This window comes from Watersipora subatra, chromosome 6 (genome assembly GCF_963576615.1).
Source record: "Watersipora subatra chromosome 6, tzWatSuba1.1, whole genome shotgun sequence".
Taxonomy (NCBI): Eukaryota; Metazoa; Bryozoa; class Gymnolaemata; order Cheilostomatida; family Watersiporidae; genus Watersipora; species Watersipora subatra.
Genome location: NC_088713.1, coordinates 37,465,276 through 37,523,915, shown reverse-complemented (window position 1 = coordinate 37,523,915; position 58,640 = coordinate 37,465,276). Strand labels below are relative to the sequence as shown.

The 58,640-nt window shown below is 34.0% G+C and overlaps 1 protein-coding gene across 1 annotated transcript; it reads right to left on the bottom strand.

The window, feature by feature from the left end:
* Nucleotides 1-4,131: 4,131 nt before the first annotated feature.
* Nucleotides 4,132-38,113, bottom strand: LOC137398232 (microfibril-associated glycoprotein 4-like). Its single transcript, XM_068084339.1, has 7 exons — nt 38,038-38,113; nt 26,659-26,877; nt 26,418-26,554; nt 22,957-23,077; nt 21,876-22,019; nt 5,495-5,653; nt 4,132-4,265 (listed from the first exon to the last, which is right to left on the bottom strand). Exons 1-7 carry the CDS (start codon nt 38,111-38,113, stop codon nt 4,132-4,134), a joined length of 990 nt encoding a protein of 329 aa, XP_067940440.1.
* Nucleotides 38,114-58,640: the final 20,527 nt, after the last annotated feature.

The window sequence follows — 58,640 nt, the reverse complement described above, 5'->3', positions numbered from 1 at the left end:
ACTGGAAAACTTAAAAATATTCTGCAACAAAATTTTGGTTGAAGTTTTAAATTTTGCAAGCAAGGGCATTGCGTGTCAAAAGTTTATTAATGCCTTTGATTCCTTTGATCAATTTATCCCTCAAACTATATTTTTTATGTTTGACCTTCTTCCTATCAATTTTTTTTGTTGTTCAACTAATATTGTATCATTTTTCCTTAAAAACTTCACATTTTTATTCCATCTTCAATACCTTGTACATATAATTGCCGTACAGAAAATTAATGACCTTAACGATTAACAATTAAACTTTTATATTTGTTTCTTTGACCTATTTATTAGTATAGCAAACTTGCCATAATTTATGGTTTAATTGTGTTTGTTATTTTGTGATTTTTTATTACTTTTAATGTTCTGGAGTCATTTGGTTAACTAAGTTGGTTTAATAAACTTGGCCTTTTCCTACTTTGTTTCTACCAATATTTCTTTTTTCACCTAAACCAAACAAGTCTGGATTTTGCACAGTTTTGTGAGAGTTACTGGGCCCTGGCAGATCAGTGTGTTGTGAGAGATATTCAGGTGTACTAACTATTTGCATAACAATCCTAAAATACACCAAGGCAGTTGATTGGTTCATGTGTTCGAGTGTCGATTTACCAGGGTGAATATGAGAACTAAGAATCCAGTACAATTTAACTTTTTTACAACAAACAACCGGGTCTTCAGACAGACAGACAGACAGACAATGCATATGACTACTATTATAGTAAAGAATAATCAATTTTTGTTTCTTTATTGTACATATTAGTTTGTCTTTGTTGCCAAATCTTTCGGTTTAATTTTAATAACAATTGCAAGTTCAATTGAATATCTTTTAAGCGTCTCTACTATTATTTTAGAGAATGCAAGCAGCTCTCTTGAATGAAACTATAAAAGTTCATAGTTATTAGAAATACAAGCCGTGAAAGTCAGACTCCATAAGAAGTTTGACTGGGCTATGACTAAGACTTATGGTTGTTACTTTGGGAACTGGTTAGGATCATATTATAAAAAATGAAACTAAATTATATATTAAATATAAACTAAAAATAAAATGTTTGGAAAAGTCGGCCACTATGTGGAGAAATGTCTCATATGTTTAAAATAGTTTAAAAAAAACTTATCAACTATTAAAGTTCAGTAAGAATTTACCTTTTGCTGGAACAAACGAAAGATCTGTGAAAGGGAAGCAAAAAAGCAATCCATTCTCGGACAACAAAACCTTTGAATAGTTTTCTATTGTTTGGCCACCAACTGGTAATAATGAGACTGCCAGTGAATAAGTTGTTAAAAGTAGCCTTTTATTGCTGAAAGCACTAAAAGTATACAAATTTTGTTCATTATATGCAATTTAGGTCAACTTTTCTTTTTTAAACAATGTAAACAAGACTTATAACTAAGCATATGTGACCGACTTTAAGTATAATAGGTATCCTTGTCAAATATTAGTTACAAAATATAGTGGAATGTCAGAATACATAAGTAGACAAAACTAGTAACAAAAAACTTCCGCTACAGATAGTTAGGTCATTACTATTTCAACCATCTTTATAAGTCTTGCCATAAAACACTCTTAATTAATCTTTTCATCTGTATCTCCATACATATCTTCATCGATGCCTTCATCCATATCTTCATCTGTATGTTTATCTGCATGTTTATTAGTAACTTCATTCATATCCGTGCCTCCATTCTTATCTTTTTGTGTCTTCATCTGTATCTTTATTGGCATCTTCATCTGATTCTTCATCCACATGTTCATCTATAATTTTATTCCTTTCTCCATATTTCTTTAGTTCAGATTCCTCTGTTGGAACTTCGTTATCATCTTTTTCTAAATCTAAAATTTTCATTACAACTTAACAGCAACTATCTAACTGTGTGGTATATAACTCAGCAGTGGATAACATTCCTTTATTTACCTGCTGCTGAAGGCAAATAATTTCTTTGATTTCACCAAATTTCAATATTTCAGTTATCTTATATTCCATCTTTGAAGTCTTTAGAACATTTCAGCTGAAACACACCAGTCAGTTTGGCAAAATAAAACAACAGAAAAAGCTTTGTTGCTAGATATTCTGTATGCAGAAGAATAACATGGGAATCTTGCTCAATGATTCAGAAATTTAAATGATGTTAACTGATTCTTTGCATGTATCATGACTTTGACCACATTTTCTTTAAGTTGAAAGCAAACAGTACAATACTATAAAATGGTACATTTTTTCATTCAACCTCTTTCTTGTTTGACGGATAGAAACAAAAGCAAATGTGGAGATATTTTACCAGTTAGGAGTTTTAAGCGGCTTCAATGTTTTCAGTGTTGCAACTTTATGTGCATTTACAGAATATATAATTATTTGTCAAAGTCACGAAATAGTGTTACTTTACACCAATGAGTCAATCACATTTCTTAGTGATTTTTTAATCACGATAAATATACATAATGCTTCTGCAACTATGTGAAAAACTAACAGACAAGCGCATTAAACATGAAATGTCTCAACAAAATATGTGATTATCTTTGGTGTTTGATAGATAAAGGTAAACCAAACTTTTTTGCATGTAACCAATTGGAAGATACATGACAAAAACATCATAAACTGCAAATATGCATCTTGATAGTGTAAATGGTATTTTATAATGGTAATCGTGGCAGATCATGGAAGTTCAATAAGACTACTATTATTCAATAAAAGTGTGATACGTGTGAATCGGACTGGCATCCAGCAGGTGATGGCACTGCAGATTTTGACACTAGTCATCGACCGGAAAATGCATCAGGGGCAAAAATGTTTGCTAATCATTGATATTGATAAATGAATTTGGTGGCACCATAACCTTGAAATTGGCTTCGCTCGAATTCTGTAATGTTTTAACCCTGGTAACCATATTTTCTACTATAATACATGCTTGCTACAAATTTAAATTAAGTGATTTTGTGTTGCTTCAAACAAAAATTATTATACAAACATTAACCACTTTTATAAAATATTATGGAGAATTAATAAAATAAAATAATCAGTAGTCGTGGGTTCATGGCCAGTCAGCCACAAAATCGAATGCCACTGACATGCTAAATTTGGATATCATTAACACTATTTGCCCCTAAATGTTGCATTGCAGAACAAAATGAAACATCCAAAGAATAAGAATCCCAGACGCTGGTCTAAATGAGACTCGATTATTGCTTTAACGTGGACACACTATCTTGATACTGCTTTAGATCAGCCAGATGTTGATCCACTTCAGGTAATGTCTTTTTAGGCTGGGTATTCTCAGATTCCAGAGTGGCACATCTCAAATGAATTGCAGTGTCACTGTCACTAGAGGTAGTAGGCGTCGAAGGACTGTCCGTGATAGTTCAACATTTTCTTTTAAAATCCTAAACTTTTTGTGCAATTTTATAATCTAAAACAAAACAATTGTCTTCATTGTTTTCATGCTTAATATTTTTTTTACCAAAGTCATTGTCATTGTACTAGCTATTGTTTCAGAATCATCCGAGTCAAACACATCTTTGGTGTTGGTATTTGATAACTCAGCAAGCCTTGCATGAATCGACTATTTCATAAGAATCATTTAGAATCATTATTTTATTTTCACCATCTTGTATAGATGTAAGGTCGACACAATTCATGAGGCAGTCGTAGAGTTATTGTCTCCCTTGAATTCAGCTCCTCATGGCTGACAGACTGGACTGCCACAGTGATGAGTACCAGTTTGCATGCTTGGGTCAGCAGCAGGTGGATCTTTTTCAGCTAGGTCCAAGTTCATTATGATAACCTGACTTGAAAAAATTTATCACACAAAAAAGCAACACACAATACACAAACAGAACGAATTTCACTTACACCCTATATTAAAGTGTGATGCATATAATAGTGATACTTTTCAAGACTATCTATGACATTCATCAGGGTACAGGAAACTATTTGCTGTATGTCCTAAACTGACAATATTCTTCCCTAACATTTAATAATTGTTTAGATAATGATAATATTATTCTCATACAAGTAGTTTGAAAGAAGACTTGGTCATGAAGCCTCACAGAAGGGCGCTAAAACGCCCTATCCTACCACTGGGTAATAGAGACAGGCTTGCTTGCCAACTTCAGTCCAATGAAGTGATAGTAGATGAGCAATTATCATCAGACCAAGCATTCGTACCATGAGAGGCAGAAAAACGTGGATCATGCAAACTCGTTTTGTCTACTGCTGCTTCCTGGGAAGGTACCGTAGGCTGACCTGCAAAAGCGGATCACTGAGTAAACATTTTCATTTGAGAGGCACTAAGGGTTACGCGGTAATTCGCCTTACAATTCCCAATACCTCCTAGACTCAGAAGAGCCCATTAAACTTTTGTTGTGGTTTAGTGTTTTTCCCTTTCTCCTATGTTTACTCTTTATCAAAACAAGGTCACCGGGCTTGAAGCTAGATTCCTCCTGACAATTCACAGGATTTATGGGAAACCGCTAGTGCCACCATAAAAGACTGTAAGCCGACTCAAGGCACATTTTAGTTCTAAAGAAATATTCATTCTTTGGTATTAGCTGTTGATAATATGACTTGCGCCATGAAGCAGTTGGTCTGGTAATCTACATTCTCGGTTGAGCATCATGAAACTTGTAGTCTTTTCAGTGCTTGTCGGAGGAGTGCGCTCAATGCTTTCAGGACCTGATGGAACAGGATGTGACAACTAGTTTGGTCATACATATCGATCTACACCATGGTTGGTATGGCATCACCCAGGCAAAGATTACCACGATCAATACTCTATTGGATAGTGGGTTGCATGGGGTTTGTAGGAATTTCAGCAAAATGCCACGAATGACATAGTTTTGTCATTAGGTCACCTTTGAATTGAACCCCGCAATCATGTAGAATCCCTTCCGGTAACCAAAACATCAAAATATCCTGCTATCAAGAGTTTCCACCACAGCAGGAATGATTGCAACCGGTATGGGTAACACATCTTGCCATTGGGTAAGGGATTGGTGAGAATGATAACAAATTTATATCCTCTTGCACTTAAAGCTAATGGTCTAACTAGGTCAAACAGCCACATTTTGTCAGGGGCAAGAGGGATCCTTATCCAACAGGGTCTAGTGTTTAAAGAAAGATTTAGCCTATCCGTCTTTGCGATTTGAAAAATTTCACAATTAATCATTACTCATCTAAAATCAGCAGTAATTCCTAGCCAGCACCATGTCAGTACTACCATTGCAATATTCTCCAAATAGCTGCATGAGCAAACGTGTCAGTTTACAAAACTAACCTGCTGTCTAGTATCCTTTAGACAAACCATTGCTTCGCGTGGTCTGCTAAGATGCATGAGTCATGTTACCAACACATTATCATCTCTTATTTTCCTTAGAGAGAATTGTGCTAAATTTCTTTAACTCCAGACTATCCAAATTAGCAATGTATCGATCAAGCTCTTGCTGAATGAGAACAATATTGCAGATCAATGCTACATCCTAATACGACTTCTGCTTTGTCCATCAGAGAGAACACATGGTCATAATCTCTGGCAGAGTCTGGAGGGTCAGGACTATGGTCTTGGTTATATAGTCCCTGGTCAACAGGATGCGTTTGGTCAACTGTTAAAACTGATGGTACATCATCGTGGTGATCTTCAACAGAAATGCATATAGATAATATATAGTCAAAATTGCTAATCAGTTCTCTAAAAAAGCGTACAGATGTTCACCAATTTATTTTGAAAGTCTCCATTTCCCCATAATGCGATTGCGGCGTGATTTCACTAATTAACTTAATTATGCTAGGCTGTCTACATTCCATCAGCCTTTCTGTGTTCACTTACCGCTCGATACTCTATGACAAAATTGAACTCACTTAGGATCACTAGCCATCTTGCGATTTGAGGAAAAGGAGGGGTTCTCTTACCATGCCAGAGCAATTTAGCATGGTTATTCTTAATATTGAATTTTTTACAATATAATTAAGACAAAAGGTATGACACACCTTTCACAACAGCCAATAACTCATGTCTCGTTACTCAATATTTTCTCTTAGGTACGGGCAAGCATTGACTCTAATAACTAATAGCCTTTTTCTTGACCATTCAGCCTTTGAAAAAGAACAACGACTATGCCATCAAGAAATTCATCGGTGTTAACAGTGCATAGAAAAAAGTTTTTGGTTAAAAAAGTTTTGCTGCCGCTTTGAAAATACTACCCAAAAGTCATTAGCAAATGCGCAGTATTCATGGCTTGATGGTCAAGAGGTATGATTCCTGCATAGGGTGCTAGAGGTCCCGAGTTCAATTCCCAATCAAGCCCAGTCACATTTTTTCAAAATGATCCAAAAGGGCATTTAAACAAAATTTACCTCAAGGTTTGATCCTAATATGTTATTGGACTGAACTTGTATGTCAATTTTCTGCTATCTCAAAGCTATATTTTCTATACGAAACAAGTAAATAACAATTAAACTGCTTCAGTATTCCGAAAACAACACCCAAAAATAGGATTTTATGATGAAATAGGTTTATTATTCCAATTCACTAATAATGCTCACAAAGCAACAAATATTTATTGGTTATTATCTGCAATAAGATGTAACATAATATTGTACAATATCGCATGCAGTTCTTACCTTCGAGACAGACAGAGTGGATAACATGGGTAAAAAAAAGCTTCACAGTAAAACATTTGGTATGCTACACTCTTTTGATGCTATGTTACATAACATGAATGTGCAAATTTAACCTAAATGAGTTTACTTACTGGCCACATAACTAAATTAAGTGCTGATTTCAAGTGTGTATTTTAGAATTAACATAAAAACCAAGTGTTGATTCTACTTTGTCTTCATTTTCTTTTTTTATAATATTTTCTTTGCGCTTTTTGCGTCACTTTCACTATTGCTTTCAGCCCTTTTAAAACTTTTTAGACTCGTCAGACTATTATAAATAGTTTGATGGTATAGTACTATTATTGTAATTTTGGGTGTAAACTGTGTACGGGTTCAAATCCTAGTGAAGCCATAAACATTTTTAGAATGAACTGAAAACTTGCAAACATCACATTTCAGATTGTCTGCAGTCTTCAGTTATTTGGTTTTTAGATTTGATGGTGTTAGAAATAGCATTTTTAGGGGCCACATGGTTTTGCAATCCATATATGTAAATATTTATCTGTGAGGAAGTCATGTTCACTAATAGGAAGAATTGGCGCAAATTATTAGTAGCGAGTATTTGTTTCCTCTCTTTGAAATTAAACCAAGCTTTGTCATGGGTAGATTAATCTTAAGTTATTTTATTATTTATTTTATTATCTTAAGTTAATTAAATTATGATCATGTTTGACTCTTTGCCCATTTTTTGCACAGAATTCCCTATATGCCTACCACGATTATTGTCACTTGTCAATGCTTTTTTTGCATGTTGAGTTTTACTAAGATTTAATTCGTTGAATCATCTCACTGTCACAGTACTAATCAATTTTTTGATGTGACAGCGCACAAAAGATTTTTTTGGCTCTTTCACGGGTTGTCACGGTATTGCAGCACTTCAATTTGCAGCACATTCCTCTCATGGGCAAACATCAAAAGGGAATGAGTAATAGCTTGAAGTATTTCATGCTTCAGTGTTAGACTATTAACTAATGCTTTTACTCACAGCAGATGGAGACACCACCAGCAAGTCAAAATTTGCTTGCAATCTCCAGGTATCAGAACAATTAGGCCTTGATTATCTAAAGATGGCTGTTGTAAAAGGAAGAGATGTTTGGCAGTTTGTTTTTGTTAGCGGCCATATAGGAAATTTGAATTTTTTTTAGAGTACCATCAACTTTTTTGAATTTTACAATGCTCTCAATTAAGTATTTTGAATATGTTACTGATAGTAAAAAGGGGTGTAACACTCTTTAAATATTTATATGAAACTATGTGATATAGTATTATATAATTGTATAAGAAAAAACATATATAATTGCTTTAGTAAATTCTTATTGAATTTTTCTATTAATTGTAAAAATTTGGTCCAAACTGCTCTACTGGATAGCTCCACATTTGCGTACCTTGGAGTCATGTGCACTCATTAGTCAAAAGGTTAAATTATACTTGACCTTGACCACAATGACATAAAGTTGAGGTTGTTAATCATTTGTATCAAGCTTCTGTGCTTTTGGTCATGTAGCACATCTAAACACCCAGGTGGTTTGGCATAGTAGAATTCTTACAAAAAAAGAGCTCAACTTTATGTGAAATCATGTTTGGTTGCTTCAACAGAGTAGAGATGAATAGCTAACACTACCTTGCAACTTGTTACTTTGGCATATAATTATTATTGCATTTTACTCTACATTATACTAAGGCAAGTTTAAACTAACTTATGTTATATGTTTTTTTTGTATTAATTTCAATTTTTAAAGCCTCATCCCAGACATAAACAAATCTGAAATATTTGAAAACTTCGCAAGTCGAATATTACAAATTCCTTCAAATACAAAATCAAGAATCTTCTGCTACTTGGCATTGTACATTTGTTGAAAAGTTTTTTTGGGGAAATGAACATGCATGTAAATAAAGGTTTGACTGTATCCAATTTGTCATTCTCAGACTGTCGTAATGCTAATTAAATTGCTGAAACACATTGGCTGAACATAGAGTATTTTGGTATTGCATATTTTTCAGCATTATCCAGTCTCCTCACAGAAAAGCATTTCAAAATTAAAGAGGTTAGGTGTAAAATAGTTTCATTTGACCAAACATTTTATTTGATGTCATTGTTTTGTTTCTAAGTTTAAATTATAATATCAGTCCTTAAGTACTGTTCTCATTACAAACTGGAACTGAATTAAGGCAGACATAACCCTACTTAAACGCTGTTAATCCCGCTTATAAAACCACCGTTCTAGACTCTTGGAAGTTATCTTCAATTATCCTTTATCAGCTGTTCAATGAACAATGACAACTAAGCCAGACACTGTGTATATCTGCACCTGATACCTATTGGGCATTTATATATTTATATCCTCAGAGTCGCTTCATAATTCAAAAACCACATGAAACACTAAATATCATAAAATTTGTATTTCTACTCTGGAAAACCAATTAAGGACTAGAGAACTTTTTTATTTGATTGAAATACATATTAAAGTTTTTTAATAGTTTGCTAATCGTGTTTTAAAGCAAAATAATTAATAATTGATCCGAAATGGAAATTTTCTTCTTTCTGTACCTCAAGTGTTTACGATGTACTACTTTGACATAAATATCCATACTACTCAAAAACACAGCTATGCAAGCTTAAAACAAAGCTCAGCTGTTATCCTAAAGATGCTAGGGTATAATTCCTGCTTACGAAATCGTAATAGTGGTATGTTTCTCATGTCGGGTGGGAGAGGTCTCGGTTCCAATCCCAGTAAAACCAAAAAGACCTTTTTAAAAATGATCTCAAAGTGTGTTCCAATATATACTTTGTTGTTGCTTGGGAGACACTACCAAGAATTGAGGTTCAGTTTACCTAATTTGTAGGTTATTGGTGTAAGGGTGTATTTTTTGTTTCTGGTGCTATATGTATCATATTCAAATCCTGATGAAATTCAAAAATAATTGTTAGAACTGTTTTAAAACCTACGTTTGAAAATATGTTTCTTGTCGCTGCGGAGACCCTACCAAAAAGCCATATTTTGTAAACACAATTTGTACCTTGAAGGTCTGGGGTATGACCCTGTTTTGGTTATCAGAGGTCTGAGGTTGAAATCCTGCTCAAGCCCAAAAATTTTTTTCAAGAGTGATCTGAAACTGTGTTTCAATATATGCTTTGTTGCTTGGGAGACACTCCCAACAAGTCAGATTTTGTTTGCATATTTGATAGTTTGATGATCTAAGGATATGATTCTTGTTTTTGGGTGCCACAGATCTAGAGTTTAAATCTCGGTCAAACTCAAAAGAATTTTTGGGTTGATGTAAAATAATGGTTTGAGGTATGCTGTGTTGTTGCTATAGAAACACTACAAACCAGTCGAAGTTGGTTTTAATAATAGTCTAATAGAACTGAAAGCAATGGTAGGCAAATATGTAGATCTCTGCAGCCTACTGGAGTAATTATAAGCACATATTTGTGACTTGAGCAGAGTATAAAACTACTTGACCAGAGTAATTCGTGTTTGTTACCAACTACATGTATTATATCCAAGGCTGGTGAATATTGGTGTAACTATAATTCTCTATGTCTATAACTCATCTGATGTAATGGTCTGAATTGTAAGTTATGTCATAATCTACTCAATAGACTACTTACTCAAAAAACAGTACCTAGTATTTAACATTTCTGTTTGTTGTGAAAAGTCATGCAAAACTTAATATTTTTCATATATGCTTGCTTATGACCATCTGCATCAACAAGCTGGAATCTTTTTTCTCAGCAATTAATTTATTTGAAGAAACTTGCTAAAAAGTTTTATTTCAATTATAAAGGGTTCTCAGAAGTTATCTTCCAATTTAAACAATAATTTTATGCAAAGTTTTAATCAGAGTAATACTACCAATATCTTGACTATATTTTTTGTTGTAATTAAAAAGTATCATTTGGAGTTATCTATTATGTCTAACAATCATGCGTCTACAGGTAAGTCACAAAAGAAGGTCGAATCAGCATCATAATTTAGGTGTTTTTACTTGAACCTTTTCTGTACATCAGTTTACACCTTTTTCTGTATAAATAAGCAACAATTATAGGGGTTACCAATTATGAAAAAGTGAATGACAATATTTATAGAAAATATTAGCTAGAGTAGTTTACGAATTGTAACCTGCTGTCACCTGCTGTTACCCGCTGGTAAGCAACTATTTTCTATTTATTCTCCATGAATAATTAAGCTGATTTAAATTTAATAATTATAAATACTCAAGTATTTGAAGTAATTCATCTAAAATTATACTTTTCTGAATTCATAGCAACATGAAAAAAATTGTCTAAACTCTATTTTTTGCATTAACTCCGAATTAGTTTTTAATGTGGCTTTCATCAACTCACAGAACAAGTTTTTATCATTATTAAATAATGACTTTTTAAATAATGTTGTAAAAAACACTTATAAACACATCAAACTTTTTTCTATACAAAAAGTATGCAGGCATGATAACGTTGAAATATTAACTAAGTATTAGGACCTCAGGCTATAGTTTTAATGATGTATCTGCATGCGCATGCTTACCTGCTGTCAACAAACACTACCTACATGTACATGTACCCTGTCACTTCATACACTAAACACAGGAAACTCTGGCACTACTTCTTTTACTTAATAAAACTAGAAACTAAATGTCATATACATGTATGTAAACAATCACATAACCTAACCCTTGACCTTTATATGCTGTGACCAATCACATAACATAAATTTTGACCTACATGTATGCATGCTGAAGCCAATCACGTAAAATAACTATTTACTTATAAATGCTTTCGCATTAATTACAAACAAACTTATCCTCACACTTTGCTTACGTTTCGCTATATGTATAGCAACCTTATTAAGACATGCTCGTAGCTAGAGAACTGTTCAGTTATCCTTTTAATACTCTCACATATTTGTTATCATGCGTGGTTATTTTTTGGAAGTTGATTAAACTTGAATTACATACATAGTTTCATTTTTGGTAAGCTTTTTAGAGAAACATGTTTTTTTTTCTTTATTATATATTGCCATGGTTATATAGTTTTAGTTTTTAGTATTTCAAAAGTAAAAAGAAACAAGCTTTTTTTTCCTTAGATTTGACAAAATGCATTCAAAGCTTGTCCACCAATACAAATGCAGACATTTTTCTTTGTTTTTTTTTATTTTAGGATTGGTGTGCATCAAATATAAACAGAAAGACTAAAAAAGTTTGTTAAATTTAAACTAATTTGTTAAAATAGTTGGAGGCTGGAACACATCAATCTATAAAAGTATTCTTTAGTTGGTTTAACTGGTTTCACTCCACAAACACAAGCAAATATGTAGTATCATAGCAATACTGTAAGTAATGCTTACAGATAAAATGAACTTACATAATATATTTTCCTAATTTTTGGCTTGCTGGTCTAGGGGTATGATTCTTTTTTTGGGTGCAAAAGGTTCCGTGTTCGAATCCTGGTGAAGACCAGAACTTTTTAGGAATGGTCTGAGATCGCTTTTCATTATCAGTTTTTTTGTTGCATAAGAGGCGCTATTAAAAATTCAGATCGTCTTTACATAATACTTAGTTTATTGGTGAAGCCAAAAAAATGTTTGAGAACGATAATAACGTGCATTCTAATGTATGTTTTTGACTGCTGTTAAATAACACCGATTAGTCAAAGTTGGTATGCATTTTTAAGCTACTTGATTAATTATGGCTTGATGGTGTTGGGAATGCATGTTTAGCAATTAATCTTTTAGGGGCTTCAATCATCTCAGATTGTCATCAACCTTCTTTCATGTTAAAGTGCTCCAAATCATATTTTATAATATTTTTTTTAATAAAATGTAGTATAAACTTCTATAGCTTGTCATAAAAAAGTGTAGCAATCTGTGCATATATATTTGTTTATGTGAAGTTGTAGTATATAGGTTGATGGAGAGAAAATTGAATTGTTTCAGGATATACTTACTTAATCTTTACAGTAATTGTTAATATTTGGTCCAAACTGTGCTAGTGTATAGCTCCATGTTTACCCACCTTTGAGTCGTATGCACCCATTAGTTACTCCTTGGTTCACATAACATGTAAAACTGCTAATCACTTTAGAATAGTTATATCTAATTAGTTATTTGTCATTGCAGTAGTGAGTCAAAACTATTACGTGTTTCATATCAATTTTGAATTGTGATCGGTCAGTGCAGAAAATACTAATTCTGATATGTTATGAGTCGTCTTGGTATTGCATACTTTTATGTATGGCCCAGTTTCCGCAGATAAAAACAGCTCTGAAATAGCCATGGTACATAATGTGTAACTTAGCTTCCTTTGACCAAAAATGCTCTGGTGTCATTGTTTTGCTCTTGAGTTGAGATTTCAATTTCTTTCAGGAACACGAGTTTTAAATCCTTTTTACCTGATGATATTTTAAATCATCAGTTAAAAACTTCTTTTGAAGCTGTCGCTATGGATTATTTGAAATTATCTTCAATTTCTCCTTAACAACTGCTACATAGACATTAAGGACTTAACTAGATAGTGTGTCCATCTCTTCCTGCTGCTTATTTCTGTATTTTGTTGCTTTTATCCCCAATGTGCTTCAATATACCAAAGGCGAATGAAATACTAATTATCAACAAATAAGTATTTCCAAATTGAAAATATTTTCAGGACTGGTACACTTTAATAATTGATACGGATTAGAAATTTGCTTCTTTTTGGAACTCAAATGTTGGCACTCCGCTACCATATGTACATACCCAAACTATGTTAACAACACAGCTGTGTAAGCCTATAATGAGTTCAACAGCTATCTTATGAGTGCCTTTGTGTACTTTTCTGCTTCCGCAAAAATTGTATTTAGGAGTCGGCTAACCAATAATATATTCTGCCTGAAGAAAAATTAAACATTGCAGTTGTTTCCCATTTTAGTTTACATTAATTTTATCTTTGTCAGGTGTCATCCTATCATGTAGGACCATAATCAGTCTGCAGCTCCTTAAAAATCTGCTCATGCAGCAAAATATATTATTTGATGCCTATTTTGAAGTAGATTTTTTGTATTATATTTTTGTTTCAGTATGTTTATCTGATCAAGTGGATATTTTTTATGCATTTACCCATTATAAGTGCTCTACTTGTAGGTTCATCGTTTGTCTGCTGAACCTAAGAAATACCTTGTTTAGAGGTATTTTGCAGTTTTTATCTAAACTCTCAGCACTTGTATTGTTAATAAGAGCTTTAAATATTTAGTTTTTGCTCTGGATGCTCGATAGCTTAGATACATGGTTTCCACTTTAGGTGTTAGAGTTCCAGGGTTTAGATCCTGGTTGAGCCAAATAAATGTTTTAAGGATGATATGAAAAAGTGTGTTAATATAAGCTTTTTAGTCCCCTTGTCAGGTTTTTTTTAAGATCATTCATAGCATGATGGTTCAAATCCTAATCGATCTAGTTATGTTTTATTAAGATTGGGCTCTGCCAGATGTTAAACAAATAATCATTTCAATATAACTATCTTTATTTGGTTACTCATTTTTGTACTAATCAAACATATTTACATGTTAAATTTCTTGTTTGAATTGGAGCAAGTCGAAATGCTGAAGACTCTGTCACCAATATTCTCAGTATTGCACACTTCTAAGGGAGACCCAAAACCAACTTCCCTAGAAATAGTTGTCTCAAAATTTGCAAAGCTAATTTAGATGTAACTTGCTTTTTTTCGATCTTACCTGCTTTCTGATGTCATTGTTTGGTGTCTGAGTTCAAATTATAGCCTATTTCAATGACTAATACATGTTCTCACCGTAAATTGGGCAACAATCAGGGCAGACCTGACACCAATTATAAATAGTTACTTCCTTTTTAAAACTATTGTTTTAGACTCTTTGAAGTCCAATGTAATTATGGCTTATCAATTGGTCAATAGACAATGAGAACTGAACCAGGCAGTGTGTCCATCTCACCTTGCCCAGAAACACAGCTGCATAGGCCGACAGTAAATTTCAATAGTTATCTTATAGAAGCCATAGGGTACTTTCTGGTTTTGGAACTATGATCCAATGACTGCTTCAATGCTAAACCTATCATGGTAGGCAGCTATAATTACCTGCAAGATAAGTGCTCTGCTCCCAGCTTTAATCACGACCCAAAAATCTATTGCCCATTTCACTGCCATTTATGTGCAGATTTAGTTTGTGGCCTACCGGGAGCCATTTTACTGAAAATTGCGAACTCTGCTACATGATATCTATACCCTTGTTTTCCATTTCAAATTTTATCTAAAATATTTTGTTATATATCTTCTGCTGCCAACATTTTTAAAAACAGAGTTTTGCAAAAAACTTTATGGATCTAAACAATGTGCTTTGCTAAAGCTATTTAAAGCTTCGATTGCTACAAAGCTATTATGAACCTCTGCAATATTCCTCGCTCTTACAAAACTATTACATGTACTTTCACCGCCGTCAGAGGAAGTGCTGCCACTTTCATTATCTGAATAAAAGTAGTTAATTGAATCTTAATCAACCATAATGTCATCACTGAAAGCTAATCTGTTTTAACACTGGATGTGCTTGTGGAAGGCATAATACAACTGAATAGTTTTATCTTCAGAAAAAAATGGTTGTTATCTACTCAGAGTTTATTGATCAAAGATTATAATTTGCCGGGCTCATATAAGCTCATTTGTTAAACAATTATTCGGCAACACTTTTAACAGTTGAAAATGCTAAGGATCATTGGTAATGTTGTCACACATCCATAATAATAAGTTACTATGTAACGACAGCAAACTTCGCAAAAAATGCGTCAGTGGCAGCCAACCCCAGATTTCACATTAACTCACATCAAGCAGTGAAAACATGACTTACTTGTGTACTTACCTTACTTAATTACTTACTTACTTTACTTGCAGTAAAAAGTAACTAATATTTTTTGTCTATAAAAGTTGATTAGTAAAAGTTGTCTACTCTAGCATGACAAGTAGACTAAAATGTATTAATCGGAGAGTTTAAACTTTTCGTTTTTTAACGACAGATAGGTTTTTAGTTAATTTGATTTTTGTTAAGATTATTAACAAAAGTTGTAAACAAGCTTGACAAGTTTGTAAAACCTTGTCAAGTTTGTGTGCAGAATACTTGCACATAAACTGAACTTCCATTACATTGTTACATAATTCACTGCTTGATGACCTAGGGGTATGATTCTTACTTTGGTGGCAAGAGGTTCCTGAACAAAAGTCCTGGTGAAGCCAAATAATGTCTCAAGAACTGTTGGAAAGTGTTTTTCAATAAATGCTTTGTTGATGCTTGGGAGACATTAGCAAAGGTCATATTTTGTTTAAGTAGCTCATAGCTTGATGGTATAGGGATGGAATTCTTGTTTTTGCTGCGAGAGGTCCCAAGGTCAAAGCCTGGTCAAGCTTAAAGACTTTTGAAAACGATCTGAAAGTGTGTTTCAATATATGCTTAGTTGTCTTTTGTGGAATGCTATTAATAAATCATATGTTTTGGACATACTTTGCAGTTTGATGGTCTAAGGGTCTAAGAGTATGATGTCAGTGTTTTTTGTCCAAGAGCTCCTAAAATAAATCTACAGTAACTGAAGTCTAAACAATATTTTTAAGAACAAACCGAAAGTGCGTTTTACTAAATGTTTTGTGCCTGCTCCGAAAAAAATAGTCAGCGTTTTCAATAGTTTTCAATTGTTTTAACTGTCTAGATGATTCATTCATAAAGGCTAGATGCTCATGGGAGGACAAATAATTAGTTTGACAATTAATTTTTACTAGAAGACTCATGAGAAACTTAAATTGCTTCAAAAGACTATCAACCGTTATTCATTGTATTTGGCTCTAAACTAAGCATTTTGAATAAGCTACTGATAAAAAGAGGGTTAAAAGAGGTAAATTATTCATGTGAAACTTAAATTATATTTGGCCATTGGAAATTTATGACATTAGATTGAGGTTACCAGACGCTTGTCTCCTCATCGGTCCTACTGCAGGGTATGAAGTCTATCAAATCACTCAGGTGGTTTGGCCTAGAATAATAAATTTTACAAAAATGGACTTTTGGCCTTTCTTCGAGCTGTTTGATTGCTTCAGCCAACTACTGAACAAATGAAAAGCTAGCACTACCATGCAACCTGTTACTTTAGTACATAAATATTTATGTTACTTACTCTACCTTATACTAGCACAAATGAGAAAAAAACCTGAAACAGATAAGAACTTTGAAGGTTTACCGGTTTACGATCTACAACAACACTTCAGCTATTTGTCATATTTTACAATCAAATGAATTTGGCCTAATCATTTATTTTACATTCACTTTCCAATTTATAAAACTAGTAATTGTACCTCAACGAATGGAAAATTTTTGAAAACAATTATTCTTGATTAAAATAATGTGTTGCAATTAAGAAACTTGTTTCATTATTTGTAGTGGATTGTGCAGACAATACTTAGAATATTGCATATAAAAATATCTGTTCTTAGCAAGCAATGTTTAGGCCCAGTGGCAAGGTAGTGTACCTACTAATGCCCTCTGGACAGAAGACAGTTCATGGTTAGGCACCATCTTTGTCACTTACAATGGTTTCTTCTGGGAATTAAAGCCTAAATGTTCACAGTTCAGTTACTCGAGACCATGAGGCTACAGCCACAGTCACAGTATGTTAGGTGGTGAAACAAATGCTACCAGGTCATTTGGACATCAACCGGTTACAAATATAATCTCTTCATCGCCCTGCTCTCATTGTATCAAAATATCTGCAAGTAGACATTAGGATTGCTTATAAATGTACATCTCTAAAGAATTTGTACATGTTAAAATTTTATTAGGTAGCGGTACAACTGACAAACGTTTGCATGGCATGGCAATAACTGATTATGCAAACTTCCAGCAACTAATGGTAATCAGGGTGCAATGTCAAAATGCTCAAAAAATCTTGTTTTTCCTAGCAATTAATTCTTGACAGAGTGTAAGACAGATTGTCACACACATGCGAGGTTCATTTTATATAATGATTTTGTTTATAAGAATAATTATATTATAAATAAAAGTTTAAATTTTTTTTACTTAATCCTTATGCAATGACACAGGCTTTTGTAATTTTGAATATTCTTTTAATATCTTCAGCGTGGAAAAATTGAAATCGACTTTTTGAAAAGTCACTCATTGCAATCTTAACCTTGTCATCACAATTGAAGTTTTTGCTTTGCAGAAACTCATACTTACTTACTACTTACACATACTTACATACTTACTAATAATTTGTTTAGCCAATAAAGAGTGTTTCATTGACGGTTCGATGTGCATGCACAACATAGACAATTCTGAATATTTTGGCCAAATAATTCTGATTTTAGTCAGAATAAACCAAAAATTATTTATGTGTGGCCATACCGTTAGCCCCAAAGTCAAACGATTTAAAGTGGAGCATTTAAATAGCAGTCATAAGGCCAAAATACTCACTCCAATCAGATTTTTGGTTGAACTCAAGGTGTAGATGGCTGCTGTCACTACACATACCAATGCTAGTAATTAAAGCATTGCATAGACAAATCAAACTAGAAATGCAGGATTGCCATTGTTCTTTGGAGATTTTTGACAGTTTAGCTGGTTTTCCTTAAAAAAATGTCAGTTCACACTCATGCCCACAACGTTAAAACACACTGCACTGGTGTTTTAGATATGTTTTATTTCCGTCATCAACACTTTATTCACCACCAACACTTTCCATTTTTGCAGCACAAGTAGCGTTGTTTGCATCTAAACACAAATAACAGTATGTTATTTTGAGACTTCGAATACAGGTTGGTAGCTACACAATGCTTCTATTACATGTCCATTAATTTATTAGAGCATTGTATTAAACAGCACGCAAACCTGGATGGCTTCCCCACTAAGCATGCTACTATTTGCATTACTTTATAACCTTTCCATGTTGGTAATAAGCGTGTGTCTAGTTATCACAGATAGTTATCATACACAACCACTAGGATATAAGTAATAATTATTTTTCATATGATTAAGAGAGGTCAGACTTCCCTAATGAGACAACTGCTGCTAGAGGTACCCACTGATAATCAACTGACTGGCTATTAACTAATTTCATAAGTCAAAGTAAATGAAACCTGCCCAACTACAGACATTTATAAGAGTACCAAAGATGCAAATCAGGAGAAAAGTTGTTGAAGTACCCAAACTAAACATGCAATCGCGGATACACATCGATCCTGTCGGCGTTTTTACAGATCTCTATCTATAGAATAGTGGGCTGATAGGTCAATACATATTTCCACCAACAGTATATTTTGTCTTGTAGGATGGTGTTGCTTAGATACATCTTCCTGAGTTGACAACCTAAAGTGGTAAAGCTCAACTAACCCTAGATCAAACATCTTTCCTATAATTATGCGCATCATTTTGCTCCAGCACCAGGTTTATTACCTTTTACATTACAAAGTGATTTAATTTACTCCTTGTTATTTTTGCAAAAATGGTGGTCAATAGGATATGGAGCCATTAATAATTGAAATAAAGAAATATCCTTCTGTTTGTTTAGGTGTTACTTGGATTGTATTTTCTTAACTACCTTTTGTGAATTTTCAAAGTTTTACGTTCAACTTCAGCGAAGGAGTTTCTGCTATTACAGCAGGTTTGTTTGTAGTACTAACTCATTTGCAACAGAGTTTTTCATGGAAATTATTTCTTACGAGTTGTAACCCCATGCCATGTAACACTTTATTGACAGTTTCTAATCATGGCTTTGGTAAGATGGACAAGCACTGCTCTTATTATTTTAATCATTTGGAATTCAGCTTGAAGCTATAAAAATAGATCAGTATTTACATGTAAATAATTGCAGTAATCAATATATTTTATGGCACTTTTATGGGACAGTGATAAAAAAACACGCATAATCTTTTTTATACATCAGAGTAACAGTCAGAGTATTACCTGTTATTCAATAGATAATTCTCCAAAATATTTAAATATTGTAAAGGACTGACTCAGGTAGCTGAGTCAGCTTTACTTCACTAACAAGGGAGGTGTAACCTGCGCTACTGGTCTGCCTTTTCCGAGGCCTGATTAACACGCCAATAATGGTCAAGTAAGTCCAAGATAAGTACATGGTAGTCAGGCTTACTCTGAAGCCAATTCTGGCCAGCCCTCTAGGTCCCTACATCAGGCTAGTCTAGATCCACTAGCAGCTTGCGCTAGGCTTGACTTCTTATACCATGGCACACCCGATTCCGTCTTGACAAAGCCGTAGATCAATCCCTATCCCTATAGAGCGACCCTGGCAGCTCCATCTGACGTGTACAATGAGCTTGCTTATACAACCATTGAGGCAATCGGGCAAGCGTCAATATAATCAGTTAAGCGAGTATAGTAGTTTTATTTATGATAGCTTAGTAACATGCATATACAAAATCGGGTGATATCAAGCACACCAGTGCACTCGTGCACTGGCTTTATATAGCGGTCTAGCTCCGCCATCCAGTCTACTCATACCACAAAGAAAATGCACTAGTTATAATAAGATTTGCACACAGAATAAATATAAGATTATATTTATGTCATTGGGGCACTGGGCGCAATAACACCAGCGCATAAAATGTAGCTTGCCCAAATACCAACAGCAATCAACTCAGGCGAGTTGCAGAAAAGTGTGCTACTGAGAACAGCTAAGATCTTGAGGCAAGTGCTCAAACTCCCAGGTCTTTGGTAGGAGACCCGAGTTAGAGCAGAAACTACCCCCCCCCATACTGGTTAACCGAGGTGGGACAACTATTGTTTATTACATACCTATATATACATATATACCTAGATACACAATAGCACATATATATACATGTATATTACATATATATATATATATATATATCTAGTAGCTGTACCACCCGACGTTGCCACGATAATACAAAAGTCTTTGGACAGAAAATTCATTTGTATTTAACGTATAATAAAATTTCTCATTCTTACATTGAAACTAAATATCATGAAAGAAGTGTTTTGTGTAGTTGTAATAAATTAACAAAAATTAAAAACAAGTGTAATGGTTTTAAAACTTTGTCAAACAACTGTATCGGTCAAGCTTTTAGCGTGGCATATTGCCAATGGAAAGTTATGATAAGCTAGTTAATATAAGCATGGCTTCTAATGAAGGTCCTTCATGATATCTTTTCAGCATTTTTCAGCTCAGCTGTTCAAATAATAGCTAAAGCCAGAATGCAGACAAATTTACGACACACAGACATACTTTGAGAAAAAATATATATGTACCTTTATACATTATATACCTATATATGCTTATATATAATTATAATTAAATGTATATATACATGTATATATGCATGTATATATGCATGTATATATGCATGTATATATGCATGTATATATGCATGTATATATGCATGTATATAGATACATATGTATATATATATATATATATATATATATATATATATATATATATTAATATATTTATATATTAATACATTTATATATTAATATATTTATATATTAATCTACTGAATGCTCTTTTTTCTAACTATTTACTCGTAGCGGTGGTCAAGTAGAGGTAGCGGTCAAATAAAGGCATCGTTCAATTAGAGGTTTCACGATATATATATATATTTTTTTTTAGTCATTTTACTCTATATACACAGTAATCCTTTTTGTGGTTTATTTTCGAGCAGTGGTCAACAAAAAACCCACATACACGCAATGTTTAATGTTTGATTCAGTTGAATACATATTAATCTTTTCTTCTCATGCGATATGATATTGCCTCCTAATAACAATGGTATAGAGACTCAAATATAAAAGTTATGTTGCTGCAGTTTGCTGCACCATATCCCATAAAATATTCAGATTATTGCAATTTTTACCAGATTTATTTTAATTCTTTTAACATTTTTTAAACCTTGATGTACAGTAAATGAAATCATTTTTTGTAATAAATATTTTGACAAAGTATGCTACGCTTTGAAAGACATCAATTTATTTAACGAATAACCTTCCCACAATAAGCAGAATGATTGCTTTACTATTTATGTTTGTGTCAAAAAAATAAAGAGTTCATCCCAAAACTATAGAAATTAGAAGACAGCGACTATAAAGTATCTCAAGAACTAAGGAAAACATATGATATAAGATAAAACAACATTGAAACTGTCTTATTTAACTTGAGGTTTTGTGGTCTCAATTACCAATCATCATGTACACAGTTTTAAAGGAATACGGATATTTCCAAGCAAACCAAGCCACTCCAAATGTTGAAGGTCGAGCATTGTTGGCATCATGCCATACTCCATTTAAATTAGCGTTTACGCAAGCGTTAAACCACCAGCCACCTAAAAATATGCATGTATTTTTAAGAAACAACCTGAGGTTTGCTAGACATTCTAAATCAAATTGGGTCCCTATTGTCAGCTACATTCACTATATCTAAGACTTGGTAAACTCTTTAGTGGCGTTGCACAAAAAAACAAGACCTTAGAGGATGAAAATAAAGTACTCTCTATAAAATTGTCAGATACCAAGTACAACATGTCAGCCAACTATTTAATATAATACCAGAACAAGGATTCGGCTTGCAATGGAATCAACAATTTTGAATATTACGATTATATCATTACTGAAAAAAGTGAGCTGATTGCCGGTTAAATAATATAATACTAATAACCCTTTGCGCTGCTCCAATATCTTGCGTTGTAGGACTAGACAACAAGCTTCAAGTAGCTTCTAGTAAATAGCCATTAAATTATCTCCCTGATATCTAACCATGAAAATGATTTTGGATTGCATACATATTTGCGTTATCCATTAATGCTTGTACAAATAAACTCTACATACATCTCATAAATGAAAAAGTCCTGAGTCCCTGTACTTAGAGTTACATTGATAAGGTTTAAAATATTTTTTGACATTTAGTTAGATTTAGTACCTAGTTTTACGATACTATGTCATGCATTGAGTCTACATTTGAAGAAGTAGGATTTGGTAAATCTGAAAAAAAGATCTTGTATCCAATCACAATGTATGTTCAGGGAAAAACCGGAGTTAGTGAGGCAGAGTACATGTAGCCTCAACAAGTATCTCACATTTCCACTTTAGGAACACATACTTTATACCATATCAGACCAAATTAATAATGCCATAGTTTGACGTAAATGTTGCTATCAAGGTCAACGGTATTGATGGCTCTGAAGGTCTTTTTGGTTGCGGTTTATTACGGATAATTGTATGTCCTCCTTTTTGTCAAACAGCTATATGATTTTGTTATGTTACCTTGGAAAGTAAAAGCGCAGCTTCCAGTGTACCAACCATCATTGTCATAGTCAACAGTAGAGAAGCCCATTTCATGATGATAAGAAAGAGAATTTCCTGCATCTCCGCTGTAACCACTTACCTAAAATTAAGAGAAGTACATGTAAGTTCAATTGAAAAAAGCAGATTCATCAAGCATTCCGCTGGCACAACATGAAAATTCTACCTACAATGGGTTGTGAGCCAAACCGTGTTTACAAATACAAAACCTTGTCATCAGAAGTCTTCGTGAAAGTGAAAATTACATTACCGACAATTGAATACTGTTTATTTACAATAAGTTGTGGATATAAATAATTAAACTACCCATTTACAGTATAATAGAATTTATATTCACGTTTACTTTATGCAGCGTTTCATTTTTAATGTGGAATATATAAACACAATAGCTATCTGAAAAAGGAGTTTGCCTGTACGTCTTTTGAATTACAAGTGCGGTTTAATTAATTAACATACATACATGTATTTTATATTTGCAACACGGTATATATAGGGGAACAATTTTAAAATATGCACTTCAATCTAAAAGTTGTCGATAACAAATTTGTAGAACACAATCTCAAATAAAATATATTTGCTTTTGTGTAATACTTAAGTTTAAGAAAACTCGATCCAGATTCCCTACAAGCAAAATATTCAAGTAAAATTTTAAAATACTTGATTATTTGTGGTGCACAACCCTTAAGCTATAGAACAAATTAATAAACACATCAGATCTAAACAAAATATGTCCCTTCACAAAAAAACTCTTGTGTATATAAATATATACATGTGTCTTTTTGTCTTGACTAAAGACGAAAATACAATCATACTACATGCGAAAAACTGCTTTTATTTCAAAATGTCACGGCTTGTTATAAGAAATACACTAATAGATGGTTTGACTGAATGTTGCGTAGCTTCGAGACGCAGAGACTTGTGAATTTGTAGAAACTTGCTTAATGACTCAAATACCCAAATACCTGATTTGCAGTATCGGGTTATACGAAAACGACAAACTTCCAGTTTGCAAGGGTACACCACAAGCTATAGGGAAAACAAATAAACTAATATGCAACATATTTAAGAAAGACAATTTGAAAATTTCTATAGAAGCAAACAAACAATCAGTAGCTTTCTTGTCGTAACTTTGAATCTACAAAAGTACCGCTACTATTTTCCAATTTTTCCAAAAGCTTGGTAATATAATACTGAAGGTGCACAAACAAAATAGCCATCTGCATTCCATATTGAAAAATTGAACAGACATTGTGAACAAAGGATTAAACACACTTTCATCCAAAGAACAGCAATTTAACAGTGCAGTGCAACCATATCATCAAGAACTCCACAGAAGTGGATGCACCAGCAAACTGCAATATACATGTAGTACCGACATGCAAAAATCCACAAAACGTAACAAACAAAGAAAAACACATGGCAAAACACCCCATTCAGCACCAATGTTGCAACCGTTATTGGACAAAAACTATTCAAGATCATTGTGACATGCCTCCCAAAGGAACACCCACTCGAAGCAACATTTGTTAGAAAAAGCTTAAAACAGAGCTACTCAGTAATTCCAAACCTGAAGGCAATATTGGACGCAAGCAATAATAAACTCACAAAAAATATTACACAAAGAGAAGACAATGAAAAATTAGCAACTGCAGACAAGAAATAAATTGCTCTTTGGAAAGACAATTCTGAGCTAAGAATTTGATATACTAAGCAACAGTGAATCACAACTACAGCTACTACAGCTACTACAGCTACTGTAACAGCTACAGCTATAATTACAGCTACAGACAACCACACACCAACCTACATGAACACAGGACTTTACTCAACAGAACTTAGAACAGGATATAGCAATCATAAAGCTTTGTTTACCTACAATAACAAACAGCCCCACACAGAACTGAGCAAGCACATTTGGAAGTTAACATAGAGCAATTCAACGTACAACTTAACATGGAAAATACAAGCTCAAGCACAACCTAAACAATCAAAACCAAATATGTAAACAATGTTTACTAAAAAATACTTCATAATAAACAGACTGAACTTGAGCACATTGATAAAAATAAATGAGTTGTCTTCTAATTGCACACTTGTTAGGAGTTACAGACGCTCCCCAACTTACAATCGAGTTACGTTCCTTCGTAAGGTGAATTCATTCTTGCTTCAGTGCTATATTCTGTATTATAATTTATGTTTAAGGCCTATATAAGTGTATAGAAAGTTTTATACAGGCAGGTTTGAGGCTTGTATAAGCAGCATGTATTGGTTTGCACTGAAAAAAAATTTCATGGAATGAATATAATACTGTGGTGGACGCCGGACCATCAGGTTGCACTTTTTTATTTATCGTATGTGTTGTCCTTTCTATTATATTGTTGATTTACTCGTTATGCCATCACTCATCGTTGTTGTCTTATTTTATAGTATTTGTCCTTTTGTTATATTGTTGTTTTACTTGTTATGCTATCACCTATCTCCATTTATATTGTTGTCATACCAACGAACTAGCAACCCTATTTATCCACCTTGTTAGCCGGTGTTCTTACCATTTGCCGTTAGCCGGAACGGTTGATATTATCGTATCTATAAGAGTGTGATCACTTAGTTGAGCAGACCAGATAGCCATACATAACTTAGCTAGTGACGTTTCCTTTGCTAACAAAAAATATGAATAAAAATAAACGCACTCTCTTCTCTTTATTTATTAGTCTAGATCGTGCCAAATAAAGGCAGGTAAGTTTTTTTACAACACAGAAGATAAAATAAAAAAAAGGTTCTTTGCACACTGAAGATACGTTCACGCGCTTATGCACTGCAATGAACTGGACAGATGACGGTTGATGCTGGAGGTGCTTCCGAGTAGTTCTTATTTTCACTGCTAATACGCCCATAATACCATCGATAATATCATTGGTATTAGCGGCGGACATTCACACAGACATGTTTGTATCTAACGGTTGTTTGTAACTCAAATGGTCGTAAGTAGGGGAACGGAACACAAAAAACAAATCTGTATGGTGCTTTTACTGAATTCTTACTGTTTTCCTAATAGTTTTTTTTATTGTGTAGACATATATATATATATATAAATATATATATATATATATATAGTAAGTGGTTACATATATATATATATGTATATGTATAAATATATACATATATATATATATAAGTATATATTTTTATATATGCCAAACATAAAGGCAATATTTATATATATAAATAAACATTTATATTGATGCACATATATACAAATTTATACACTTTTATGATCTATAAATATTTCAGAATTATTGACGGTTCAGTATGTAAGTTAATTATTTTGACACCAACATGGCATGATTATGTGATACACAGAAACAACTGAAATTCCATGATATATCAGAATATTTAGATACGGTTGTATGTAGAAAACATACCAAAAGTTGGTAGTTACTCGTTTCGTTTTCTATTTGGAACAAAGAATAATTGGCTGTTCTTGACTGATTTTCATGATCTTCAAGAAATATACTCAGTCTGTGGTTCTTCTTCGTCAAATGGAAAATATTTTCCAGTCCTTTAAACATACATAAAATTTGTTCAAGAAAAATTATAACATCCCTTGAACAGACAAATGAAAATCAAATATGTTAATTGCCACTGAACATATGTCTTTGTTACCTATCCAGTACTCTCCTTTTGGATTGCCAAAACCATGAGCATATTCATCCCATCCTCTGTTGAAATCAATGGTACCATCTAGTCTTCTCTGTATTAAAGTCCAACCAGATTGATCATCAAACTGGCAGACAGCTAAGACAGGTGCAGACTCAGGGTCGGTATAAAGGGTATACACAGCTCCACTGTTTCTTTCTCCGTGATCAAATGCATCTTGGCAATCTGAAGGACAAACCAGTAACATCATTATGCAAACAAGGGTGGGCTATAGATTCATACTTCCAGTTCCATACTCTATTTATATTTTTTAAATAGACATTACAATGTAACGCTTAGAGATCTAGTACTATACAAAAGTTTACAAACATTTTACATGTAAACAAAGTCTTTTAACAAAAATAGACAAAATTAGATCATTCACCGGTAATTATCAGTTGAGATCTTTTTTACTGCTTTTAGTTCTTTTTGAATACTAACCTTGATAGACTCGTGGTGATGGAACTGTGTTGCAGGTAGAACTCTCTTCTGCACTACAGATCGCTTGCATCTATCAAATTTGTATGTATATGCATATAGGCAATACAAGGAGAAAGTCAAGACAAAAGGTTCACACAGATGACTTAATGTTGATTTAATATTAGCAGCACTTTGGAGTATCACTCCGTGCGGAATTTGTTTAAATGAAAATATTTCCTGTACATGAATGACCATATGTACACTCAAGTGCAATAATCGATGAATAAGGTTGGTTTGAATTGTAAACTCGCTTTATCTTGTGAGCCTATCTTTATCTAGCTGTCAAGAAGACGAATGATTCATACTCTTTTAGACAGTATGCCTACCTAAACCAAGTGTTTTCCGCAAAATATTGCAGCACTTACTCAATTACAATTGAAACAAAATTTGATTGCATTAGTTTATATTAAATCTGTTTGGGAGATTTTGTATGAACAAAGGTTTACATCAATGTGTGAAGCTAATCGAACTATGCAACCAGTAGTTACAGTGCATGCATTTGACATAGGTTCAATTATTATTCGCCAGGAGTTCTGCAGACTGTGCACCTTTTTTGTTCTGTAAAATACACAAAAAGGTATTGCTGATTAGAGATTCTTCACCAAGTGGTATCCTGAGATTTTATTTTTGTTTTTTTAGATTCCGCACTAGCGCCTGTTTTCAAGTTCAGTTTATATATCTCAGCACATATAAGTATACAGGTGAGATTAGCCATGATCGTGACACCAGATAAACCAAAATCTATTCATTTGACACACTTGAAAGACTAAAATGATAAAAAAATACAAATAGTAGGAGTTACAGACTCGGATAATATAATGAAAGTTGATGCATGAGATTAACACCAAATATTACTATGACATGTATTGCTAAAAAGAGTCAACTGTGGAAAGTCATACCATAATTATACATTACAAAGTACAGTAATTGTGCTAGTGCACATATAACATCCTACCAGTGCCACTGGCATAAAAAAACTCACATATAGCCAGGTCTGAAACACAACTCTTTATAAGCACATGTACAGGTATAAACAAGACTCCAAATGCCACCTGCTGCAAACACATTAGCTATAAAAAATTTTAATATGAACTTTGTCATAGTTTGAACTTGAGTTATTTTTGTATCCAGATATATTGATCACACAAATACAAATGAAAAACAAAACGGCAGCTACTTTGCCATGTACATGTATGTGTGAGTGGGAAATCTGTATATTTGTCTCTGGTACTAAGCGTTATGCCTTTTTCTTTCACAGCTTGCGGACGTCTACTCGGTAACCCACTTGGAGAAAGTGGTCGGCTTACTTAGACAACTTCGGTGGTGTCCAATCTGTTTTCACCACATAATATACATAATTACATGTATAGACATGTATTTACCAGCGGTGCTACCTGGCGTTTCTCAGGTAATAGAAAAGTCTCTAATCAAAAAACTACTTTATGGTTAAAAGGTATATATACTAACATTTGCCATTCTAACTTTTAAATTACAATAAATACTAATAAGTTAGCAATAATAGAATGACAACATCAAGATTTAAACGGAAATGTGAAATAGTTAGCAAGTTAGCCAAATTAAGTCGGCTTTGCTACAATTACAAGATTATTCAGAAACGATATACTTATTGGAACTCAGCAAAAATTTATGATTATGTTGACTGAATGACAGTTCTTGCATTGGAGTGCATGGGTATAAAAAAGTTACTGTTCCACCAGCCATCTACATGTATCATAGTTTTATAAATATGTGAAAACTATCTAAAAAAAACAAACATAAATATGATATTTCGGGTGGTCTTTCTGTGACCAAACGGAGAAATAATGTTGAGAATCTTCCCACAGAAATGGAATAATTGTCTGCAAGAGGAGAATTGACTATGGCCCGATATATATTAATTAATTCTTACGAAAAATACTTCTCAACAGCGGTATTGTCACATGTGCCTGCATGAATGAAATATTCAGTGTACGCTATGTCTATAGCTAAAGGTACCGACACATGAGCACTTAGAAGTATACGATTGGATACATATCGGTTGTGTACCACATATACCATGTTTATAGAGTAATATTTTGATCTAAAATAATATATATATATAACATGGGCATCTATATAAAATATGTATACATGTAAACATAAAATATACATATAAAACATATGTATCTATGCATGTATGTACACATGTATACCCTAGTGTATGCATATATTCAACTGTGTAAGTTCATGTATGAATGTATATGAGTGTGTATGTATGTGTTTGTATGTATATATATATATATATATATATATATATATATATATATATATATATATATATATATATATATATATATAACTAACTAGAGTGTGGAATAGGTTAATTTTACTTATCTTTATTCCAGATTGATGTTTTATTCTGGGGTCACGACAGGTCTGTTTCGTGCTAGTGCACTCTTCAGGTGACTTGTGTTGAATGGCAGGTGGAATTGCCTCTCCTGATGTTGTTGGTGGACACCACCAACAACATCAGGAGAGGCAATTCCACCCGTCATTCAACACAAGTCACCTGAAGAGTGCACCAGCACGAAACAGACCTGTCGTGACCCCAGAATAAAACATCAATCTGAAATAAAGATAAGTAAAATTAACCTATTCCACACTCTAGTTAGTTATAACACTCCGCACTTTTTAGAGCGTAGAGTGCTGTTAGCAGTAGGCCTGACCACTTATCTATTATATATATATATATATATATATATATATATATATATATATATATATATATATATATATATATATATTAATATATATATATATATATATATATATATTAATATATATATATATATATATATATGTATATATATGTGTATATGTATGCACATGTATCATATGTGTATGTATGTACATGTACAATTGTATGTATGCATGTAGGTACATACATGTGCACATATGGACATACACTGTATGTATGTATGCATGTAAGTTCATATGTATGCATGTATGTATGTATTTCTGTATGTATGTACACATATACACATGTATGCATGTACACATGTATTCAATTATGAGTGCTTGGGAGTATGCATGAAAGCATTTATGCTTACATGAATGCTATACATGTATGTGTACATGTATATATGTATGCATATATGCATTTATGCATGTACAAATGTATTAATGTATGAATCTATGCATGTATACATGTACCCATGTACACACGTACATGTTTATATGTTTATTTGTTAAAGCGAGTATGAAGGGTTGCAGGCTTGCAGGTTTGCAAGCATGCACATATGCACAGACATATGCATGTATGTATGAATGTATGCATGTCTACATATATGAATGTATGCTTGTACTCGTGTATACATGTATGCAAGTTCGAATGTACGTTTGTGCAAATGTATGAAAGTACATATGTATTAACGTAAAAACGTGCAGGGGTATGGCAGTATGTATGTCAAAAGCTTAGTCGAAAATTATGTACAAACAAATGAATGTATGTCTTTGCGTATGAGCGTACAATTGTGTTTACGTATATAATAGCTGACTCATAAAACTAATGGTGAATTTAAAGTTTGTCATTATTTAGACGCTTCTATCATGCATAATATAGTTATTCTGTAGCAGGAATGTTAGATATTCTTTGATTTAAAACTAATTGAAAATGGTTTGGCTCTTTGTTCATAAACAGGTTATTCTGTAACTGATGTCATAACATGTTCATATGTACCTCTGGTGTGCTTTTGGCAGCAGCAGATTTTCTTTTTTCGATGTATGTCAGCCCAGTCTCTGTTTCAGTATGGTGGGCGTACAAAGTTGAAGAAAATAACTTACATTCTCCAGATGCACTGATTCTCACAGCTGACAGGCAGATAGAGCTTGCAGTACACAGGTTCACACAGAATGAGAGAGAAAAACTTCCTATATAAATATGAGGAACAGATTAATATATGCCTTTTTACAAGCTATCAAGTCAATGTTTTCCATTCCAAAGTAATCTAAGTATTGCATTAGCAAAAGGGTTTATAGTATGTTTAGACTAGGTTTAAACTCTAGACTAGTCTCACCGGGTATGTATTGATTCTGCAAATGAATTGCATGTTAAGCACTTTGCTAAAATTTAATATTAGTTTAATATAATTCTAAAAGATCCAACTGGCCTTAAAAGCTTTAATGAACAAAAACTTGGCAATGAAACAAATATATTTATCTTATTTATGTGATCTTTGAATTGAAAGTACGTAGAACACAGCAAATTTACTAATAGTTAAAGATTGAAAAAGTTACCCGCTGCTTCAACACTATAGTGGTTAGTAAGCAAAACTTGGGAAACATCTCTGATGATATCATATACATGTAGCTCTTCCATTGTCACTAGAGTACTGCATATGATGACAATCAGTAGAATAAAGTGGGGATAGACACAAAAAACTTAATGCTGGCTTGCTGGAGACAGCATAAAAGAATCATAGATACCTTCTGTTTAGGTGGGATATACAATAATGGAAAACACTGATAAATCATAAGCAGTCTCTTTCATCTCTTGAAATTAAAATTTTCCCTTTACTACATTTACTTTGATGATAAAACCATCTTTTCTTTGCTGAAAATATAAAATTGATTTCCGATATTTTTAATTTCAGGATGAAAGCTGTAATCAGTAAAGTGTTTAATCTGTGTTGGCAGCCTACTTGAAATATTGGAAAGGTGTTGTACATTAATGACTAGCATTGAAGTCTGTCAATAATATCATTAGTTGCTGGCACGGACCCTTCTTCTTAGTTATCTTTTCAAAATGAATCTCTGAAACTAATTGGTTATTCCGTTTATAGCTTTATCCAATTCATACTGCAAATTTGGAAGTCTAATTGATGTCTTTGATTTATATATTTTGAAATTTTTTTCAAGCAATTCTTTAGAATTAAAATTTTTTTTGAAAGACTAGCGTTCTCACGCTGTTTCATAGTAGAGTATCAATAGCCATGTAGTGCTTCTGTAGAACGCCATTTATTCGCTTCAACCTGGCATGCAGACCTTACTGAAGCAGAGTCAGAACTGAGATACATTAAATAAAAAACTGGTGTTGCAAACAACAAAATTAGAAAATTAGAATAAGAAAGTTTTATGTCTAATATATTTTGGTGATCTCAAAATAGGCTTTGATGTGGTGATGCCCTGTTTTTCCAGTGAATTAATTTTTGCTGATAAACCAGCTAAAATTCAATGTGTGCATGCAGGTTTGTATATATGTGTGTATGAACGTGTGCATGTACGTGTGCATTTATGTATGTATGTACATATGGACATATGTGTGTGTGTATGTATGCGCATGTATGTATGCGCATGTATGTGTGTGTATGTATGTATATGTATTGTATGTACATATTCATGTATGTATCCATGTATGTAAGCATGTATGTATGTTTGTATGTATATACATGTATGTATGTGTGCATGCATGTATGTATGTATGTGTGTATGTGTGCATGTATACGTACATATGTATGTAAGAATGTACGAATGTACGTTTGTGCGGATGTATGTATATATATATATATATATATATATATATAAATATATATATATATATATATATATATATATATATATACATATATATATAAATATATTTATATATATATATTTATAAATATATATATGTAGGTATATAAATATATATATGTATGTATATATATAGATGTATGTATGTAGTATGTATGAGTGTTTGTATGTTTGTACATATGTATGTATGTATGCATGTATGTATGTACGTATGTACGTATGTACATATGCATGTATGTATGTACGTACATACATATTTATGTACGTATGTATGTATGCACGAATGTATGTATGTACATACGTACGTATGTACGTATGTATGTATGTATGTATGTACAAAGTATGTATGTATGTATGTATGTATGTATGCATGTATGTATGTATGTACGTACGTACGTATGTATGTACGTATGTACGTATGTATGTATGTATGTACGTACGTACGTATGTACGTATGTACGTATGTACGTATGTACGTATGTACGTATGTATGTATGTATGTATGTATGTATGTATGTATGTATGTATGTATGTATGCATGTATGTATCTGCATACATATGTACATACATATGCATGTTTGTACATACATTTGTACATATGTATGTACATAGATATGCACATATGTATGTATGTTGGTACGTACCTATGTATGCACATATGCAATTATATATATATGCATGTGTGTATGCTTCTATGTATGTTGGCATGTATGCATGCACTATTGTACGAATGTTGGGATGCATAAATTTATGGATGCATGTAGGTACAGATGTGCGAATGTACGCATGTTTTAACATATGCACAAATACTTGGGTTTACGGAAGTGGGTAGATCAACAATTTTATCAAAAAACACATACAAGCTCACGAATGTATATCTGTGCGTGCGTGTGTGTTTGTGTGTGTGTATATATATATGTAGATATATATATATATATATATATATATATATATATATATATATATATATATATATATGGACAGATAGCGCAGTTGGTAAGGTATCGGGACCGTGATCATTAGGTCCTCGGTTCAAACCCCAACAACTGCACTTTTCTGGTGGTCCTTAGACAAGACCTTTGCTTGTATAACGTCTACAACCTCTATGATGAGTGCAATAACCAAAGCCATGCCGGCTCGGACGTCGCCCGGTCAAACAAGGTCCGCGCTGCCTGTAGCTGAACCAGGACAAGGCAGTGAAAAATGGGCTACTGGTTCAAAACGGATGAAATGGACTCGGACTGATAACACGGACCTCATGCAGTGCTACTTTATGAGTGAACCTCAAAAGTGGGGCTACATGGGAAGGATGCGTCAACTGTGGATAAACATGCGCCCTGAATTGCCACTAACCGCTAAGCAACTTGTAGCTCAGAGGAGTAACATAATCAAGCAGCACCTCATATCACAACTTGAGGTAGATGAAATTAAGGAAAAGTTCACCCAAGTAACCTCAACCAACGAGGTGTGCATATCAACACACACTGTCATGGATACACGATCATGTGTTGACTCACGGGCTGAAGAGGACATGCACTTGGACCTTGACCCAAGGGTGAAAGAGCTTGCGGAAAATATCATCAACAAGATGTCAGCTGCTAATGATTATGGAAGCAGGGTACCACTACGAAGAGTTAGCAAGGCCATACCTAAGAAGCTGTTAGAAGACATTAACATTGCACTGGAGTCGATCTCAACTGGATCAATCAGTGAGACTAATGCCTTAATCTACAGTACAGCAACCGTCATCTTGGAGGAGATGGATATTAAGCCAATGCCAACAAGGCTTCAAGCCATTCCATCCTGGCAGCTGAGGCTACAAAATAAGATCAAGGACTTGCGCAAGAAAGTTAGTAGGCTCAGTGAGAGATCTAACCACAGTTTGGAGCGTCCAAAAAGGGAAGCCACAATAGAAGCTCTAGAATCTGCCAAACAGCGGCTAGTAGCACTCTCGGCACGACTGAAGCGGTACACCAAAGAGCGAGATAACAAGAGAATGAACAAACTGTTCATCAATAATCCATCTAGAGTGTATTCCCAGTTCAAAGGTGAACTGCAGAGGCCAATGTCTGAGCCTCCCCGATCTAGCACTTCAAAGTTCTGGAAGGACATCTGGGAGAAAGAGACCACTCATAACACCACTGCTAATTGGCTGAAGAGGCTTAAAGAGAACCAACAACACACTGTGGCTCAGCAAGGACTCACCATCAGCAAAGACGACATTAAGTGCAGAGTGCAGCGTATGAAAAACTGGGCAGCACCTGGCCATGACATGATTCAAGCCTTCTGGTTAAAGAAATTGACATCACTTCACACTAGAATGGCTAAGCAGATGGAATACCTAATAGAACAAGGTGACCATCCAGAATGGCTGACCAAAGGACGAACTGTGCTTCTGATAAAAGATCCAAAGCAGGGGCCGATTCCCAAAAACTATCGACCAATAACGTGCTTGCCCACCACTTGGAAACTGCTCTCAGGAATAGTTGCAGACAAACTGGAAGAGCACATGAGTCACTATATGACCAGTGCTCAGAAAGGAATTGGGCGCAACACCCGAGGAGCTAAACATCAGTTACTGGTGGATCGGACGGTCTGTCAAGACAGCAGGAGAAGGCAAACCAATCTTGCCATGGCTTGGATTGACTACAGAAAGGCCTATGACTCAATTCCCCATAGTTGGATACTTGAGTGCCTCAGTATGTACAATGTTCACCCTGCTCTTGTGGCATTCATCAAGATGTCAATGACCAAATGGAAGACGGAACTGGAGGCTAATGGCAAAAAGCTGGCGAGTGTACAAATTAAGCGAGGCATCTATCAAGGTGACTCCTTATCACCGCTGCTCTTCTGCATATGCCTAAACCCTCTAAGCAATATGCTGGAGGAGACTCAATATGGGTACCAGTTTAAGAGTGGCACCAAGATAAACCACCTCTTCTACATGGATGACATCAAGCTGTACGCTAACAAAGAAAGGGACATTGATTCGCTCATACACCTCACTCAGGTATACAGCAAGGACATCGGAATGACCTTCGGTATTGAGAAATGTGGAAGGCTAATTCTTAAGAAAGGCCATTCTATGCTCACAGATGGCCTAAGAATGCCAAATGGTACCATCAAAGATATAGAAGAAGGGTACAAGTACTTGGGGATTATGCAAAGCAACATCAACCACGAAGCCGAGGTACGTCACAAAGCCATTTCCGAATACAAGAAACGCCTTCGGCAGGTCTTACGGAGCCAGCTCAATGCCAAGAACCAAATCATGGCAATAAATACCTACGCACTGCCAGTAATACGATATCCAGCAGGCATAATAAAGTGGACTGAGGAAGCCATCAAAGAAACAGATATAGCAACTCGTAAACTGCTGACCATGCATGGAGCACTCCACCCAAAATCTGATACTATTAGATTGTATCTTGATAGGAAAGATGGCGGTAGGGGACTCAAAAGTGTACAGCAGACAGTGAAAGAGGAGGAGCGAAGCATCAAAGCATATGCAGCCTCCATGGCCATCTCAGATAAGTTGCTAGCTGAATTTCAATCGGCTGCTCTCACAACGGACCTATGCCCTGATGATGAGGAAATTGACTGGCATACGAAACCTCTTCATGGTGCTTACCACCAACAAATATCTAAAGTTGGCGATCTTCACCAGACATATATGTGGCTGAACAAAGGAAACCTAACGGCCAATACAGAGTCGCTAATCATGGCAGCCCAGGAGCAAGTGCTCCCAACAAGGCAACTCCAAACGAAAATCTATCACACTAGAGACGATCCTAGATGCAGACTGTGCAAAGATGCACCTGAGACCATCCAACACATCATCAGTGGATGCAGACAGCTAGCAGGGAACGCATACACTGAGCGGCATAATCATGTCGCAGGTATTGTGTATAGAAGTCTATGTGATGAGTATGGCCTTAATAAACCACAACACTGGTGGGAAGCTCCTGGTAAGGTCAATGAAAATGACCGCGCTAAGATCCTCTGGGACTTCTACATCCAAACTGACAAGCATGTCCTAGCAAACCAACCAGATATAGTGGTGGTAGACAAGGAGAACAAGAGGGCTACTATAATAGATATAGCAGTACCCAATGACTACAATATAGCCAGCAAAGAAAAAGAAAAGGTAGAAAAATATCTCCCTCTTGGAGAAGAAATTGAAAAATGCTGGAATGTAAGAACAACCGTAATCCCAGTAGTGATTGGGGCACTGGGCGCAATAACACCGGCGCATAAAATGTGGCTTGCCCAAATACCAACAACAATCAACTCAGGTGAGTTGCAGAAAAGTGCGCTATTGGGAACAGCTAAGATCTTGAGACGAGTGCTCAAACTCCCAGGTCTCTGGTAGGAGACCCGAGTTAGAGCAGAATTTACCACCCATACGGGGTATCCGGGGTGAGGAAACAATTTATATATATATGGTATATATATACTATTTATAGTAGCTCACATGTAAAGTTCAAAGTAAATTTTAGATTTCTTATTATTTAGAGGTATCTAACAGGCATTAAACCTTTCTTTTGAAAAAAAAATATTTGGTGTGCATAAATACTGTAAAAGCCCAGTTTTCAATTCTTTAGTTAGAAAGCCAATATTACATCTAGAAACTCTAAAAATGTAACAATTTTGAAAATAAAACTTTGTTCTTGATCTTAAATTTGTTACTTATACTGTGCAGCGTGCTGTTAGATATCATTAGCTTTTAAAGTTAACATAAAAAAAATTCAGTTTTCAATGACAATTAGTATATTTTTGTAAAATATCCATAGCTACCTTTTTGGTGTTTTTTCCAGCGCTCGATTTTCTCTGTTCGATGTAAGTCAAGCCAGACTCTGTTGTAGTTGGGTGGGTTTGCAAGGTTGAAGAAAATAAAAAGCATTTTCAAGAGGCACTTACTTTTACAGCTGACAGGCAGGTGAAACTTGCAGTACACAGGTTTACGCCAAGTGAGAAATAAAAACTTTCCATATTTAAATAAGGGAGCAGTTTACTATATGCCTTAAAATATGCTATAAAGGCTTAGTTTTCTATTTCAAATTAATCTAAGTGTTACTCTTGAAACAGTACCTTAGACTAATCAAAGCCTTAAATTTCTAGTTGAAATGATGGTAAAACTATTTGCTAAAATTTAATTTCAGCTAAAACAATGATAAAATATCCAATAGCTTCTAAAAGAATTTGAGGAACAAAAATACGACAATGTTTTAAACATATTTATTTTTTTCATGTTATATAAGCATTAAAGGTAGGACACATCAAAGTTACTAAATGTCTAAGATCGTAAAAGATTACCTTCAGCCTTAAAACTATCATGGTTGGTGAGCAGATCTGGAGAAACATCTCTGATGATGTCATATAGCTCATCCATTGCCACCAGAGAACTGCATATTATGGTGATCAGTAGAATAAATTTAGGATAGATTAAACAAAACTTCATGCTGGCTTGCTAGAGACCGCACAAATGAACCATATATACTATGAACTTAAGTGGCTGTTTCGCCGAAAATGGAAATCAATGATAAAGCATGAGCAAGTTCAATCATCTCTTGAAACTAGAATTTGCTCATTACAGCATCTACTTTGATAGTACAACCAGTTTATCTTTGCTGCGAATATAAAACAGATTTCCGATATTTTTAATTTAGGATGAAAAGCTATAATCAGTAAAGTGTTTAATCAGTGTCTGCAGACTGCTCGAAATAATATCGGAAATGTATTTTACATTAATGACTAGCATTGAAGTCTGTCAATACTATCATTGCTTGCCAGAACTAACCCTTTTCTCAGTTTACTTTTTACACAACCTCTGAAACTAATTGGTTATGATGTTTATAGCTTTATCCAAATCAAACTGCAGCATTTTAAGTTTTATTGGAGTCATTAATCTATATAAATGAAAAATATTTTTAATAGCATTGTTTCTAATTAAAAATTATTTTGAAATAGTAGCGTTCCCACTGCGCTCTATAATAGTAGAATATCATTTGCCAGTTAGTGCATCTGGATAATGCAATTTATTCTTTTTAACCTTGAATGCACACCCTACTGCAGCAGAGACTGAGCCGATATACAATTACATGAGAAAAACTGATTTTGCAATAAAGCAACAACAGCACATATGGAAATGTAATGACACCAGTTTTGAGTTAAACTGTTTATCGGTAAAAATTCAAACTTTTTTATGTCGTTATCAGCGCCATTTGCTACTACTGAACAAAAAAGTTTTCATTTACATTACTATTGTATTTCATTATTCATCAGTATATTGATCTAATGAATTTTGAGTAAATGTGTCTAAATTTTATGACTCCACCAGAGTTGAATTTTCTTATTAACTGCTACCTTTAAAGGTGACTCACAGAGTGTAAAACAGAAATAGTTCACCTTGATCAGACATCTTATAAAGAAGCAAAGCAAAAGAACTTTCAAACGATGTTTATCTTTTTTCCCTTCAGATTTGCTCATTTTCGTTGAAAGAGTTATCTTGGAATTTGAATGCCAGAATGGATGTATTTTGAGTACTTTGAACCGCAAACATCTGAAAACACATTTGATAAAATTGTTTGATCTATTGTGTCTGTTTTGTTAATATATTGATTTTGTTTTAGTGATATAGGAAAAGTAAAAAAAACACAAATCACTTCTGACATATTTGTGCTTATAGAACATGCCACTTCAAAACAATTAAAAAAACTAGGCTTATTCATTTTTATATTGCATACAGGTTTACGGTTAGATCATGAAACAAACTAGAAGCGCAATGAAATAAAGTAACTTGTTTGTACTGAAAGAACAATCTATTTTGCATAAAACTGTTATATAACGTAAGGATAAGGTGTTTGTCTCTGGTATTATAAGTTCTGGTGGTTTTTGTAAAAGCAAAAATTAAACGAAGGGTCATGCAGACTAAAGATATGATTTGAGTATGTTAAACCGTGAATATGTAAAAACACATTTATCAAAATTACTTTTTTTTTTTAATGTGTATGATTTAACATAAATTACACAGAGGCAAAAAGGTTAAAAAAAGTAATCTATATAAATCATCTACTGAGAGACGACCAAGAACAAATAAAGGAGATTAATAACTTTCATGCGCCTCTAATGTCTCTAATAACAGAGTCAGTTATTAAATATGGATAGCACATCCAACTCAACCACAAACAATCTATCATTATTCCAAAACTTCAGCACCATTGCCTGAGAGAAAGGGTAGTCCTTACACCTAGAAATAGCACTTTTTGACCACATGAATCAACTACTTCTATAGAATATTCTTGCGACTATACCTTCATTCATTAGCATAGACTGTGTTTTGGAAAAGAATGAATCTATCAATTATCTTATAAAAATCTTAAACTCTTTACAGCCTGCCAGTATGCTTCATCTTAATCTTCAACAACCTGTTGGTGCCCTGGATATGCGTTATCAGAATTTGGAATAATCTAGGTCTATAATGGAACAATAATGATCCTCAAAAATCTATCAACAAATCCTAATGGTGCTACACTGGTTAGCAGAGCTGCCATGGCTGAAAAGGTTTTTATCGTTTGACTACCACCAATTCCTACAAATGTCCCGCTCAAACATAAATGAAATGATTTTTCTGTTTGACATTCATTTGCTTGGAATATTAACAAATCCCAAGGTCAAACACTAAAAACTGTTGGCATTCATCTCCTAACAGTTTTCACATGAACAGTTGTAAATGTTGCCATATATTGTGTAGGCTGTATAATTGGCCTACAGATTTTCTTGCCATTCAGTTAGACAACAAACATTGTTTACCTGCAGGCGCATCAGTGTTATATTAATAGTGCTCCCAAAAACTTTTCAAAGATATCTCCCACAGCAACGGTCACACTTCTTTGTTATTATTTGTTTGATATAATCATGATTTTATTTATTATTTAAATTTGTATGTCACATTTCTATCGACTCACATTTTTTTCATCATTCACAGTAGTACAACAGACTCCCTTTACCCACTCTTTATGAAATATTTCAGGTTTACACCCATTTACTGGTGTGTTAATTTTTTTTGTAAACTCTTTGGATCTGCCCAAATTGTCTTTCTTATGAAATGTGTTATAGAACCTAAGGTTTCACTGTCAATCAACTTCGTGCACAACAATAAAATTATTTAGATATTAAATATTGTATACAAGCTCAATGGTTTATACCCCTACCTAAATTTGGGTAACACGGCAATTATCTACCTTTTGGATGGTCTGAAAATGACTTATGTCCACAAGTATGAAAATAATTTAATTTCCTGATGCTGGGTATTAAAGCTACAACTACACTCGTGGTTTCTATGTTATTTATTTGAATTAAAATAACTTTATTAACAATCTCTAATTAAAAATTTTTTCTTGGTTCGTATAAATATTGTTCAATTTTTTATTTAATCTTTATTTTACTTCTTTATTTTGAAAGTCTTTAAACTCTATATTTATCACATTTTTTTGCGAGCATGTTTTGTTAAAACGGATATAAAAAACAGATGAAATCAAGCCCCAGCTGTGAAGGAAAGAGGGAATTATGAAGGAAAATACTAATAAAAAAAATAAAACATTCTGATGATATACATGTATGATATAAAATGTATATAATTTTCCATGAATTGGTTAATCTGCACATTTTTATTATCCACAAGATGGAAATGGAAAATAACTGCAGGTTAAGTCAATTTTGTTCCTCACAATTTTTACTCAGTTTGATGCTTGCAAAGTATAGAAGAAGCACATGTGAATGATGTGCCAGTTCCTCCATTTCAAAGATTTTTCACATTTCAGTAATTTTTGTATCAAAATATTGCTGCTTAAGTGAGATAAGAGTGCTCTGCTATGACCTCAGGTGTAAAATTACTCATATTTTCTAACAAAGCACCCACTTTAATCCGGGACTTAGAAATTCCAATGAAACACTTATCACAGAGTAACTCAACATGTACACAATTTCATATCCACATCATTTGCATCTATGGAAATATAGTGTTTAGCAATTATGAGTGCCGATGTGATGCTATTTGACGCTCTAACCATAATAATAATACCCCTTGTCTTTGAACTTACACTTCAAGAGCAGAAAAGAATATGTTAATTTTTAAGAGGTTTTAAGCACCTGTCTACTATAAGAGTAAAAGTGTTCAAAGTGATTTGCTCATAAATTTAAATAAGTAAAATTTTAAAATCGGACTGGAACTGGTTTCTACAACACAGTTCTATTTAATTACCTTAATTTCATGAACTATCATACTTGTAATCAGGTTCATGTTGGTTATAAGAATATATTTCAAGATATAAACATGTAAATATATACTTCTTACTTGCTGGTTTGGTTAACTAAAGGTCACATCTTTATAGTTGGTAATATTGCATATCGAAGCCATGAGCACACAACTTTTTCATTTTAAGCTCTGAGAAGTAACTATTATAGTAGTATTAGTAATGAGGCGCATACTGTTGTTATCACCATTACTTATCAAACAGTCTAGATATAAGATGATGAGTGATAGATTTTATGAATGCTAAACTTAACTTTGTAACAGCTTTAAAAAAGAGTAAAGGACACATTTCTGCTGTCAAAATTGTCTGCTTTGAAACCATGATAAATGTATATATTTATTGTTGGCTTTCCTCCTTGTTTACCAATATTGATTTTAAGTTTTCCGTTCAGCTGTATATGTTTCTACAATGGCTTGAGCTTTTTCATTGTGGTTGTCCAGATTATTCAGTTTTCAAGCTAACAAGTTTTATCAGAAAACCATTTTTTGTTTTAGTCAGCATTAAATTTAAACATATTTACTTAGGCTCTACTATCCAATCATGATAAAACAGCAGGAGTAAATATCAAACACTTCTGGAAAATGTACATTAGCGTTCATCACTATGTATAACATTAATTCCTTTTTAATTAATATGTTTAAACTTTTTTGATATTAGCTTGTCTGGTGATATTCTGCTGGTAAAGGTACAATTTCTAACAAAAATGTTTGTCCTAATTTAGATAGATGTATAAAATGACATTCAATAGCCATCTCTCTTTCTCTTATATTTCTTCTCTTGCTGTTACACATAGCACTGTACCAAGGTAATTTTCCCACTGCACTTTCAAAAGCGCCTTCGCAGTTTCTTTAACTATGAACAGGTATTGCAAGTATCAACAATCAAACTCACTTCCATAGCGGATTTTGTGTGTTGTTTAAATCTTTACATTTTTGAATGTAAGGATTTTCTTTAAGGATAATTTTTTACATGTTATTTGTGAATTATTTTTTCAAATCGCTCAGTCATGAGATGATGCAGTTATTGCTTATGTTTCTTGTTCACAGATACACGAGCAGTGATAGGAATGTATCACCTCTGTTCTACATCTGGTTGTATTCTCCTTGATTTCTGCAATTATTTCTATGGATCATCTTACATAGGCTGGAAGTGAGTCAAGATCTTATGGATATATTATTAGTTTGAGGCTTACACTCTCCCATCTCACCAGTAGTAGCCTTTTACCTCAGATAATGAAAGCTACAGAATTTGGTACAAGTCCAAATATTATCTGCCAGCCTTTTATAAATAGCGTAGAATGAGTAATTTACCAAACCTCTATACAGTGATAGTGTAGGGACACCTGGACGAACTGGCACAGAAGTGCTATGCTGTGCAGACAAGCATATGTGTTTCCAAAAGACGCTGTAGTATGGGGATGCTTCTAGTACGGGGTTGCTTCTTATGTAAACCCATGTCTGCATATGAAGTACCAGAAAAACAAGAGCTTGCACCGCACGTATAAGTGTGACTAGTTTTTTAGTATTCCGAAACTGTTTGTAAACTAAAATATGCTGTTTTTTGCAGCGTGACAAATACACAGATTAACATCATTTATTATAAAATACAGTTATCAGAAATATCTGATGCCAATGTTGCATGTTAAGATTGTTGAAAAACTTTACTAGCAGAAATATGGATAAGCCAATGTTTACAGAGTTCTTTTTATTCATTCCGAAATGAAAATAAAGCAGTGATATTGCTCTGCGGAAAATAAGTAAAAGTATAAGTTTTTTTTTGTTTTTGCAAAATCATAGCCTGATTTCCTAAATTAATGATGGCAAAACTATGGTAGAATCTGTAAACTTTCTGATCCTTGGTCAATGTTGCTGTATAGGCACTAAGGTGAGCCGCTATAAATATTTAGAGTGTGTCAGCTCATCTAAGACTTTTTACCGTGTAATTAAGTATCTTGATCACAGTGTACTTAGTATGGTTGCAAATGGTATAAAATTTTAATTTATGTAGTGACTTTCAGGTGTAATTATAATACTCACGTGTTTATTAAAGACAACTGCACTCATCTCACCTATCAATTGTACAGAGTCTAGCCTCCCCATACCAGCTCTTCATAAATGTAATGTCTTGAAATTAATGTAATGTAATGAATGTGATGTAATTAGTGTGATGTAATTAATTTAATGTGATTAAAGTTAATGTAATTAATGTGATGTAATGTAATGTTAATGTAACCGATTATTGTAATGAAATTCTCTTCTCTAATGTAAATGGCAAGTTTTTTTGATGTATTTGATTGTCGTGTAAACTTCTGCTGTATTATTTGCCTTGGAAGAGAATTGAATGATATGGTGCATTAGAAAAACAAAGAAAAGCTAATATCAGGTTTTTTAAGAAAATGACGATCAAATTCCTGCAGAAGTTCTGAAGAGAGAACTTGAAATTAACATATTTTAGCATAATGATTTAACATACAGACACCTGTAATTATCTTAGCATTCAAATGGATTGCATTTGAAAATTGTGATAGTTGTGTTATCTTGGCTGGTCGGGCCGCAATTGGGGCAAGCGTGCAGACAACTCCAAGTAAAACCTTCAGTTTTATTCCAGTATTCAACACATTGAATTAATTAGATTGGAAGAGGATGCGTTGAAAATTAGATTTTAACACTTGTGTTCTGTACTGATTTGTAGATTATTTTTAGAACTAGTACATCCACTGGTAATCTCAGTTCCATGTCCACCACTACCACCACATACAGTAAGTATGGCTGTCTGTGCACGTCACACTTTTATTACCTGTTGTTTATCATATGCTTGGTTGACATACCTAAATCTGTTCATAGCTTTTGATTTCATAATAGGCCTATTCATTGCCGTTTTGCATTCATGTTTCAATCATAGAAGTATTCATAGTTTTTTAGCCAGTTGCTAATTGCCAAGTTTTATTTGCTATTCGCCAGTTGTTAGTTGATAGCTTGCATTTGCTTGTTGCCAGTTAGTTAAATTGCTAAACTTATTCGCTAGTTTTGTTTGCTAGTTGATTGCTGCTAAATGCCATAATTTACTGGCTATTAGACAGTTGCTTGTTCTGATCTGCTAAATGCTAGTTATTGCTTTTTACCAAAACATTTACTTTGTACACATTGTGATTAGACAAGCTAATGCAGCATATCTAACTTTTGAGTTATTGAAAGATTACCATAAAAAATAGTGAGCTCTCTGCCATCTCTACAAAAATACTGTTTATTCGAAACTAACTTGGTACGTAGAAAGTTTATTTTTGTGGATTGATTCAAAACTAAATATTTACAACCCTTTGAATTTTAATTTGATATTCTAGTTATAGCCTCGACTAGATTGGGTAGTTCCAAAATTTTTATAAAATAAATGGAAGTACCAGCACATCTTAAAAGGGCAATCAACCAGTACGTCACCAGAGAAGGTGTTTCTGTAAAGATCCCAGCTATGATTGTTGATGCTGATGTGTTTCAAGTGTCTAAAATTCTACAAGCTTATGTTGGATGACTTCTTGTTGAGAAGCTACACCAAATGGTAAGTACAAAATCTTAGGTCAGTAGTTTGAATTCTTGCTGTGGTATATCTCTTCTTCTCATAAGAAAAAGTTTTGATATAAAAGTTTTCTGTGCTCAAGTTAAATATCTCGTGTGAAAGTTTACCTATTTCAAATTTTCCAGGGTTTGTTTTATTTCATTATTAAATTTATTCAAACGTTCATTGCTACAAAAATTAATCTCTAATAATAAAACCCACTTCTTGATTCTTGTGTTTGTGGGTATGCGCGCGTGTTTGTGTCTGTGAGTGTCTGTGTTTATGCGTGTGTGCGCGTATGCGCGTGTGCGCGTGTGCGTGTGTGCGTGTGTGCGTGTGTCCAATCGTGTGCGCTTATGCTTCTGTGCGAGTAGAAGCGTGCTTGAATATCTGCATGTGAGTGTTCATGTGTATGTGCTGTGCACTGTTGTCTGTGTGTTTGTTAAGTATTATCACATTTTTTGCTGATTTTATCCAAACTTAACCCCATATGATTTGTGCTTTCTGTGTATTATTGTGTGTATGTAGAATTCGTCCAAAATTCAGACTTAGGTGCTCCGTGCATCTCCCCAGTTGGCTAAAAATATTTGGTTGAGACATCCTGTCTGGTTCCCATGAATCAAGTTTTTGAGAAACTATCCGTGCCCCAAATGATTAAAAATAAAATACGTCACGGACATCACCAGGTTTACTGCTAACTGCTAGCAATTTTAATAAAAATTTGAGCCCTAATGAGGCTGCATGTCACAGAGTGGAATAAATAGGGATTGAAATCTAACAAATAAATCTACTTTTCTCATGTATGAAAGCATATTTAAAAGTTGTCATCAGAGGCCTAAATGTTAATTACCAAGGTAACAAATGGTTATGTTAATAAAGTTTTGCCAACTTACGAATTCGAAAAATATCTTAGGAACCAATTTTACATGGGTGATAATGACCATGATAATGAAGTACCTCTAAACACATAAAGGGTTTAAAGACTCTTCCTCTTTCCAAGATGTGCTCAATACCCATTACTGATTTAAGGCTATTCAAAAGGTTTCGCCAAACTAAAAAACGGTCCTTACTCAGTGGCATATATTTACTAGTTTAACCAAATATGAACTCACCCTGGCATAGTCAAATGTTCTAGGATTGAATCCCCTGCAAGGCAATTAATTTTTCGAATGAATACAGTCTTATTAAAAGTAGAAGAGTAGTGAAATATCTTAGATTTTGTAAGGCTTTTCTGACCACGAGCAGTGTGTCATTGGTTTCTTCATAGCTGCATGTTGGCAGTAGAAAATTTAGAGTTTGTTAAAAAAATATCCTAATACATATCAGTCTCTGGTACTGAATTTCCTAACAGTGAACTTTTACGCAATTTTACTTTATTTTATCAGAAAATTTCGGCACTTTTCTATTCTTTGCAATTGATTTGATGTTTGAGGTGATTTGACTGTTAGAATGTTTCATGATTAAAATCGACACAAGTTAATCGCTGTTAAAGTTTTCATACCAAAGGAAACTGCAATTGAAATGTCTATAGTTGCAACAGGACCGACAGAACAGAGACACGTAATGCTGCTACATCATACAGTAGCAATAATGACAGCTAGTGACATCGTTTTGCACCCATTTTCATTTGGAATGTGTTAACGGCGATCAAATTTTGCCGATTCTAATCTTGAAACATCCTGACAGTCAGATCACATAGAACATCGAAATAATTGGAAACAATAGAAAACACTAATACTTTCCGTTAAACCTATTATTTGTGACTGTTACTGATTTTTGAAATTGTTTGACAGTCGGGATGCTTCAATATTAAAATCGACAAGACTTGATCCTGGTTGAAATGTTCAATAACGATCAAAGATGAAAAAAATTACTGCTACTTTTTGACAAAATATATTAAAATTTTGTGTGAGTTCATCTTAAATACCAGTCTTGTTACTTTAATTAACCAGTTCAGGTGTTATAAAGTTTAGCATCATCATATGAAACATTCTAGCTGGTTTTTTAGTTATAACAAGTTCCACATCTGTCTGTCTGTGTGAAGCTACCGGACTATAATGCAAAAAATATTGCGCAATGCAAGATCTTACCTTCAAACATTTAGTTTACACACAATCCCCTAGGCTGGACATTCACCTTCCGAGTTTTCGATTACTTACAAAACACTCACTGTTCTTGCTTTATCGACAACCCTGAAGGTTTGTCATGACACACTGGACTGCCAGAGTATTCGACTTTACTAAAACAAGAACTGTGTCAGTCCTGTAAAGTTACATTTTGAAGTTGTGCAGTATATTGGTTTTTTCAGAAATCAAACCAGCAACAGTTGGCATATTCTCATGTCATATTCCAACCCGCCCCACTCATTCTCTTACCACATACTTATAAATACTCGTACCCTCGAAGTCTAGTTTGTAGTGATGAGCTGACACAATAATTGAAGGTTTCTTTTTTGGAGTTCCAGCGGCTCATCGCTATGCTCTTATGTTAACATAAGTCCTCCACGCTGACATTTACAGTTTTGAATCAAGCTCAAGATTATGTTTTTTTCCTAACCTCTTGCACTAGCAGGCTAGTGCAAGGGAACGTTGGAAAACAGCTTGAAAATCATTTGCGAGTCATAGAATGGATATAATTTGTCTTTAAAATGTCACGCTTCTGTAAACAGGAATTCATTAAAAAGAGTAGGCCTATGGCACTAAAAGGGTTACATATTGCTTTCGTTCTTTAACTGTACCTCTGTGCTTTAAGAGAAGTACAACTTTTAATATGATTTTTTTCACGTATCACAGCGATGTTATCGAATGTCTTAATAACTGATAAAAACACTTTTGCTGGTTGAGCGAGCTTTTGCTAATAGAATTGAAATGGCTTTGAAGCCATATATGCGTAGAAAAATGTGTAAAGCATGTTACTGAGTAGTAGCATTATCTTTTGATTTCATTACCTACTTCAGAGGCATTGTTGATAATAAATCTCATTGCGAGTGACTGTGTGTTGTGTACAAACGGAGTAATGGTGAATCATTAATAGTTTTTGACTGCCATAAAATAGAGAAGACAACTCTGATGTGACAAACTCTGATACAAGTTTGAACGCCATTTCCTAAACTTAATTCGAAGAAATCTTTCTTTGCCATTATTTTTGTCTCCAAAATTTCATAAAGATGAAGATCTATACGCATATATCAAATGAGTAAAGACATGTTTGTTAGTCACTGAGCTACTAAATTTGTTATTCAGTTGGAAAATGTTGAGCAATATTAGTAGTGACCAACCAGCAGTTTTTAGTGGCCAGATTTAGGGTTTGCAACTACAAGGTTATCGGTTCAATCTCAGTCCAAGTCCATAACCATTAGATTCTTACCATATAGATAGTTTATCGATTTGTTGTTTGCAAGATCTCTAATGTAGTTTGTTTGCGATTTTTTAGAATGAATCTCACAAGATCTGGCCATTATCCTTGCAACTAATCGTCTAATCGCTATCTAGTCAATCACCACTACTATGGTCAATTTGCCAACCATACACCGGTTCGGCTCAACAGTAAATTCTCCATACCCAATTGAATCGGTATCAATAACTGTGGGACAGGTGAGATCTAGACATATTTCTTGCATTTTTCCATCACTATTGCAAATTTTCCATGTCTGTGTTGTTATTATACATGTTGTAGGCTTACTAATATGTTATCAATATGCTTTAATTCAGCTACATGGAAAGTTTGTTTATTTGTGCCCTAAGCCCTTAACGTCGTGACAACCATATCAAATTCGATAAACATACCATATAATATTCAGTACATAAGACCAGTCCTTCTACTGCAATGTCGCCTCGCGCACTGACCAGTGTGTATTTATGCTACACCTACAAGCTTCCAGCTCGCTGCGCTGGAAGATGTTACCATAGAGCATTTGTGTTTGAATCCCAACAGTGACTTCGTTTCTTTCATGAATTTAAATAGTATTGCTGTGGTGTCTGCACAAAAATAAGACGGTAATGTAATTCATGGCACGATTTCTAGTAAAATTCAACTTCAAAAAACCGTTGCAAATCAAAATTACATGATATCACATGTAGGAATTTATTTATAAAATAGTGAAATACCAGTAATCCTACTCAATGTGAGCTGATTGGAACACCAGGTCCCCATTATTCACCATTCGAAATGTCATCACTAGGATTCTCTTCTGGAATTACGTGATATGTTTTGAATTTGATGTTGGTTTTTGTAGTATCTGCCTACAAGGCCACACTTCAGTAATCCATTTGACACATCCACTATTGGGCATTCACACCTTTTTCTTGTACATGAATCACGATTTCTGACAGAAATCTGTCTTGCGGCATTGCTACTCTGTTGAATACCTATTATCCGAGGTAGCGGTTTTGTTCTTGTATTGAGGTGAACCAGTACGTTGGTTAAGTGCTTGTTTTTTGTTCTCTGTGATCTTCACTATAACATGCTACTCTCAGGCTTTTGTTAATTGTAGTATTCCCGATGGCGCCAAAAAAGGCGTCCTTACTGATGGTGTTTTGAATGCCATTTCTTCAGCTACGCATTGCCCGCCTCTGATCCCGATTGAACTATTAGCGAATAAAAGATTTGGGCCATGGAAGAGGTCACGGTATGTACATGTCAAAACCAGAATTTTCGAACCAAACTTCAGATCTCGACTTGTACTCTTGAATTTACGATAGATCTATAGTTACTCTCCCTTTAACTGTGATTTTTGTTATTGAGAGTTGGAAAAATTAGTTTCAAATTTAGAAATGCTGTAGTACAAAACGTAGATTTTTTTGGCAGATTGGAAGCACATTTCAACACTAACTACCTAGCACATCAGAATTTTAAGCAGAGAAAATATGGAAATCTAAGAGTTGTGTGCACGTGTACATAATTAAGAAAGCAACTCTTGAAAGTTTGCATTGTGTTAGATTATGTATAACTTGTGATAAGCATGTTAGGTTGAGAATCGTGCTGCCTTTTACCAAAATGTCAACTTAGAGCTAGTAGTGCGATGTAATTTCTTTTCCTCTTTTTATGACATGATTTTCAGCTATTTGATTGTGATATAAGATAGGTATGATTGAAGAATTTGACAATATGTAAGAGGCAACAATAGCCGATTGACTATGTATTTTTAAAAGAGTGTACGCGCTAATTCAAACAAGCTTATTAAGGAAATTGAAAAGGCAGGCTGCTCGCATACTTCTAGATCAACTAAAACTTACAAAATCTTATCGTTTAATTTTTCATTAAATATCTGCACGGCGTTTCTTAAAGCTTTGGAACAATCTGCAATAGCATTAGCAGTGCTTCTCATTTACCTGCGTATATAGCTGTTTGCACATATAGCGTCTCATCAGAAAGGTTAACCTCCAAGTAAATAACTCGACTAATGCGGAGTTGTTAGCTTACAGTTTGTTATTATTTTTTAATGGATATGTCCAAGTTCGTGTTTTTTGCGACATGAGATTTACTAATTAATTTACCGCATTGCTATTCTACAACAACTCTTTTTTAAATTTTAAATTATTAAAATGATAGAACAATGCGACTAGGACATTAGTTGCTTCTGAAGAAACTTACTATTAGCGCAACCCTAAATATGATATGCTTGTGCATTTTTCATAATATGCCAATATGAAGTTGCAGCCTTATAGGAAGCTCAGTTATGAAGCCATTAAATAAAAAGCTGATTAGGATGATTTTGAAAATATGGTGGTTGTGCACTCTTGTATCCACCTGTGCCTATTATGAGGAATCGCGATTCCAAAAACTTGAATGAGTGGACAATATTACCTTATTATAGAGTGCCCACAAATAGTGAAAAGAAAAGTATTGCTGGTACTATTTCATGTATCTAGCAAGTGACACTGTGATGTGGCAGATCAACCTCGATGTTCATAATTACTTTGTTAACAGGTTGTTGCCATATTTAGTTTATACTCATATTTGCTTTGTTTGTGTTCCGTACTTTTTAGCAGTTCTCATCTGCTAATATAAATGCTTCTTCACATTTCAGGGCTTAAAGGATTGTACTGTAATCTGAATTGTTGGATGAAAGAACAGCCTTCGCCACCACAATCCAAGGACGGACGAGCTGGAAAAACTTTAGTCTAATGTGGTTAAAGCATTTGGTGGACTGTAGCATTATTCACAAATATGATCATAGCTTTGCTTGTTTGTCTCTGTGTATCATTGATATATAATTTATTCTGGTGTAAAGGTTGTGGTATTTTTCTGCCATGTTTTGATGATGACAATATATATAGAGTTTAGTCATTTTATAGCTATATTTTTATTGTGTTTCATATTATTTTTTGTTATTATATCATGCAACCGTTTGTACCAAAATATACAGCTTCGGAACCATGCCCTAACTATTGAGATGCTCACAAAGATTATTTTAAGAATAATCTAGTAAAAGGCTTCGTATATATCTAAGGTGCAATATTTGTTGAATGTCCGTCAGCCTTGAGAAGAGATGTTGTGTGAAGGTTAAGCATGGCACATTATAGAAAAATTAGGTTGCTTCGGAGACGTAATGTTGGTGGAATGTTGTATAGCTTAAGGAAAGAATATTGTCGACGGTTATGCTCGGTACATTATAGTAACATTGTACGCAATTCATTAGAGGAACATTCTGTGAAACATCAAAATGTTAGAAATTGTCTACACAGTTACACCGTACTAATGTTCTGCACGAAAACGTTCCTGGGATGTTAGCTAATATCTTTGAGGCAACATCATGAAAGACATGCTTGTGGAATGTTCTGTAACATTCTCCCCATGTCGCAGGAATTTTGCACCAGATCATCTGCTGAATGTTCCATAATGGTGAAATGCCATACTGTTCCGAATATATTAGAAGACAATATTACGTGAATGCTTATACCCAGACATTTCAAAGTAGCAATCCTGTAACATTGCTGGGACATTCGATAACAATGTTTTGTAACAACATTATAATAACGTTAGCAAACATTTTCCTTGTTCTAACGTTCTAGCTAGAATGGTACAAAAACGCATGATCCATTTTTTGGAAGTTGTCCCCCTTTCATAACAAAAAATTATTTAAAATGAAACAAATTAAAAATTTTATAGATTTTTCATTACAGATATAAAAACAAACAAAATAATGAAAAAAAAAATGATAAATTTGAATGATTTATGTAAATGAAATGAAAAGTCACTACAAATTTCAATTTTCGCACTTCATTAGACATATCGCAAAAATGACTAGGGTCCATTAGCTCTTACTAGCCGCTAAACGGGTCAAAGTATAACGCAACAGTGTGAACTCATCGCAACTGACCAATTCGCCACATACACATGTTGTGTCAGATGTTTGGTGATAGTCTATCTACATACTATCACATACCATCACATCCATCACATCTTACATACGTGTCGTCTGACAAGCCGACGCGTATGTAAATCATTACGTTAGTAGAGCGAAGCCAATGCCCATTAACTTGTATGCCCTTATAATTATATTTCGTTTTAGCTCAACGAGATTACCGCGGCAAGGAAAGCGATGCTCAGTAGCTAGGAATATTGTATAATAAAGATGGAAATCCCTACGCATCAATGTTCCACCAATGTTCTATGCGTAACCTTCCTGGGATGTTAGCTAATAGCCTTGAGACAATATTATGTAAGAAATGTTCGTGGAATATTACGCAATGTTCTCCCAATATTGTGGGAATGTTATGCAGGATCATTTGCTAACATTCCAGCAACGTAATTCCCACAACGTTGCTGGGACGTTGTGGGAAATACGTCCCAGCAACGTATTTCCCACAACGTTGTAGGGACATTATGGGAAATACGTTCCAGCAAAGTAATTCCCACAACATTGATGGAACGTTTTGAGAGTTACGTTCCAGCAATGTTTTTCCCACAACGTTGCTGGAACGTTGAAAATGTGTCTACAAATAATCTTGTGACAACGTTACGATGTAACGTTTCTGGGACTTTTCGGAACCTCCCTGGAACGTTCTGGGAACGTAAAATTGTTAGTTGGGCTGTCTCCCTCTGATCAGTGGTTTTGCTAGAGGATTGAGCAGTTGATGAAGTGGTTAGTGTACATGTATTATCTACAAAGAAGATGGCTGATAGTTCAAAAACTGTGCAATGCGAGTTTACTTTGCGAGTTTAGCAACCAAACAGACATGGCTCTGATTATGGTAAACATTGAGTGTAAAATTCTTCTCTGTACATTATTGGCACACTCTACATGCATGTTTTACGTGGCACTGAGGTCTTCCAGAGAACGAGTCTTTACTGTAATAATAGTGTGTATTGCCTTCTGTATGTCGGAAGCTACCATTATAAATAAAATGTTCCGTTCAACCTAATTTGAGCTCATCACATTTGGCTTAGTAGCCCAACACTCTACCACCCTCACCAGTTATCACCAAACACTTTAAGGAATATTTGTGCACAGCCTTATTCTCTGTGCTTTGTTGGCACATTTTATAAGCTATTGCAAGTATCTCACCTATGGAACATTTTGTACTTTAGTTGAAGCTGTCATCATATTAACTGTAATAAACCATTTCTGGAAATATGATATCTTGTTTAATTTATGTTATTTGTTAAAACAGTTAGCATGAATTATGTCTCGCTATAATTTTTGAATTATATGTAGATATGTGTTTATTGTTGCTACCACAGAATGTGTAGCAATCATATTAACATAGTCGTCATTGCCAACTTTGCATGTTTAGCTCTATGTTTTGCTTCATGGACTCACTACGACTACACCATTTCTACTCTATCATTCTGTATTTCAGTTCAGCAAAACTCAAATGGAATTTGCTTCTCATATTTCCATGTGGAGTCCCAGATGGTGAGATTTTAAAGATAGTCATTAACTACAGTAGTTGTACTTCCATGTATCAATTCCTTTATTTTCTTGAAAGTTACCAAAATAAGTTACAACACAGATTTTTCTTTCAAAAAGTAAAATAAACAATATTCAATAGATTTGTGCAGCTAATTGATTGCCACCAGAAATTTTACATAATTTACTATTGCCAGTTTTTTCATATCTTTGATGTTTTGTATAATTATATGTCAATATGTGTTTATTGTTGCTACCACAGAATGTGTAGCAATCATCTTAACACAGCTGTCATTGCCAACTTTGCTTGTTTAGCTCATTGCCAACTTTGCTGGTTCTGTCATCGCCAACTTTGCTTGTTTAGTAAATTATGTAAATTTTAGATAATTTACTATTGCGAGTTTTCTTCATATCTTTGATGTTTTGTAGAATTGCTTTGTCGTGGAAAAAGCAACTACTAAATTTTATGACCTAACTAAGCTAGAAGTTATATTTCTCATGAGAAGGTAATTCTAACTTTTCCTTCAAAATGTAATTGTTAGATGCAAGGAATTTAAAACAAGATCACACCATTATGTGTCCAATTATTTGGCTGTAAATGTAGAAACTTAAGCTAAAATATCTTTGCTTGGTCTTTTAAATTTAATTCCTTATACTTTAAAAATAGTTTTTGGTATGCAGTTGCATTAAGGAGGGTGACCTAGCTAGAATCTTTTCTAGTGCTAGAAGGTTGCTATTTGAACCTACCAGTTTTATTAACATCAGACAAAAGAAAAACACAAAATAATTTCAAGGTATTTCCAGATAATTATAATCTACTGAATTTTTCTACATATTGCCGAGTTCAGTTTTCACAAGAAATTGAAATGTCATAATGAATTGTAATGGTTTTGTGTGACCTTCACTTTGCTCCACTAGTACAAGACTTGGTGCATGAGTTTATACATATATTTATGCTAAGTTCATCAATGTGAACAAGGAAGAATGTTGTTTTCCAACGTTCACTAGTGCTAGTCAAAAATGCAAAATTACACAGTTAACTTAAATATAATGTAACTTCAAAACCTTCTTGTTTATAACTCTGTTGCGGCTTACCAACAGAGTTATAAACAGGTTTTTAAAGTAAAACTAAAGAGAAAACTTGAAATGTTGCTATTTAAAAAACCAACATTCAACTTTATACTTTATGAGTTTTATAAGAAAAGCAGCAGCCAAAATTTTTCTTAGGTCGGCTTTTCGCCATCACCTAATTTGTTGTGCTGCTTCAAAAACTTCTAGTAATTATTGCACTAATTGTACATGTATACTTCTACATTAGTACTGATTGTAGCTTTGTACAGATAAGGAGTCCATGAAAGGCACAGTTGCATTTATGTTTGGAAAAAGTAAGACAACTTCATAGATGGCTTTATTCACTTTGGTTTTTGATTTTCCACCTATTATTAAAAAACAGGATATTTTACCACAAAAATGGGTATTGTCATTATAAATGATTTAAATTATTGTAATTGGGAACCGACACTAAAAGCAACTTTTCTAAGCCTAGTTATATTAATTCATATAGAGAATAGAGTATATAACAAGTGAAAATGTCTCAGATTAATGTTTTTATAAATAACCTATTCATAGTGATAACTAGTCTGGGAATCATGTTAAAGCAGCCGTAAATGCAGTAATGTAGTGATTAACACTCTAAATAGTGTTAGTGACAATGGTTGTAGACCTGAAACAGGATGTTTTAAATTGTTCCTGTAGTAAAGGAGACTATCCTTGCCAAAAACTTTTTAGATAAGCTTAAGGGAAATAACGCTTAGAGCAATTGTGAACCAAATCAATTAGATTAGATCATGAGAACTGGAAACCCGCCATATCGCAAAATACGCTTCCCTCAAACTTTGTGAAATAAAAATGTTCAACAATAGGTTAAATCTTTAACACTTTATTACATAGCATTAAATACTACAGAAAATCACCATTGTACAAACAACACCAAAAACATCTGCATAAGATGATCCAGTGCAGGAAATAACGAGAGCGAGATTTTTCAGAAAGTGTTTTGAATTGGATACAAAAATTCTCAAATAACTTTTTTGAGTATAATTTCTACAAAAACTTGGAATAAATGATATAGCCTATAGTAAAACTGACAAGAATTCTTTGAAGTTGGATGAATAGTTCAGACAATTCCCTTTTTCAGAGAAGTTAGCATCCCTTGCAGGCGCATTTTCCCACATTAAATACTTGTCACAAAAGTTTTGTATTTACTAATATTGTGTATAAAATTGTGTGTGTGTGTGCGTGCGTGCGTGCGTGCGTGCGTGCGTGTGTGTGTGTGTGTGTATGCTTGTGTGCGTGTTTGTGTTAGTCTGCTCTAATTTTATGTTTCCACATTTTTAGCCAATTTTAACCAAACTTCAAAATCTAAAATTAAAAATCTAAACTGTATCCACATATGGTTCATGCTCTCTGCCACTTTGCTAAAAGATTCTGGTTCATATCTCCTTCCTATGAACTCTGCTTAGTTCCCATGAACCAGCCTTCTAAACGTACACCTGCTGATTATCTTATTAACAATTAAATAAGTATCGGGCATCACAAGGCCTGCTGCTAGCAAGTTTATAAAATAGTAGAGTCCAGGCGAGGCTGCATATTACAGAGAAGAGTAGAGTTTCTTTATTCTCACAAACAAATTCACGTTTTCTATGAAGGAAAAAATTGAAAAGTTCTCATCACAAACCTAAATATTACCTACCTCACTATAGGCTGATGGTTATAAAAGTCTCTGAACTTACCAAATTAGGAAATATTTCGGAACCACCTTTGCGTGAGAAACAACCACCATGTTACTTTGAGGTACGTCTGAATACGTTAAAGAGTCAAAAGCTCTCCGCACGATGAACTTGTTTCCTGTACACAAACTCGACGATGACAAATCTTCCCGTCTCCAAGAGTGATCAACACTCATTAAGGATTTTATGCTCCGCCAGAGACTTGGTAAAAACAGAAAACTGTTCTCAGTAAGATATTTATACTTACTTGTTTATTCAAAAGAAACTTAGATTTTAATTAATAAGTAGTAGCGCGCTGGCAGAGTGGAATGTTGCAGGATCAAATCCTCTGTGATGCAATCTTTTTTTTTACCTGCATACATTTTTCCTACATATACATCAGCTTTTGGTGCTGAATGACTTAACAATGAACTTTTATACAATTATTTCAAATCATCTTATTAGAAAATAGCAGCATTCTTCTACTATTTGCAATTGGTTTTAATGTTTCGATTGATCTGACTGCTAAGGTGTTTCAAGATTAAAATCTACCAAAATTGATTGCCCAAAAAATATTCAGACTTAACAGAATTGTGATTATGACGCCTATAGTTACAAAGAGACAGACAAAACAGAGACGTGCAATGATATCAACTATAGCAACAATAACTACTAGCGATGTCATTTCGGCCGCATTTTTCTTTTGAGCGCTAGAATTGAGATCAATTATTATTGACAACACATCTTGAAACATCTTGACTCAAACATCAAAACAGTTGCTAACGACCAAAAAATACGGATGCTTTACGATAACATTTACTAAAATATTGTGCAAGTTCATATTCAAGAACCAATCTTGTTGCCTGAATTAACCAGTTTAGTTGGATATTAGGAAGTTTAGCACCATCATATGACATATTTTAACTGGTTTTACTATAACAAGAGCCGCATTTGTCTGTCTGTGTAAAGCCATAGAAAAATTGCAAAAAAGATTGCATCACTCAGGATTTAACTTGCAACATTTAGTTCACTCACAACCACCTGAGCTGAACATTCACCTTTCAGAATTTCAGAATGCCTATAACGCGCTTATTCTTTGGACTATATCGACACACCTGATGACCTCTTACAGCACTCTGGACTGACAGGGTACTAGCCTTTACTATAATAAAAATTGTGTCTATCCTTTGAGTCAACGTTTTGCAGTTGGGCAGCAGATTGCTGTTCAGGAATCGAACTAGTGACTTTTGGCATAGAGACCTGTCATACTCTCACCTACCCCAATCATTTTCCTACCATAGTTATATAATTACTAGTGTCTTTGGAGTCTGGTGTGCCGTGAGTGATCAGCTGGTGTAATAATTAAAATTTTAATTTTTTGGAATGCTGGTGGGTTGTCAATTGGTTCAGTTGTTATGGTCAGTCCTCTGTGCT

Coding starts and splice junctions, on each gene's coding strand:
- LOC137398232 (XM_068084339.1), bottom strand. CDS start 38,113: ATGGATGAGCTATATGACATCATCAGAGATGTTTCTCCAGATCTGCTC. Junction 23,078..26,417: donor CGAGTAACTACCAACTTTTG/GTATGTTTTCTA, acceptor TCTTAATTTTAG/GTAAGTGGTTACAGCGGAGA. Junction 4,266..5,494: donor AGCAGAAGTCGTATTAGGAT/GTAGCATTGATC, acceptor CCGCTTTTGCAG/GTCAGCCTACGGTACCTTCC.